General features: G+C 31.6%; 1 protein-coding gene across 1 annotated transcript; it reads left to right on the plus strand.

Annotated features, from left to right (window-relative positions):
* Positions 1 to 10,009: 10,009 nt before the first annotated feature.
* Positions 10,010 to 43,865, plus strand: LOC127731753 (CYFIP-related Rac1 interactor B-like). The gene is made up of 10 exons (XM_052240598.1): positions 10,010 to 10,134; positions 19,416 to 19,516; positions 21,126 to 21,247; positions 25,527 to 25,632; positions 26,815 to 26,951; positions 28,683 to 28,757; positions 30,932 to 31,131; positions 33,473 to 33,599; positions 34,312 to 34,382; positions 37,640 to 43,865. The coding sequence occupies exons 2-10, from the start codon at positions 19,441 to 19,443 to the stop codon at positions 37,707 to 37,709; spliced, it is 984 nt and encodes a 327-aa protein (XP_052096558.1). The 5' UTR covers positions 10,010 to 10,134; positions 19,416 to 19,440; the 3' UTR covers positions 37,710 to 43,865.
* The last annotated feature ends 28,224 nt before the right edge of the window (positions 43,866 to 72,089 follow it).

A 72,089-nucleotide genomic window follows, 5' to 3' on the forward strand; every position in this document is an offset into this window, starting at 1 on the left:
TCATGGACAGAATTTCACCATGAAATAATGTCAGAATAGACAATATTTCACAATGAAATTCTGTCCATGACATTATTTCACTATGAAATACTGTCTATTCTGACATTATTTCATGGTGAAATTCTGTCCATGACAATATTTCACTGTGAAATACTGTCCATGAAAATATTTCTTATTAATCAAATTATTACAAACATTAGAAATAGTACACAAGCATGCAGCATGCACATTTTTAGATTTATAACTGAAATCATTTTGTAAGGTAAGTATTTTATATTTCAAATTAATATCTATTTTAAGATAAGCTAGTTTCAAATTTGCATAGATACTTTATAAATGATTAATCATAGATGAAAGAATTGTCAAATGTATGTTCCATTGTACTACATTACCGGTATACTGTATGAATATAAGTAATGTACTGACAATCACTTATTTATGTTCAAATTGAATGTACTAATAGTATTTGTAAATACAAGATTGACGAATCTTTTTTGCAAAGGCGTTTTGGAGGTACAGCAGTACAATGTAACTGGAATATTAATTTGTGTTTATATGTTATTATCAGTCAAATAAAATATCATTATCCAACATGATATATGTTGATAACCTCCCCTTCATGAGACCAAATTTCATGACAATTTGTCTATGAAATATTGTTTCAATACATACAAAATATAACCTCCCTTTAACAGGACAAAATTTCATAGTATTCATCTGTGAAATATTGTCTATATACAGACAAAATTTCACAATGAAAATTTGTCCTTCTCTGGACATTTTTTCATAGATGAGGACAATATTTCATGATGCATAGTCATGAAATATTGTCTTGGAGGACAATACTTCATAGGACAATATTTTGCTTTACATATCCACCCATTGTAATTCAAAGTAATTTCGTAATTTCTCATAAAATTACTTTATCCTGCAATCAACCTTTCTACTTTACAATATGGGTGTACAGTTAACATGAAGCGATAAATATATATAGAAGACGTTTATAGTCTCCTGGTATCCTGCATCTGTTGTGAGCTAACGGTGATATTAAAAAAAACGTTTCAAATTACTATTTACGTCACAACTCAATTTGAGGTCCTCATTGTGATCCACATTTATTAATTCAGGTTGATTTTATTAAAAAAGGCTCGTCTAGTTCGTAAAGTTGAACTGTTGGGAAATAAATTTTAAAAATTTCATAGCTGACTAAGTGGTATGGGTTTTGCTCATTGTTAAATGCCGTCCATCGTTGTCATCTGTTAAGTTTTACAAAAATCTTCTCCTCTGAAACTACTGGGCCAAATTTAACCAAACTTGGCCACAATCATCATTGAGCTATCTAGTTTAAATTATGTGTCCAATGATCCTGCCCGCCAACCAAGATGGCCGACATGGCTAAAAATTGAATGTATGGTAAAATGCAAGTTTTGTCTATTATTTTGAAAACCGTTATAAATAAAGAAAATCTGACAGAGCAAAAATGTTCAGAATGTTCAGCTTTACCTATTGTTCATTTACGTCAAAACTGTCAGACGATTTCTTAAAGAAGTTATTGCCCTTAAATGACAAATTTTACCATTTTTTTTCATTTTTGTCTTTTATCTTGAAAACTATAATTGATAGAGACAAACTTTGAAATGCAAAAATCATTTAGTCTGTTTAGTTTCTCTCTATCTTCTTTAGTTTTTGCTCAAAACACAAAAGAGGGTAGAAAAAATCTTCATTTAAGGGCAATCACTCCTATAAAGAGTGACAGTCTATTAACTCTATCGGCAAAATTTGACTTGTTAGTAGATCTTGTCTTGCTAATTAATTTTCTTATTTAAGTTTCTATAAATTTATTATAATTTTTACCATATAAAGTACAACACAAAAAAGGGCAATAACTCTAATAAGGAGTCATCAGACGATAACCACCATATTGTATTAATTGTAGATCTTGTCTTGCTGATCATTTTTGCATTTCAAAGTTTGTCTCTATCAATTATAGTTTTCAAGATAAAAGACAAAAATGAAAAAAAATGGTAAAATTTGTCATTTAAGGGCAATAACTTCTTTAAGAAATCGTCTGACAGTTTTGACGTAAATGAACAATAGGTAAAGCTGAACATTCTGAACATTTTTGCTCTGTCAGATTTTCTTTATTTATAACGGTTTTCAAAATAATAGACAAAACTTGCATTTTACCATACATTCAATTTTTAGCCATGTCGGCCATCTTGGTTGGCGGGCAGGATCATTGGACACATAATTTAAACTAGATAGCTCAATGATGATTGTGGCCAAGTTTGGTTAAATTTGGCCCAGTAGTTTCAGAGGAGAAGATTTTTGTAAAACTTAACAGATGACAACGATGGACGGCATTTAACAATGAGCAAAACCCATACCACTTAGTCAGCTATGAAATTTTTAAAATTTATTTCCCAACAGTTCAACTTTACGAACTAGACGAGCCTTTTTTAATAAAATCAACCTGAATTAATAAATGTGGATCACAATGAGGACCTCAAATTGAGTTGTGACGTAAATAGTAATTTGAAACGTTTTTTTTAATATCACCGTTAGCTCACAACAGATGCAGGATACCAGGAGACTATAAACGTCTTCTATATATATTTATCGCTTCATGTTAACTGTACACCCATATTGTAAAGTAGAAAGGTTGATTGCAGGATAAAGTAATTTTATGAGAAATTACGAAATTACTTTGAATTACAATGGGTGGATATGTAAAGCAAAATATTGTCCTATGAAGTATTGTCCTCCAAGACAATATTTCATGACTATGCATCATGAAATATTGTCCTCATCTATGAAAAAATGTCCAGAGAAGGACAAATTTTCATTGTGAAATTTTGTCTGTATATAGACAATATTTCACAGATGAATACTATGAAATTTTGTCCTGTTAAAGGGAGGTTATATTTTGTATGTATTGAAACAATATTTCATAGACAAATTGTCATGAAATTTGGTCTCATGAAGGGGAGGTTATCAACATATATCATGTTGGATAATGATATTTTATTTGACTGATAATAACATATAAACACAAATTAATATTCCAGTTACATTGTACTGCTGTACCTCCAAAACGCCTTTGCAAAAAAGATTCGTCAATCTTGTATTTACAAATACTATTAGTACATTCAATTTGAACATAAATAAGTGATTGTCAGTACATTACTTATATTCATACAGTATACCGGTAATGTAGTACAATGGAACATACATTTGACAATTCTTTCATCTATGATTAATCATTTATAAAGTATCTATGCAAATTTGAAACTAGCTTATCTTAAAATAGATATTAATTTGAAATATAAAATACTTACCTTACAAAATGATTTCAGTTATAAATCTAAAAATGTGCATGCTGCATGCTTGTGTACTATTTCTAATGTTTGTAATAATTTGATTAATAAGAAATATTTTCATGGACAGTATTTCACAGTGAAATATTGTCATGGACAGAATTTCACCATGAAATAATGTCAGAATAGACAGTATTTCATAGTGAAATAATGTCATGGACAGAATTTCATTGTGAAATATTGTCATGGACAGAATTTCATAGTGAAATATTGTCATGGACAGAATTTCATAGTGAAATATTGTCATGGACAGAATTTCATAGTGAAATATTGTCCAGAAGGAGGTGACAAAATTTCATGGACAAGGACACTATTTCATAATGAAATTTTGTCCGATGGACAATATTTCATGGGGGACAATATTTTATGTTACAGATATATACGTATACATCACTTACAATTTTATCACATATAAATATATATTATATAAAACATGTTGGATTATCTCTGGACTAATTTTAATCAATTAAGAAGAAAAATTGTCACAATTGCTTTCAAGCCCTTGTCATTTTCTATTAATATACTTCATGTCAAAATGCCAGATTTTGATTGGTTAATACGAGGGAGACAATTTACTCTATCCCATGGCAAATACTCTATTACCCTTCACGGAGACGCTTGCTCAAGTGTGCGCTTTAATAAATGCGGATGATTGTTGTGCACAAGACGACATAGTTTATTACTTTGAATTTGAAATTTTATAGACAGTAATAATAGAACATTCAGTATAATAAATTAAATAACATATATCTGAGAGGGTGATAGAGCAGATTGTTACCCCTCGAAAAGACATTGTCAACCTTGGCTTCGCCTCAGTTGACAATGTTTTCTCAGGGTAACAATCTGCTCTATCACCCTCTCAGCTATGTGTTATTTATATAATGTTAGATTAAAACACAAGTTTCAATACTTTTACATTGAGATGTTTGCTATAGACCAATTTCAAGTTCTTTTTTACAGTCAGGATTCTACTTCGTCAAATTACAAAATTATCTCCCCATTACGCCACCTAATTTTTACAATTGTAACTAGAGGCTCCAAGGAGCCTGTGTCGCTCTCCTGATATTTTTGTTTACAATTGATGTATGAAACAATGCAACAATAATACTTTTTTTAAAGGAATCTGTGTGGATCAAAATCTAATCTTTCGTTTGATTTTAACTGCTTTCAACCCATTTATCATTTTAAAAAATTGAATTTGTCTATCTAGTTTCAGAGGAGAAGATTTTTGTAAAAGATTACAAAAATTTACGAAAAATTGTTAAAAATTGACTATAAAGGGCAATAACTCCTTAAAGGGTCAATTGACAATGTTGGTCATGTTGACTTATTTGTAGATGTTACTTTGCTGAACATTATTGCTGCTTTCAGTTTATCTCTATCTATAATAATATTCAAGATAATAACCAAAAACTGCAAAATTTCCTTAAAATTACCAATTCAGGGGCAGCAACCCAACTGCGGGTTGTCTGATTTGTCTGAAAATTTCAGGACAGATAGATCTTAACCTGATGAACATTATTTAACACAATCAGGTTTACTCTAAATGCTTTAGTTTCAGAGATATAAGCCAAAATCTGTATTTTACCCCTATGTTCTATTTTTAGCCGTCTCCATGTTGGTTGGTAGGCGGGGTTGTCGGACACATTTTAAAACTAGATACCCTAATGCTGATTGTGGCCAAGTTTGGTTAAATTTGTCTCAGTAGTTTTAGAGGAGAAGATTTTTGTAAAAGATTACAAAAATTTACAAAAAATTGCTAAAAATTGACTATAAAAGGCAATAACTCCTTAAGGGGTCAATTGACCATTTTGGTCTTGTTGACTTATTTGTAGATCTTACTTTGCTGAACATTATTGCTGTTTCCAGTTTATCTCTATCTATAATCATATTCAAGATAATAACCAAAAACTGCAAAATTTCCTTAAAATTACCAATTCAGGGGCAGCAACCCAACAACGAGTATTCTGACTTGTCTGAAAATTATAGGGTAGATAGATCTTGACCTGATGAACAATTTTATCCCTGACAGATTTGCTCTATATGCTGTGGTTTTAGAGATATAAGCCAAAACCTACATTTTACCCCTATGTTCTATTTTTAGCCATGGCGGCCATCTTGGTTGGCAGGCCTGGTCATCGGACACATTTTTTAAACTAGATACCCTAATGATGATTGTGGCCAAGTTTGGTTAAATTTGGCCCAGTAGTTTCAGAGAAGAAGATTTTTGTAAAAGTTAACGGACACCAAGTGATGAGAAAAGCTCACTTGGCCTTTCAGGCCAGGTGAGCTAAAAATGGAAGCCATTGTAGGGATGACACGCTGTCAATTTAGCTCTTGAAAACCGATAAATTCATCAACAAAGCATCATTAAGATCCTTATATACCAGTTGTATTTTAAAAGACAAATGTATCTACCAGCTCTTGTGCATCATTTAATGTACTCTCTGCCTTTACTCAAATAAAATGCTCCGCAGGGCGCAGCTTGATACGACCGCAGAGGTCGAACCCTGAACAGTTGGGGCAAGTATGGACACAACATTCAAGCTTGATACAGCTTTGCATTTGGATTGTTATTAAATATTTGACACAGCATTTATGTGGTCTAAGAACTTAAAAATTTCAAATTGGACATTCACCTATTATGGTCCAATATCCAAAATCTAAATGACCTCAATGTGAACAAAGTTGATAACGGGGCCCAAAAATCAAAAATCTAAATACATGGTTAGCTTCAGCATATCAAAGAACCCCATATATTTAATTTTTGTTGAAATCAAACAAAGTTTAATTTTGGACCCAGATTTGGACCAACTTGAAAACTGGGCCCATAATCAAAAATCTAAATACATGTTTAGATTCAGCATATCAAAGAACCCTAAGAATTCAATTTTTGTTAAAACCAAACTAAGTTTAATTTTGGACCCTTTGGACCTTAATGTAGACCAATTTGAAAACGGAACCAAAAATTAAGAATCTAAATACACGGTTAGATTCGGCATATCAAAGAACCCCAATAATTCAATTTTTGATGAAATCAAACAAAGTTTAATTTTGGACCCTTTGGACCTCAATGTGGACCAATTTAAAAACGGGGCCCAAAATCCAAAAACTAAATATACGGTTAAATTCAGCATATTAAAGAACCCCAAGAATTCAAGAATAAAACCCCATTGAAATTGGTCAAGAAATAAGCAATTTATAGGAAGTATCTTCTTTTGCACAATACTGTGCAATTAAATATTTCTTGCTATTGCGCAATACTGTACAATTGACAATTTCTTGCTATTGCGCAATATTGTGCTATTGGATATTTCTTGCTATTGCACAATACTGTGCAATTGAAGATTTCTTGCTATTGCGCAATACTGTGCAATTGAAGATTTCTTGCTATTGTGCAATACTGTGCAATTGAAAATTTCTTGCTATTGCACAATACTTTTTATATAATAATTAACACATCCTGTTTGGTGTGTATCTCCTACCATATCATTATTATTTGCTTTTAAATATTAATCAGAAATAACCAACTTAAAATGGAAAATTTTAAAAGAAAAAAAAAGGAAAAAAAAAAAAATCCCCCCCCAAATTTTTTGAACCCCCTTATGATTCATCACCCCCAAACTCAATCCCAGCCTTCCCTTTGTGGTATGGTACCTTGCAGTACAATTTCAGAGAGATCCATACACTTGAACACAAGTTATTGTCTGGAAACTAGAAAAATGTGTTTTTTGGCCCCTTTTTGGCCCCAAATTCCTAAAATATTGAGGCAATTACCCCCATCATCAATCCCAGCCTTCCCTTTGTGGTATGGTACCTTGCAGTACAATTTCAGAGCGATCCATACACTTGAACACAAGTTATTGTCTGGAAACTAGAAAAATGTGTTTTTTGGCCCCTTTTTGGCCCCCAATTCCTAAACGTTTCGGCAATTACCCCCAAACTCAATTCCAGCTTTCCCTTTGTGATATGGAACCTTGTAGTACAATTTCAGAAAGATTCATACACTTACACACAAGTTATTGTCATGAAACTAGAAAAATGCTTGTTTTTTGCCCCTTTTTTGGCCCCTAATTCCTAAAATTTTGAGGAAATTACCCCCAAAATCAATCCCAGCATTCCTTTTGTGATATGGAACCTTGTGGTACAATGTCAGAGAGATCCATACACTAACACACAAGTTATGTCTGGAAGTTACAAAAATGCTTATTTTTGGCCCCTTTTTGGCCCCTAATTCCTTTACTGTTGGTACCATAACCCCCAAAATCAATCCCAACCTTCCTTTTGTGGTATTGAACCTTGTGGTAAAATTTCATAGAGATCCGTGCACTTACGGTAAACTAAAGTTAGGGTGCGAAAACCAATGTGTCTTCAGACGACGCCAACGTCATACCAATATACGACCACAAAAATTTTTTTGCGGTCGTATAAAAACTATTATCTGATCGGTTGTCAGGGAGAATTTTCGAAAGTTCAAAAACATTTAAAATCCTTCTAATTGAAAATTCGTGGAAGGGCAAACTAAAAATTTTCAGAGGTTAAAGACTAATAACCCTAGATATCAAACACAGAAAAATGAAGTTTTTTTAAGATGTGCAATTTTAAGATCCACTTGATTAAGTCTGTCTTCAAGCACTTTAAGTCAAATTTTTTTATTCAAACACACCTATTTTATTGTTTTGACTCATTAGAAAGGTATTTCACTGGACCTATATATTTCATTTTTTAGTACTGTAAATTTATAATGTTATTATATCAACCTTAAATATATAGAAATAATATAATCTGAAGCAAGATGATGTATCAAATAATTTTGCTTTATACGTTTTCATGACAAAATATTCAACTCAAGCATGCCTAAACATAAAACGGTGTACTCAACCTTTTCTTTTGCGATGAAACTATTGCCCATTTTGGGGATTTTTTTCCAAAACAACTCTCGCCGAGGGCATAGATGCAAATTAATGCTTTAAAAAGATCAATCAGTTACCTTTCTGTGGAATTTTTTTCAGGCGGAATTTATGCTTATGCACAAAAAAGATACACATGTATTTGAACCTACCACAATTGACTGTTTTGTGAAAATTTTTCTTTAATTAAAGAATTACAAATATTTCGAAACTCCATACTAATATTTAAGTAAAATCAGGTATATAAGATGCATAAAATCATAAATCATGCACCTTCATTAAACTTTTAAAGCCCATAGGAACAGATGTAAACAATTCAAATATACCAACTTGGCCTTTTTTACCTTCTCTAATAGAATGAATAGAGTTCCACTTCTTTTGTTTAAGATCAACTGGGTATCCGCTTGTTTATGAATGATCTAAAACCCTTATATGGGATTCTGAGTTTGAGGGATTTTCTGATTCAGATGCCTAAAAAGGCAGAAGACCTCCAAATTAGAAAATCGATACGGACACAGAACCCTGAAAGGGATTTAAATGAGTTATGATGGTTGACCAGAGGTCAATCAAACTTAATAACGACATTGGGGAATCTACTTTTACTGTAACATAATAACATAAACATTGCAACATTGGAATTCTTACGGGAAAAATTATCGCTTTCAACATCTGGTTGGAAAAATTCCAAACAAAATCGCCTGTATTATTCAGTGGTTGTCGTTTGTTGCTGTGTAACATATTTGTTTTTCGTTCATTATTTTGTACATAAATTAGGCCGTAGTTTTCTCATTTGAATTACATTTGTCATTTTGTCAACGTATATTTGTTCCGCCTAACAGAAGTTCCACTGGAAACTTTGTTATAAACAATGGCATAATATCTGTTCCTGTTGGAACAAATATTCTATACCATTTATTCCGTTGGGAACATTTACTGTAATATTTATTCCAGTGGACAATTTCAGGGCCTTTTATAGCTGACTATGCGGTATGGGCTTTGCTCATTGCTGAAGGCCGTACAGTGACCTATAGTTGTTAATTTCTGTCATTAGGTCTCTTGTGGAGAGTTGTCTCATTCGAGTCATTGGCAATCATACCACATAATGGCACATATCTTCGTATTTTGATATTTGAAATATTTAATTGGGGATTTCATATGAAAGATACAGGAAAAAAGGTATGTGACGAATATTTATTTCAATCAGCTGCATGTTTCGAACGACCTATGCTAACATGGTCCCTGCCTTTCCCAAAATCACTGCAGAGTGACTTCATTCATCCAAAGTCATATATATATATATATATATATATCATGGGGCCTATGTTTTAGACTGTATTTTAAACCAGTGTTGAAAACAGAGGTTTACAGCTTTTGTAACAGTTAAAGGAACATGCAGTTAGCTTTGTATAAAATATTACGCCAATATATAATGTCTGGTAGCGTTTGTAGCGCTGTATACCCAGTTCTTAGGTTTCGTCTGCTAACAATTTCAGCAGACGCACGTGGGAATGTTTACGATATGGATGTCGTAAAAAATGTTTTTTAATTTTTTCTTAATATATTTGATATTTAATCGGAAAGATTTACATGAAATAGTCAGGCAGTCTCGAAACAGACAGATACATGTTAAAATGAAAACAAGACAATTGAAAACTTGAAATAAACAACAAATAAATTTAGTAGTAAAAGGGAAATAACCAACTATTTTAACGCAATGTCCATATTTGGAGCGGCCTTGGCTGACCCGGAAATAAAGCAAAACGCGGAAGAACCAGGAACTGGATACCACAAATTTATTAATGCACATCGATAAACCGTTATTCTCAATATATTAGATGTTACGAAAGGTAAAAGTATATGCTTGCAACAAAAGATTTCACTGACACATTAATTTTATGCTCATTATTTTGTTGGTCGAATTGTCATTTCTCGACTCCAAATCTTAAATTTTTGCTTTCACTTCATAATTCTTCCTTTACGGCTTTAGAAAAACCGAGTCACAAGACACACCAAACAATGCATTAGTAAAAATTCAACTTAAACTGATACAAACTTTGATTTATTACAGGCAAGTCTCTATTGTCGGTATTGACATTTTACATGTTTTCTTTTACTGATTTGTAGCTTTTGTTTTACATGGTTTTACATGATGGAATCTGAAAGCTTGCTAACTGGCTTTTAGCAAGTTGATGTTGCATATTTGTTTTACTTGTCAAGTGCGTACCTTCAGCTTCAATTCAATTAGTATGAGACTAGTGTTACCTATAAAAGAGGACGATATTCAGTAACATTTTCATGGTACATTTTGGTAATCCTATATATACAAGTTTGCGGGCAATCATATGCTTTACAGCATGGAAGCCTCCGTCAACAATGTCAATGAACAAGTACAACTGTTGTACAAAAACTTAACCATTTTGATTCATTAGTATATTGATTTTTATATTGATCTTTCTTTTTATTGATTTTGTTACTATATTATTTTTAAATGACTTTCACATTCTTTCTTTTTTTCCATACATTTACTATGTCACAATGCTTATGTTATTACGTCAAAGAAAGTCTATTGCTATATACTTCACTTACACTGATTTAACTTAGTTCAATCAGTGTATCTAATTCATAAAAAGGAACTTGAAATTGGTCTATACATTAGTTAAAATAGCCGTGCATGAGCAACAGGATGGATGTCACATGTAGAGGAGGCTGCTTTTCCCTTCGGGTGGTGTTTCTGTTGCTCAGTCTTCAGTTTTCTTTGTTGTGCTTTGTGTACTGTTGTTTGTCTTATGGTTGTTTTTTGTTTTTTTCTAAGGTATAGACAAGTTTATCTATAACTAGCAAAGAAAACATGGGCGCATCCATTATTTTAACCTCTCATGTGACCGATCCGCCATTACGCTCGTGAAAAATAACAGACTTGTATAATCAAAACATTATCAATTTTTTGTTTACATTTGCATTTCTTTCATTTTCTGATTTATTTTGTTATGGATAGTGTCAGTAGTTATATAAAAAAGTTGGGGACAATTCTTGTTTAGTTTAATTGTTGTACGAATAATCATAGAAAACTTCAGATGTGAAAAAAATCAATGCATGAATTACATAAAGAGTTCCACATTGACTGTCCTTGTTTGATTCCATATAAGTTTCATTAGGTGCCTTCTGGCAATCCAACAAAACTTGAATGGAACCAAAGCTATAAAAAGAAAAAATTTGCATAAACATGTTTTTGTATGTTCGGAACATTTTTTATGGATGGTGAGTTGACTGCACAAAATCTGTTTTCTAAGTAAAACTTGTTACAGTGATCGGGAAGGACGTGCGCCTTGCACCAATTGCGCTTATCGACCAGAAATGGCGCATAGAGTGACAAATGTAAGCGCCCGCGTGGCGCATGATATTTTTCACTTCGTTTTGAAACGTTGAGATATCGTCAAATGGATTTCCGATCGTATTTCGTGCCGCCATGTGTGAGTACACAGCTGTGTAGCCTCGGATCCTGGCCAACTGCTTGACAGACCTATCGACGAAGTATTAGATTGGGTCAGGATGCCAGGCTAACAGCTGTGAAGTGTTTACCCCAATGAGAGGAGCACCTATATATTTTTGGGACGTCTCAGGTGTTTTCCTATGGTAATAATAGCAAAATGCAGTATGATTGATTACCCAAAAAACGTAATTAACCATCATTCATGATATAATTTTTTATAAACAATTTAAAATTTGTGAAAATTGGCTAGTACAGGCAAGAATTCTTCTCTAATTATAATCTTTAGTAAGCTTGCTATTATTTTGATTGAAAAATCCAAAAACCTTTTTATGAATAGCATAGTATTTGTCTCCATAAAAGGGGCTTAACTGTCCTTGTCAATTTTTTTGGTCTTTGGCTCGTTTTGACATTTTGTAAACATGCCTTCAGCGAATTGTTGTTGTGTCTTATCAATTAACGTTGCTCTCTACTGTTATTCTTGTCATCGTGATGAAGTAATAATAATACAAGTGCAGAGGAAATGCCAGAAACATCCTCTAATTCGGAACGTCTGGAATAAGTATGGTATCGACGAAGACCCAAATTTAATGTAAAAAAAACATGAACATGAACAAGGGAACAGTACCAGTTTTAACATTGTAAATAAAGGTTATCGTAAATATTGCCCGGTTTGGAAGAAGTTATTGTATATTCATTGAAATTGAAATTACAAAATCACAGGAACAATATCCATGATATTAATTAGAATCATACTTGTCAGTACAGTGAAATATACACTTTTTTTTATCGTAAACGAATGGCCCACTCATTTGACAACATGGCCCATTAATTCTAAAAATGGCCCATTGAATTTATTTTTGGGGGGCCCTGGGCCCATAGAGAAAAAATCCTTCCAGATCACTGTTGTTATGAAAGTAAAATTACACCTGGCAGACGAATATTGACACGTCGTGAAAAGACTATGAAAAAACATAAATCTATGTAAATAAATCCGATTACAATATTGTATCTACCTCTTTTTGTCTAGGAGCTGTACACATTTCTTTGGATAATGAAAATTAAACCTATCCCGAAGCTACATGTAGATTTAATGTAGCTTGTCCTGTAATTGTGAGCAAATCAACCCAGTACGAAGAGATGAACTTTTTTATTCATGACAACTAACTTTATGCTGCAAACTCGGACAAACGTCTTGTTACCAGATGAGAAAAGAGTTCAAAATTAATAAAAGGGGGGACAACGTCAGCGGATAAACATATTATAATTGACAGTGAGGCCTTATTGTATACGTATGTACAGGGTCCGACACTTACGGTTGTCCGATTGCCCGGGGCAAGTTAATGCCGTATTCGGGCAAGTAAAAACATCATCTTGCTTGTTTGATCAGGCAAGTGAAAAAAAAAGTGTTATATGATTAAAATTTCACAAAATCAATAGTGTCTGTTGTTTTGTCCATAGATTACTCAGTGATAACACAGCACGTTCGAGTGAAGTGGTCTTAACCCCCCTTCAATGCGTATATTTCGTCATTTGTTCGCACTCATTTCCCAATTTAACCAAGAATAGATCACGTTTAAAAATATTGGCCAATCAGGCGGCCGCAGCATTGTTTCCTCATTATCGTTATCAATCGGGACACCACTCAGGCGTTTCCGACGCACGTGTTATTCCCACCGACCAATGGAAAGCGGAGGTCTATTTTCGTTGTTCTAACTTTAGAATTTGACATCGGATGTGTATTTCCCTAAGATGGAAAAACGTAAAAGCTTGAAAGAGAAAATGAAATTAAACTTTACCAAATTTGTCTGTTGTTGTCAGTTTATCAAGAAGGGTTTTTTGAAATGGCATTTCTTAGATAAGTTATTATGAAATAAGTATCTCTATTTAAATGATCCAATTCCCGTATATTTTTTCGATCTTTTCTCAATTCATTAATATTCATACTTCATAATCAATTTACACCCCATATACATGATAACTATATTTTATCTGCATGTACTATATTACAACCACAAAAATAGCATGTAAAAGTTTGGGCATGTTTATTTCACTTTCGGACAAGTAAAAGTAATAGGGTACTTGCCCAACTGGACAAGTTGGTATAAAAGTTAATGTCGAACCCTGATGTAACTAAGGAAGTTTTCTTTACTTTAAAGGAATTAATACACGAATTTAATATTCAACTCGATATTGCAGATCAGCTATTGCTCGTACTGATGAGGTTAACACTTAGTTTGATATTTGGTTGTTTTGGACGGCTTCATATTTCGATAAGCTTGTAAATTATTTTATTCTTGGATGCCAGTTCTTGCTGAAAACCTTTAAGGTTTTACAAACAGCTGTAGCCATTATTCAAATCCCATCAGACGGTGTTTAAATGCCAATTATTTTTTTTAAAAACGGGTTCAATATGTTAAACTATGCATACTAGTAGTTTTGTGTTTTACAGGGCGTTCGAGCTAGCTTTCTGCAAAAGAAATTGGAGTAAGAATGATTACATGAAAAAGTTCAAAACTTCTTAACTTGAGCCCATTTTAATGTAAGTTAAGTCTTCATATGGCACGATGCATCAATAGCATAGCACAACAAAAATAAGACAGAACAAGTCACTCAATTATGAGCTGTATACGTGCATCGAACTACAAGCTTAAAAATCTCTGTCTCTGTGAAAAAATATATTCAAATGTTACATGTCTACTGGTACAGTATATGTATTTCAGAGACAAGAAACTTTGTGTGGGACGAAACGGGCTGTCAGATTATTGGGAAGTCGGACTTGAGGAATTTCGATTTTTAAGACTGTCTGACTATAGGTCTGACCACAGAAATTGCTATGATTTGATAAAATTGCACCTGGTTCTGATATCACATTAGACCCGACACGACCGTAAATCCTCATCAGGTACCCCAGTCCAATTTTCTTTTATTTACTATATTAATCAATTATGATTACCAAGTAATTGTAATTGATATGTAACCTGGGATTAGTATACTTTAGTCGATAAATTATGTTCCGGGTGTAACGTATCAGTTTCATTTTTAGGGCACGACACCTGGCCTGCAATACACTTGTAATTTTAATGTCCATTCCTTATCTAAATTCTTTATTGTTTAAAGCATTTATAATTTTGCCGAGGTCAAGTAGGCCTTCGCATTCTTGTGTTTACGTTAAGCAATTATAAGTGGTCTAAGAAATAGAAGTGTAGCTTGTTTATAATTTTTTCACGACTGTAATGGTGACCGCTACTACAACGACACCAAGTAGTAGCATCACAAACCAAAGCAGATAATCGGAAAAACCTGTCTATTGTCGGTTTGTTTTTTTACTTTTGAGTTTGAATATCCCTTTGGTATCGTTCACCTCTCTCAGGGCACACACTTCTTTAGTTCCATAGGGAGAAGTTACTTCTCTGTATGAAACTGATTGGGATAAGTTTTGAGACCTAAACGAGAAGTGCTTGTTTGCTCACAGTGCTACAATGTTTTGTTTTTATGCCCCTGCCGTAGCGGAGGGGGCATTAAGTTTTACCCTTGTCTGTCTGTACGTAAATATGTCCGTCCATACGTACGTCCCAAAGTTGGTTTCCGTTCTCTAACTTTTAGTTTGCTTCAGCCAAATGTTATGAAACTTATACAAAATGCTTATTACCACAAAACACAGATCAAGTTTGAATTTTGGTCGCGTCACTTAAATGGTTCTAGAGTTATGCCCCTTTAAAATGGAAAAATTGCTAAATATTTAGTTTCCGTTCTCTAACTTAAGTTTGCCTCAACCAAATGTTATGAAACTTAAACACAATGCTTATAACCACAAAACACAGATCAAGTTTGAATTTTGGTGGCGTCACTTTAACCATTCTAGTGTTATGCCCCTTTATAAATGAAAAAATTGCAAAATTTTTAGTTTCCGTTCTCTAACTTAAGTTTGCCTCAATCAAATGTTATGAAACTTATACACAATGCTTATTACCACTAAATACAGATCAGGTTTGAATTTTGGTCGCGTCACTTAAATGGTTCTAGAGTTATGTGGGGCTGTTGAAGTCAAAAGGTCAGGTCAAAAAGATCCCCCACCGTAGTGATGGGGGCATTAAGTTTTACCCTTGTCCGTCTGTATGTACGTACCTACGTCCCAAAGTTGGTTTCCGTTCTCTAACTTTAGTTTGCTTCAACCAAATGTTATGAAACTTACATGCTTATACACAATGCTTATTACCACAAAACACAGATCAAGTTTGAATTTTGGTGGCGTCACTGAAACGGTTATAGAGTTATGCCCTTTTATAATGGAAAAATTGCTGAATTTTTAGTGTCCGTTCTCTAACTTAAGTTTGCCTCAACCAAATGTTATGAAACTTAAACACAATGCTTATAACCACAAAACACAGATCAAGTTTGAATATTGGTCATGTCACTTAAATGGTTCTAGAGTTATGTGGGGCTGTTGAAATCAAAAGGTCAGGTCAAAAAGATCCCCCGCCGTAGTGATGGGGGCATTAAGTTTTACCCTTGTCAGTCTGTACGTACGTACCTACGTCCCAAAATCAGTTTCCGTTCTCTAACTTGAGTTTGCTCCAACCAAATGTTATGAAACTTATACACAATGCTTATTACCACAAAACACAGATCAAGTTTGAATTTTGGTGGCGTCACTCAAACCGTTTAGAGTAATGCCCCTTTAAAAATGGAAAAATTGCAAAATTTTTAGTTTCTGTTCTCTAACTTAAGTTTGCCTCAACCAAATGTTATGAGACTTACATACAATGCTTATTACCACAAAACTCAGATCAAGTTCAAATTTGGGTAGCGTCACTTTTACCGTTCTTCAGTTATGTCCCTTTATATATATATGATATGCAACCGGGGGCATCATCTGTGTCCACATGTGGACACAATCCACATTTATTACAATAATATAAAGGGCCATATCCTATTTTTTAATTCTGATTTATGTTATTCAAATCATACCTGAGAATACAATTCAAGTAACGGTTGTTTCAGTTTATGTCTTAAATTATCATTTATAGTTACACAGTTTTATTTTTTTCCTCTTGTCAGAAACTACCAACTAAATATCTAGCACTAAAAAGAACTTCTTTTTATATCGAAAAAGTAAAGAAAGTATCATATATTAATTGAAATTCAATCAAAAACCTATTCTATTTATCATGTTAATGAAATTCATACTTTTTTCATCAAAAAGATATAAAAATTTAACAAATTTAAGCATCTTGAATCAATAGATGAAACAATGCATTTACATGGAAATAAATACATTTAGCTGGAAATATATACATTTAGCCAGGAGATCTAACCAAAAGTCAGTTAATCTGTGTGGAATGCATAATTTTCATTATTGGGATCATTATTCTTCTGCCATTCGTGTGTCTGTAGTTATTATCCTGAGAATACGGGTTTAGGTCATAGTTAGTTCGCATCTGATCCATGGTTGATATAAATATTTCAATGGCAGACGAAAAAAAAAATTACAAAAATTAACCATGTTTGACAAGCGATTTGGAAAAGAATATGACGTTTTTAATGCAATAAATGAATGAAACAATTTTCATCACATTCTTATAAAGTCACAAACTTATTTTGCCGAAAAACAGAACGTTTTGATGTTCGCTCTCGAGAAACAAGTACTGAAGTGAAAGAAAATACTTTATAAACATGATAAAAAGTTGTTTCTTTAAAGTTAATGTTTTCACCTCTTTTCTAAAGAAATAAATCATTTATATATTTGTGTGTTTCCTGTTGCATTACCCTAAAAAATTAAGTCGGTAGGTGGGGATTTAAAAAAATATATTTTTATTTTATTAATCTCATCATCATGATCATGAAGTTCTTTGAACTGTTTTTAATTTTGAAACTTGCATGAATATTTGTGTATCAGGATTATGGTTGCATTTCAGCACCATAACTGCAAGTACATCAGTTATAGCAGACTATTTTTTTATTATCATTTACAGTCGCAAAAAGTGCTGATTAGTCCCAGATGATTTTGGGATACGCTAAAGGAACACCTTTTTTTTTCTGCCACATGGAATAATTACAGATTTTTATAAATTTATTTTTTTTTGAAATATTTTTAGGGTAGGAGCCTATAAATTAGGGTCGGTTGGGCAACTGGTGACACAATTATTTTTTTTGTGTGGCCTAATGATCAATATATTGCTTGTTTGATAATTACACTATTAAGAGCCCTAAGTCTATTTTAATCTAAAATCTAAATGTCTGGTGTATGCAGCAGGAAGACTTGACCAGGATCCCAGGTTAATGATCTATAGTTGCCACTTATCACATAACATTAAACAATAAAGACATACACGTTTTGATGGTCCACATATCCCCAAAACATTAAAAACCTTAAGAGTTATTTCCTGAGCTAGTGCATTTGGGTTTGATATTAACACAGCAGAAACTCTATCGCTTTGTAGTATGCAAAATTTGTTATTTTGTCTGCTACCTTAAGAACTTATCCCAAATCTTAATCAGAGACACTTATGTATAAGATACAGCTATGGGGATCAAATTTACAGATCTGATTCAGAAATTCAATTTATTTTTATCTATCTAATTTACATTGAGCAATCTCTGCATAATCAGACATTATACCTGGACCTAAAAAATATACTTCTTAATAAGTTTCACAATTTCTTCATAAATTTTTGGAACCTGGACATGCATTAACCCCTTCACCCCAAATGCCGCCTGTAGTCGTTATGACGACCACCATTTTTTGATGGCCCGTATGACCCTCCATACATTTTTAGAACTGCCCCAGCTGAACTGTATTGACAGCAGGGACTTCAACCATGCAATTCATGGTCCATAAACTCTTCTCAGATGTGTGATTATGAAAATATGGCAATTTAATGGCCTTTTTAGAGTTCAAAATCGGAAAAGCATGAAAAGTAGCCAAAATCAGGTAGGGGTGGGAGTCTTTTGATGACCACTACGTTATTGGTATGGGCTGTAGGTATTAACTATTATCATAAATACATGCATATGTGGTACAGGAACACAAGGAGGTATACTATGGCCAAAAGAAATCAGGTCTGTAAAATCTAGGTCACTGTTTTGTCAGAAATCTGTAAAAACAGACATTTAGGCAGACCTGGCTTGCCAATAATAATTCCCCAGCAAGACACTCAAGTCACATTTACTTCCAGTCAATATGGATGGACTGCTGTAACTATCAGGTAATACTTGAATGACTAAGAAACACAGTTTGGTCAGTGTTCACCTCTCAAGGTTGTATATTCATGATATTAAAATCGAAAAATAGACTGAAAATGACAATTTTTCAGTAGGGGTGGGTTCAAACCCACCAGAAAGTATACCACCTCCCAACCCATCCCCCACCCATGCCATCTGCCCCCAAATCTCAATACATAGTTTAATAGATCAGCATCAGCTACAGCATCAAGAGTCTACTAATTTGCATTATCATCGACCCCAAGAGATTTCTTGAAAATCAGACATTTTCGGAAATTTGCAATCATATGCAAATTATATGCAAGTTAGTAGACAGACATATCTCTGTGTGAACAGTTTATTGAATATGTGACAATATTTTGTCATGTGACTAAAAAATAAATTTGTAAAAACAGATTTTTATTGCATATTTTTTAGATTTGAGGACCAGATATTTTTTGGAATGGGGAATCTCCTGAAGATTCTTATGAAAGATGAAACCTCAAAAGACAGTCGTGATGTATTTGTTGATTTTGAAAGTAAGTATTGGCTTTAATATATATATAACAGGGGCTAAATAACATTAAACAAATATAGGTGACTATGTTGAATGCAAGCTTGAATTGCATGAACCAAAAATTCGTAAGGGTTCCGCGGAACCCAGTGTCTCGCCTACTTTTGCTGCTAGTCACAGGCTCAACAAAAATGGGGAAAAAATTATTAAAAATTTTCTTATAGATACTATCATTTGATTGTAAGAAGCTTCTGTCCAAGTTTGGTAAAAATCCAGAATGGTTTATGAATCTAATAAATGTTTTAAAAACTTTAACTACAGACTGTATGTAATGTTAACAGGAAGAAAAACTAAGTCCATTTATAAGTAATATACGGGAAAACAGGAAATATATTTTTTTCAAAATTTACTTCTAGATACTAGCTTTTGATCATAAACAAGCTACTGTCCAAGTTTGGTAGAAATCCAGGATAGTTTAAGAAAGTTATTAAAATTTTATAAACTTTAACCACAGAGTGAATGTAATGTTAACTGGCAGAAAAACTAAGTCCATTTATAAGTAAAAAACAGAAAAACAGGATTATTTTTTTTACAAAATTTACTTCTGGATACTATCTTATGATCATAAACAAGCTTCTTTCCAAGTTTGGTAGAAATCCAGGATAGTTTAAGATAGTTATTAAAATTTCAAAAGCTTTAATCACAGAGTGAATATTTGTGGACGCTGCCTACGACGGAATGTAGTATCGCTATGTCTGGCTTTTGCGACAAAAGTCAAAGGCTCGACAAAAATGATATAAATACCAATAGTTTTTTTGCATGATATCTCAAATTTCTGTGACAATTCTCTCAATACATACAATAATAAGGGGAACATTTTCATGTGTATTGCATATATACTAAACAATGACTACTACTGGCTGTCAGGTTGACATTAGAGGTCTTTATACTTATGTGGGTAAAGTATTAAGTCTCTTGATTTGAAAGTGAACAGATACATGTAAACTTACTTTAAGATTGATTTTTCTAGCAAGCAACACCAACAGAAATGTCCATATTGATCTCTGGCATTGTTCAAAATACAACTGACATTGCAATTTTAATTGTGACATAAAGCACGTGCAGCCCATGTACTACTGAAATTAGAACATTGCTTTGTTTACAAAGTGAAATAAGAGTGTCATGTATTTTTATATACAGTTTGATGGGTTTTAAAGAATTTATGATGTGTAAACAAGTCTCTCTCGGGCACTTCTGCTTCCCCCACCGATAAAAACTGACCACCACGATATAGTGCCAATAGTGCTGAAAGTGACGGAAACACCAACAATCAATCAATCAATCAATCAATCAATTCGTCAATGACCTGTTTCACTAATTAAAGCAAATTTGATTAAGGTCAGGAATCTGAGCAGTTTTATCATCCGGTTATTTTTCATTAGTGGCTGATGACATCTCTACATTTATACATCCTACATAGTCAAAACTATGCCTTAGACAGTCTCTAACCCAGTGTCTTACTTGAGAAAATAATGAATCAAGATAGCCATATTTTGATTTGACTGCTACCAAGAAAGTTTCATCTTTATGACTAACAGGTTTAATGAAGTGGTTTTCCTTAATCTTATTTTCAGATGCACAACCCACAGAGGCTGAACGAACAGTTTATGATAAAGTAAAAATTGTTCTTGAAAAAAGTCAGACTATTCTTAAAGATATACAACAATACACAGGAGCAACAGAAGCAATAAGACAGGTTAGAATTACACTTTATGTTGACAGATATAACAAGACAAGTTTTACCCAAATGAAATGTGTTGAAAATAGATGTATCATATTCTTTTGGTTAATTCTGGTTGGCTCGGATGTATCTTGGTAGGGTAACACATCTTGATGTGGACTGTTACCTTGTGAAGTAGCACCCCCACTTTGTATTGTCTAGGTTGTTTCTTCAAAAGAAATACCTATCATTCTGAATGGAAATAACTCCATACAGGTATATAATGTGATATAAATTTAATCATGAGCAACATAATGTGATTCTTTGATGTCAATAAAATGGTTTGTTAATAAGGGCTATAAATCATGACAATAAAACTTTTGTAACAGATTTTACCACTATATCCAATGGAAGTGGTCATTTAGACTACCAATGCATATGACAAAATACATCTTAATACCACTATCTGCCATGGTAACATATTCTTAACAAGAAACTGCCACCACAAAATCATCATAGCTTGCCAACATGACAAGTAGAAGTTGCTATAATGTGGAAGGCAAAGTTAAGAATACTTAGTTTGGCAATATTTCAGTTTTTATGAAATTTTGTATGTATTTAGAACTCCTTGAGCTTATCCCACATTTATACTTCAAGAGGTACAATTAATTAAAAAAATTTGAAACATATCTATGAATGTATTGAATGTATGTAAAAAAACAGCAAAAATGCATATGTTTATTCCATCAGAGTTGATAATAATGTAAAGTACTTTGAGAATGTGAACGATATAGTACAAAATATTTTTCCCCCTGTTTATAGTACTTCTTTTTAGCTCACCTGGCCCAAAGGGCCAAGTGAGCTTTTCTCATCACTTGGCGTCCTTCGTCTGTCGTCGTCCGTCGTCCGTTAACTTTTACAAAATTCTTCTCCTCTGAAACTACTGGGCCAAACTTAACCAAACTTTGCCACAATCATCATTGGGGTATCTAGTTTAAAAAATGTGTCCGACGACCCGGCCTGCCAACCAAGATGGCCGCCATGGCTAAAAATAGAAAATAGGGGTAAAATGTAGATTTTGGCTTATATCTCTGAAACTAAAGCATTTAGAGCAAATCTGACATGGGTAAAATTGTTCATCAGGTCAAGATCTATCTGCCCTGAAATTTGCAGACAAATCAGACCACCCATTGTAAGGTTGCTGCCCCTGAGTTGGTAATTTTAAGAAAATTCTGCAGTTTTTGGTGATTATCTTCAATATTATTATAGGTATAGATAAACTGTAAACAGCAATATTGTACAGCAAAGTAAGATCTACAAATAAGTCAACATAACCAAAATGGTCAATTTACCCCTTAAGGAGTTTTTGCCCTTATAGTCAATTTTTAACAATTTTTCATAATTTTTGTAATTTTTTACAAAAATCTTCTCTGAAACTACTGGGCCCAATAGAATCAAACGTGGCCACAATCATCATTAGGGTATTTAGTTTTAAAAATGTGTCTGATGACCCTGCCCGCCGACCAAAATGGCTGACATGGCTAAAAATAGAACATAGGGGTAAAATGCAGTTTATGGCTTATATCTATGAAACTAAAGCATTTAGAGCAAATCTGACAACTGGCAAAAATGTTCATCAAGTGAAGTTCTATCTGTTCTGATATTTTCAGACGAATCAGACAACCCATTGTTGGGTTGCAGCCCCTGAATTAGTTATTTTATAGGAAATTTTGCAGTTTTTATACGGCCGCAAAAAAAAATTTTGTGGTCGTATATTGGTATGACGTTTGCGTCATCGTCGTTGTTGTCGTCATGTGTCGTCGTCCTCGTCGTCGTCTGAAGACACATTGGTTTTCACACTTTTACTTTAGTTTAAGTGAATGGATCTCTATGAAATTTTACCACAAGGTTCAATACCACAAAAGGAAGGTTGGGATTGATTTTGGGGGTTATGGTACCAACAGTTAAGGAATTAGAGGCCAAAAAGGGGCCAAAAAATAAGCATTTTTGTAACTTCCAGACATAATTTGTGTGTTAGTGTATGGATCTCTCTGACATTGTACCACAAGGTTCCATATCACAAAAGGAAAGCTTGGATTGATTTTGAGGGTAATTGCCTCAAAATTTTAGGAATTAGGGTCCAAAAAAGGGGCAAAAAACAAGCACTTTTCTAGTTTCATGACAATAACTTGTGTGTAAGTGCATGGATCTTTCTGAAATTGTTCTACAAGGTTCCATATCACAAAGGGAAAGCTGGAATTGAGTTTGGGGAAAATTGCCCAAAATGTTTGGGAATAAGGGGCCAAAAGGGGGCCAAAAATAAGAATTTTTCTAGTTTCCAGACAATAACTTGTGTTCAAGTGTATGGATCTCTCTGAAATTGTACTGCAAGGTACCATACCACTAAAGGAAAGGCTAGGATTGATTTTGGTGGTAATTGCCTCAAAATTTTAGGAATTAGGGGCCAAAAAGGGGCAAAAAAACAAGCATTTTTCTAGTTTCAGGACAATAACTTGTGTGTTGGTGTATGGATCTTTCTGAAATTGTACTACAAGGTTCAATATCACAAAGGGAAAGCTGGAATTGAGTTTGGGGGTAATTGCCCAAAACTTTTAGGAATAAGGGGCCAAAAGGGGGCCAAAAATAAGCATTTTTCCAGTTTCCAGACAATAACTTGTGTTCAAGTGTATGGATCTCTCTGAAATTGTACTGCAAGGTTCCATACCACAAAGGGAATGCTGGGATTGATTTTTGGGGTAATTGCCTCAAAATTTTAGGAATTAGGGGCAAAAAAGGGGCAAAAAAACAAGCATTTTTCTTGTTTCAGGACAATAACTTGTGTGTAAGTGTATGGATCTTTATGAAATTATACAACAAGGTTCCATATCACAAAGAGAAAGCTGGGTTTGAGTTTGGGGGTAATTGCCCTAAATGTTTAGGAATTCGTATCAAGCTGCGCCCAGCGGAGCATTTTATTGGAAATTATCTTGAATATTATTATAGATAGAGATAAACTGTAAACAGCAATAATGTACAGCAAAGTAAGATCTACAAATAAGTTAACATGACCAAAATTGTCAATTGACCCCTTAAGTAGTTATTGCCCTTTATAGTCAATTTTTTACAATTTTTCGTAAATTTTTGTAATCTTTTACAAAAATCTTCTCCTCTGAAACTACTAGGCCAAATAGAATCAAACTTAGCCACAATCATCATTAGGGTATTCAGTTTAAAAAATGTGTCTGATGACCCTGCCTGCTAACAAAGATGGCTGACATGGCAAAAAATAGAACATATGGGGTAAAATGCAAGTTTGTCTATTATTCTGATAACCGTTATAAAAAGAGGAAATCTGAAAAGTGTAAAATTGTTCATAATGTTAAGCTCTACCAATTATCCATATACGTCAAAACTGTAAGACAATTTCCTATAGGAGTTATTGCCCTTAAATGACAAATTTTACCATTTTTTTTTTTCGATTTTTGCCTTTATCATATCTTGAAAACTATAAAAGATAGAGAGAAACTTTAAATAGCAAAAATGATCAGAAGGACAAGTTGTACAAATAAGTCTTATGGTTGAAATCATCAGTTGACTCCTTATTAGAGTTATTTCACTTTGATGCCGATTTGTACATTTTTTTTTGCGTTTTTGTCTTATATCTTAAAACTTATAATAGATAGAAAGAAACTTAAATATACAAAAATGATCAGCAAGACAAGATCTACAATTTAGACAAATGGCAGAAATTGTCCAACGACTCCTTATTGGAGTTATTGCCCTTGAATTATGATTTTTACCCTTTTTTTGCGTTTTTCCTTGTATGATATTAATTATAATAGATATATAGAAACTTAAATAATCAAAAATGATAAGCAAGACGAGATCTACTAACAAGTCAAATTTTGCTGATATAATAAGTAGACTGTTACTCTCTATAGGAGTTTTTTTACCCTCTTTTGTGTTTAGAGCAAAAGCTAAATAAGATCATGAAGATAGAGAGAAACTAAACAGACTTCAATGATCAGCAATATAAGATACAAAAAAAAACAACAGAGTTTTTTGTCATTAATTCTATTCTCGTCTACAATGTTGGAGAGTGTCCCCCTGTTGAATATGCATATAGACCAAGGTGAGCGACACAGGCTCTTGAGAGCCTCTAGTTTATTTATAAATTTCCTTTTCTACTACTGAAGGAATATGTTAGTGGTTTATACCTTCATTTATTGTGATACATTTAGATTGCATACATGATTTAACCCATATATTCATTTATTCAAATTTTCTACAATACTGAGAATTTATTTACTTGTAGGCTATATCTAATCCAAAATCAGATGAATTACAAGACAAGGCTTGGCAAGCAGTATGTCCACTTGTTGGAAAATTGAAAAATTATTATGAATTTTCCAATGAAGTAGGTTAGTAGTTTGTATTTGTATGTCTAACATGTCCAATGGTTGGAAAACTAGAAAATTGTGGTATGATTAATGAAAGGCCTATTTATATCAAAGTTCTGTGAAATTCCTTGGTTTTAAATGTATTGAAATTCCATTTTTATATTGTTTGCAACCAAGGTTGCAAAGCAAGACAAACTTCTTGTCTTAATTTCAGTTTTCAGGTGGATTGTAGTTGTTTTCAGTTTACATGTATTTATAACAGACCTTGATATTTGATATAAATTAACATACCAATCCATACATCTTAGCTGTATGTAAATAAAACAAGGCTAAAGAGAAAAAAATGTATATTTTGTCATTTGCATAGGCCATCATGCTTTTTATGCATTCATGGTAAATGAAAAGAGTGTATATTGGGTCAATTGTACAGGGAAATGTCCAACTATCATAAAAAGTATGTCAAGAAACATATCATTAAATCTTTTTCATCGAAAAAGAAATTTTGTACCGAGAATTATGATTTAACAACTATAATTTTAAAGTGGAAAAAGGAGGTATTTGAGTACCTAAGTGCCTATACTTCATGGTCATTATTTCATGTTGGATATGTATATAAAAATTGTCTTTTTGAAACATTATGTTGCCATTGACAGGCCTATTAACTGTATTATTATTGTAATTTGATATATGCGAAACTTATTATGAAAAATGATTTGATTACAGGTATATCAAATCTATGAAAACATTACAGGAATATTACACACTGAATGGCTATAAACAGGAAGTAATACCAGGAAAGATTTTTTGTGAACTGGAAATACATTTTAATTGAATATGAAATACAATTAAATTGACACTGTATTTATTTAATTGTACAGGGAAATGTCCAACTACCATACAACTTAATGTTACTTAATGTTTTTATGATTTTCAAACATACAGTAAAGGGGAGAGGGTATCAAGGGGTAACCTAAAATCATAAGTTGACTAAAAAGACAAACACAATAACCGGAAATAAACAAACCAACAATAGTCCACGAAAATTATACAAAAAACAGTACGATTGAACAAATATGAGTTCAACCAAAAACCAAGAGTAAACTCAGGTTGTCAGAATGAGTCATCAGTTTCTTTTCGTTTTGTATTAACATTGTGAGAATAAGAGGAAACGAAAGAAGATATTAATGGTGAATTTCATTTCAGATGGAATTGTACAAGAATTACTTCAAGTGTTGTGTTCCAATGATTTATCCCCTAGAGAACATTTAGAGCAGCAGCAAGCTTTGTTTAGACAGTTTGCAGACATATTAGATTTTGTACTCCGTTTTGATGATCTGAAGGTAAACTACACACAGTATCAACAGATGATGAAATCCCTATTGTTACTTTAAAGGAATTTTGGGGATATATGAATAAAAGGGGATGTTAAGTATTAGTGAATGGGACATCAACCCAACAGCAAAACATAACCAGAAAAGACTATGTAAAAGTCTCCAACACTAAACAGGTGACAATACCATATGTCAAACTCAAAAATGTAGACAAAGTGTGAATAAATTTAATTAATTTGCCATCAATTCCCATTTATTTAAGTTAAAGTTGGGTGATATTTTGGATTGAATTAGAATTTTGAATAAAAATGATATGTTATTGCTGTAAACATTTTTGCTTAAATGATACCACAAGATGAGGGAGTCAACAGGTTATTTTTTCAATAGAATGAATAAGTCTCAATATGTAGCATGAAAAAGACTTTTAAAAAAACGACAAAATGATACTTTTTCATGTTTTTTTCATTATCACTCACACTCAATACATAATATAGACAGCAAAAACGAATCTGGTGACCTCCACAAAATGTTAAAAAGGAAAGGTTTACAGCAATAAAATATCTGTTTCATACATCACTCATACCTTGATGATTTAAACAGCAAAATTGTTTTGTTCCCCTCATATTTTCATATCATTAAAAAGAAATGTTTACAGCAATAAAATATCTTTACTGTTTTAAACTATGTGTCTTTCAGTACGTCTGATTCATGAAATTTCCGTTGCATTTTTCTTAGAAACAACAAATCAAGGCTTTCTGATATCTGGTATCAACCCTGGTTTACCATGTGATGGGTTTTTGCATTCATTGCTCATCAAATTCTTAATAGCCAAAATACTTGCATGCATATATTCTTACATGCAATGGCCACGAATGAAATTATGGTCACTATTTTCTCAGGAACTACAAATCAGAGCTTCGTTAAATTTTGTTGTGTTTCATGTGAGCATGATATACTGTGTTCACATCCACCTTTCATCAAATTCCTGTTTATTGAATACTTAAAGCTTAGGTATTATTAGTGACCAATAGCTTGCAGCCTCACAGTAAATCTTGTTTTTTTACAAAGAGATGAGAATCAATAGACCAATTCCAAGATTCATAAAATTTTGCAGAAAAGTATGACAAATAGTGTAAAGGCTGTGTCATAACTAAGCAAAAGAAGCATCTTGCCCATTAATTTTGCATTCAAAATTTTATTTTATTTTTTATTAAATTAATTTGCTCAGAGTTCATTCTCCTCATCTCCATCAATAAAGCTTTTCCTTGGGGTAATTCTTTCACAGGTCATTCCCTTTTTTGATGAAAAGTTATTGGCAGCGCTGCAAATATCATGTGTATTTCATTTAGTTCTGAACATTCTTTTCAAAAGCTGTAATGATAATTTAGGGATTCATATGTGTAAAATTTTGTCATGTAAAAATGGAGTACAGATTTCATTTTTGCTCTTTTAATAATTAATATGACTTTTTCATATGAAAAAACATTTTTCTAGGTTTGTTTTCAGTAATATACTTGATTTCAAAGGAAACTAATATATTTATGTAATGAAAATGCACAACTGAATTTCCAAATATTATATAACATGCTAATATCAAAACTTGCTGTAACTAATGTATATGAGTCTTTTTGTTTTTGAAGTCAAATGTTTGAGGCAAAATTTGGTTAATTTCGAACTATATATATGTAGTCAGACATTTAAATATATACGTTGAAAGTACATGAAGTTTACCTATTTCAGATGACCAACCCCTCCATACAGAATGATTTTAGTTATTACAGAAGGACTTTAAGTAGAATGAAATTGGCAAATGAGGTATGTATACATTTTCATAATAAGATCTCAAATGCTTTTAACCTGATAAAAATTATTTCAGAAAACACATGTGGTGTGCCCTGAAATTAGAACGCTACATTTATAAAGTATTGGTAACCAGTTTGTGATGGTTTCCACAGAGCATTCCTTTTTGAAAATTCATTATACCATCTGTTGGTGTGTATAAAACGCACACATGCATAGTAGGCACCCCCCTTTTTCGACCTTATAACTTGAGAAAAAAAGTTTCTATGTTTAACACCCAGGGACTTTCTGGGAAAATCCCAACTTGAAACTCGGTAAAATGCTTCCATTGAAAAGTGAATTCTTTTTCGGAGACAAATTGAACTCCAGTCCTAGTTGATTACAGGATAATGAAAATATTGTTGCAGAATAAATAATTTAGCAAACGATGCTTGATTCTTTTTTGTTTCCGCAGATGTGTTTGAGAACAACAGGAAGTGTTAATCTGTATCTGTATCTGTATTTTCTGTCTTCTGCCAATCTGGCAACTATCCACCAGTATATTAAAACGGTCCTATACAGTAACTATTTACAGTTCTATCACCAATCCTTCACCAATAAGACAAATTGTCAAGGTTTATTTACACGAAGATGTTTTTATCTGCTATAAAATCTAAATGTCTACTAAGCAGAATGTCTATTATCTACTTTAAAAACTCAGAATCGCAGAGATTTTGAAATAGTTAAGATAATTTATATACTTTTTAAAAATAATTTATTTATAAGTATAAACTAAGGGAAACTAGACAGTACCAAGATGCGATCAGTCCATATAAAGGAATGTTATTTAACAGTTCTAGGCTTCTTTGTGATGTCTAGTAGTTGGTATCTTCTCGCATGTAGCTTATAGCACAAGCTTCTACATAATGGTTCTAACTTAGTATCAATGTCTGATATGAGAGCTTCGGACTTCAGTTGTGTGCAGTAAAAATTTGGGTTGACTATAATTGTTGCAATATCATATGTGGTGTCTAATTTATGTCCTGCACACAGCATAATACAAATGCTTATTATTTCTAACATTAGTGGTTTTCATATGCATATCAACAGGAAGTGATTCATAGTTTCTTCATTCTTTTTGCACATCAAGCAGGTACCATCTGGGAAGTTGTTTAAATACAAATCGCAGTTGGTGAATTTTGTACAGAATACGGAATCATTACAAATATTCTTAATTACACAATAAAAAGATAAATTGTAATATTTATGTTGATAAATTAGTGCTGAAATAAATATTAATCTGCTAATTTTATTTATTGTTTGTTGGTACTCATTGAATCGTTTAATCCGGATTATCACACTCTTATTGAATATCAATTAGGAAGTCTTATCGTTGTCAAAACAAATCAATTGACAGATTAATTTTGTTCCATAATCAAATTCGTACAGTTTACAAGATGGTTTTGACATGTCTGCAATTATGATTTGTATGAAGGTTTTTAAAAAAATGTTACAAAGTAAAAACGTGTTTAAAATCATCACTTTATTCACCTTTACAACCATTAAAAGTCACATGACATGTGATCACATTATACTACGAAAAGTAAAATAAAACACTGGCGGTCGCTAATTGTTTACTTTTTACACATTGTGACTTGGTTGGATAGTTGTCTCATTGGCACTCATACCACATCTTCTTATTTATATGTAATTCATAACAACAATCACTTTTATGCTACGAAAATATTTTCCTCTAGACCACCTGGTTTCTTGGTCGGAATTTGGCCCGAAAAAAAGTGTAAAGGACAGTGTAACCATACATAATATGCACCCTCCGTTTCAGATTCATTCCCAGAGTAAAAACCTGTGTACTATACACACCTAAAGACGGTAATCAACTCTTGTTTTGGAATTTCATATTACAGCTTTTTATCAGTAAGATGAAGAAGAAGAAACCAAAATAAGTAAAGACAACAAAAAGACTTGCTTTGTAGAATTTACATAAAATACAATATTTAATAAATTTACTGAATGAATAATGATTTTTTAGATAAATAAGATACTGTGCATGTATCCTAGTTTAATGAATGTAATGGGGAACATCAATGAGACAATTCAAAATCACTAGGCAATGAACAATTAACATGCATGATTATTAAAAGTATTTGTCAAAGTTTTTGTATATTAGAGCTGTATTTTATGTCTTTCAGGAGCACATAGTTGAAAATATAGTGTCAAACGAAATGGCAAATAGAATAGCTTTGTTTTATGCTAATTCTACACCTATGTTGAAAGTTCTAAGTGAAGCTACAACAAAATTTGTATCAACACATAAAGACTTACCAGTAGAAAATACAACAGATTGTTTGAGTACAATGGCAGATATATGTAAAGTCATGATCGAATCTCCGTAAGTACAATGGCAGATATATGTAAAGTTATGATCGAATCTCCGTAAGTACAATGGCAGATATATGTAAACTTATGATCGAATCTCCGTAAGTACAGTGGCAGATATATGTAAAGTAATGATTGAATCTCTGTAAGTACAATGGCAGATATATGTAAAGTCATGATAAAATCTCCCTAAGTACAATGGCAGATATATGTAAAGTCATGATAGACTCTCCGTAAGTACAATGGCAGATATATGTAAAGTCATGATAAAATCTCCCTAAGTACAATGGCAGATATATGTAAAGTCATTATTGAATCTCCCTAAGTACAACGGCAGATATATGTAAAGTTATGATTGAATCTCCCTAAGTGCAATTGCAGATATATGTAAAGTCATGATTGAATCTCCCTAAGTACAATGGCAGATATATGTAAAGTTATGATAAAATCTCCCTAAGTACAATGGCAGATATATGTAAAGTTATGATAGAATCTCCCTAAGTACAATGGCAGATATATGTAAAGTTATGATCAAATCTCCGTAAATACAATGGCAGATATATGTAAAGTAATGATCCAATCTCCGTAAGTACAATGGCAGATATATGTAAAGTTATGATTGAATCTCCGTAAGTACAATGGCAGATATATGTAAAGTTATGATTGATTCTCCGTTAGTACAATGGCAGATATATGTAAAGTCATGATCGAATCTCCCTAAGTGCAATTGCAGAATTTCCCAAAGTACAATGGCAGAATCTCCCGAAGTACAATGGCAGATATATGTAAAGTCATGATAAAATCTCCCTAAGTACAATGGCAGATATATGTAAAGTTATGATTGAATCTCCCAAAGTACAATGGCAGATATATGTAAAGTTATGATTGAATCTCCCAAAGTACAATAGCAGATATATGTAAAGTTATGATTGAATCTCCGTAAGTACAATGGCAGTTATATGTAAAGTTATGATTCAATCTCAGTAAGTACAATGGCAGATATATGTAAAGTTATGATTCAATCTCAGTATGTACAATGGCAAATATATGTAAAATTATGATTGAATCTCAGTAAGTACAATGGCAGATATATGTAAAGTTATGATTCAATCTCCCAAAGTACAAAGGCAGATGTATGTAAAGTTATGAATGAATCTCAGTAAGTACAATGGCAGATATATGTAAAGTTATGAATGAATCTCCCAAAGTACAAAGGCAAATGTATGTAAAGTTATGAATGAATCTTCCAAAGTACAAAAGCAGATGTATGTAACATCATAATTGAATCTCAGTAATTACAAAGGCAGATATATGTCATATCATGATTGAATCTCCGTAAATGCAAAGGCAGATATATGTAACATTATGATCGAATCTCCGTAAAAGGCAGATATATGTCAAGCCATAATTGAATCTCTGTATTAAAGTACAAAGGCATATATATATAAAGTCATGATTGAACTTTCGTAAGTACCAAAGCAGATATTTGTCATATAAGGAGAAGTGGTATGATCTCCAATGAGACCAAAGGATGTGTATGCAAGCAACTTTAGGTAACCATACACCCTTCAATAATGATCAAAAACATACTGTAAAGTAAGCTTTAAAAGGCCTGGCATGACAAAATGTGAAACAATTCAAACAATAAAAACAATGGCATTATCTATGCTAAAACAATAAACAAAAAACAAAAATGGCAGAAAGCAACCAATTAAAACCACTGAATTCCAGGCTCCAAACTTTGGACAGCCTCATTAAGAATATGTTTTATGAGTGCTCAACCCTCTCCTAACCTGGGAAAGTGGTGTAACAGCCCAACATAAGAACATACTTTAAAAATCAGTTGAAAAGGGCTTAACTCATCAAATTGGCACAAAGCACAAAAAAATAACAAAAGGGCAAAAGACATAAAATATGGACCCAAGAGAACTCACAATAACTTAAAGCTAGTTCAAAGCAAATTAAATCAAATAAATTAATAGTGTTTTCTGAGATTGAAATTTCAATCAGTATTATTCCAACATAGTTAGTGAAAAGATGTAATAAACAGTCAAAGAAAATCATGACCTTGTGCAATGCCAAAGTATAAGTATTGACAGGATATGGGACCATAAGTGTTCACAACTGTATGATAATACATATTTAGTTATGTTTAATTTGATTCAATATTTAGTTCTTGGTTTATTGAAATCATTGAAAACCAAGAAAGTTAGAATTCTAAGATTAATAAAAATGCATATTTGACATACAGTCATGTTAAATTGGCTTTATAATTTAATATAGTATTTATGTCATTTTTAAAAACTTATTTGTCCAAATTATACTAAAGAATAATAACTTCTGCTTTTTTATAGGGAATTTACATCACGCTTCCAAAGTGTAGAGACCAAATTGTTCTGTTTACGTGTAATGGTTGGAGTTATCATTCTTTATGACTATGTCCATCCTGTTGGTGCTTTTGCTAAAGGTTCAATGATAGATGTAAGTCAAATCTACTAATCAGTAAAAGCATCAAATAAAAGGATATGTTTATTTAAGTTAGTAGACAGCAACTATCAACACAACATATTCTAAATTACTATTTTGTTACTTTGATGCAATAGAACAATAGAAACATAGAGTGGAATACCTCATGTCGACTGTATACTTTTCTAGACTCGCGGTGATTTAGAGCTTGACATATTGTGTAGAAATTTTTCTATTATTTGGTTTTTTATGTTGTTGGGTTGATGTCTCATTGACCTCACTAAAAATGTTATTCATAAAGTTTATTTACAATTTTACACATATAAAAGACACAACTAAAAACCTAGTATTTTGCTAAATAGAATAAAATTGAAAATGGAAACGGGGAATGCGTCAAAGAGACAACAACCCTACCAAAGAGCAGAAAACAGCCCTAGGCCACCAATGGGTCTTCAACAGAGCGAGAAATCCCGCACCCGGAGGCAGGCTTCAGCTGGCCCCTAAGCAATAACGTATACTAGTTCACTAAACTCTGAAACATATAAATGAACCAAAATTAAAAAAACATACAAGACTAACAAAGGCCAGACTTGCCTGACTTGGGAAAAATTGATAAGATTTGTTGATGTAGAAGAACAAAATATTTTGATGGTATTCAGTAACCTGTGAGCAATGATCAGATATGGTTTATTTTTTTAAAATAATTATGACTTGTGTTTTTTAATAGATAAAAGGTTCCATAAAAGTTCTTAAGGACCAAGAACAGAGACGAGTGGAAGGATTATTAAATGCTTTAAGGTATGGATCATTTATTTAACCAACAATATGTAAAGTATATATCGAAAACACAATCTGGTATAAGTAACATAATAAAACAAGATATAATGTGTTGCATTTCCATTGCAGATAAAAAATATCAGATATTTTAGTTTCTCCGATATATGAAAATTAATTTGAATTTAAACCAGATATCTTAATTGTTTGCTTTCAATGTTTGCCTATAATTCTAGAAAAGTTGTTTTGTTTAAAATATTCTTTCAATGGTAGGAGAAAAATTTATATATGAACAACAAATGAATACTTATTTCAAGTAAATATTTTTGTGGTACTTGCATGCACTCAACATTTCCCAATAACAAATATGTAGGAAAAGATGCAAATTTTGAAGAAGAAAAAAAGGAACTAAGCTATCTTTAGACTATAAAATCTCTGTAAATATTAATGTTATTTCAAAAATATAATATGTTAAACTTTGCTCATAATGATTATTTTTAGTTTTTGTAATACTTTATTTTTATAGGCCGAAAAGGGCCCTTATCGCATCTTTTTTTATTGTTACATATTACACACACTTGTTTAATCCTGATCAGTGCTGAAAGGTGGTCACAGGTATATTTCCATTATTGGCGATATGCAAAAATTGGGCCAGAATCCTAGGCTATGTAAGCCTTCACGTCAAAGCTTCCAAAAAATATTTGAGCCAGCTGGACATTTTTTGTCTTATCCCGATTTAAATCCCTTAAGACTTGGTATCAAAAGGCAATCATGGTAATCAGTTGGGCATCAAATAAACAGTGATTGACATAAAAACAATATTAAACTCGAAAAAAAAAGCTCATTTTCCTAATAGAGATGTTGACTTGAATGGTAAAACACGAACCAGAGACGGATACATAAAATCTGTGTACGTTTACAAAGCAGGATTAAGTTTAAGTAGCTCTTTCCATGTTATTTCTTCAAGAAAATACTCGGGAATAAACATTAGATAAAGGTATCTTTAATTATTTTTGTATTTTTGAAGAATTGGGATGCATAGTTTAATATCACACCTGCGCACACGTGTACTAGTTCAAACAACGTGGTTCTGACGATTTTTTGCTAAAAACCTTTATTACTACCTTTTTAAATTTTTCATTAAATCATATTGATATACATAGTTCTGATAATCTTAATCTTTTTGAGTAAATTAATTAGATGCACACCGCTGAAATTTGAGAAAATAACTTTAGATAGACCAATCAATGTCCAGTACAAAATAGTTTATCTGTCGCCTGAAGAGGTAAATTTTAGCTCTCAGAAAACTAATTATCTTGATTGTAATTAAAGGGTATTTAAGTAGGGTTTGTTTTGATAGTATTTATTCATCATGTCACTTTTATGACCGGAAATGTGGGGCTGTTGAAGTCAAAAGGTCAGGTCAAAAAGATCGCATAAAAATCAATTTTTTCTGAATTATGTTAAAATGGCAAACCTAGGTTATATGTCAGTTTCAGGCTTGGCACTACAAGTCAAACATATAATTTATCGGTCAAGTCCAGACAATACAACGTTTTGGAAGCCCTGCTTCACATTAAGAAGATTTTCATTATTTTCACAATTCCACATATACTTGATTTTCTGTCAATTCTTATAAGAAATGTCAAACAATATGAATGCTCAATTTCAAAATTTAGAACTTTTCACCAAATTTTTCTATTAAAACACTTGGATTTGGAAAAATACCTTTTTACAAAGTAAAAGAATATTCATTTATATCCAAAGGAAAAAGCTATTTTATGACTAGTCAGTACATAAGATACAAGAAGAGGGCAGCCATTGTTTATCTAAAGCAAAAAACTGCTCTAACTACATCATGGTTGAAGAAATGCTCACAAATTTTTGATTGCTCATATATGTTGGGTGTAATACCACCAAATCATAGAACATCACATCTGGTTTCATACTAAAAAGGGTAGAACAAATTTTCCTTTGAATTTGACAGTTGTATGAAATTAATCATACATTTCATTGCAGTAAAATATTTCTGAGTCATAAACATATATCTTGGGTGTTTCAAAGCACCATTTTTTTGTTTATTTGGTGTTTTTATAAAATACTTTGGAAACTTGAGGTTAAATGGTTACTAAAGCTCGTAAACAGGAAAAAAAGGGGTGAAATTTGATTGGTTAACTTCCAGTGATGGTTATTATCTTATAAGCAATGAAATGTTATGTGAAATTTTGTCTGTTGTACTGGACAGGATAAAACCTTACTCATGCCAAGAATTTCTTTATTTGAAACAAAGATAAATTCTGCACAATTTTTTGAAAAGTGCCAATTTAACAAAGACTAATAGGGGAAAACAATGGTGGTATTACTCCTGTTATTTTATCTTCCTCAATATATTTATATTCATATTTTTTGTTTATATAAGCAGTTAATTCATTCTTGTCCAACACTGTGAGTGAAAAAAACTTAAAATTTGAAGAACTTTTATGACTTATTAGTCCCCTACCGACGAAGTCGAAGGGGACTTTAGGTTTGCACTCCGTCTGTCTGTCTGTCTGTCCGGCAAATCAGTTTTCCAGACTTTTTTTCTTCATGCTTGAAGGTATTGATTTGATATTTGGTTTATTGATTAATCATGACAAGTTACAGGTTAAGTTCAATTTTCACGATTTTAGCTTTTCTCTTTGTTCAGTTAAAGCCCTTTCCCTAGAATTAAATTTTTGATGAAATACTTATTAATTAGTAGATTTCTGTTCAAAGGGAAATAACTCATTTTTTAAAAGACTTTTAGAAGACAAAATGACATTTTGGATTTTTTTCCTTTTCTTTGGTAAATTGTTTGAAGAATTTAGTGGTAGGTTTGTTTGTCATTCTTGAAGATATTGATTTGATAATTAGTATATAGTTTTATCATGACAAGTTACAGATCAAGTTGGAATTTTGTTCCAGTCTGATAATTTTGTGCAGAGTTATGGTCATTGGACATAGAAAATTCACTTAAATAATCAGTTTTCAACAGTTTTTTTGTCATGCTTGAAGATTTTGACTTGATATTTTTATGTAGTTTACACCATGGCAAGTTATAGATCAAGTTAGAATTTCCTTCCATTACAATGAATTCTTAACCGGTAGGGGACTATGTATTGCCATGCAATACCCACAGAATGCTTGTTTCAAATGTAATCTTGCAAAAGAAAAAAATCATATTCTGAGTATGTATGAAAAATTTGATAACTCTGGCAATGGAAGAGATTTACTTTTGAATTAATTTTATTTGTTTCTTTCAGGTATACAACTTTACATTTAAATGATGAATCTACACCAAAAACAATCAAGTCCATGTTAGCCACCAATTAATTTTATAGTGCTATATGTCATCATGTGATTGTCATGTGATTTACAACGATAGAAAAATAATGTGATGTGATGTAATGTTTTGTTGTTTGTTATACTTTTTTATAGAAATTATATGCATATTTGTTAAGATTTTCATATTTTGTATGAGCTATTTTGTAAACTTTTTTTCAAATGCTTTATCTTTTTCTGTACAATTTCAGAGTAGTAATTTTTATTATTATGAATTGTTTATGTTTAAAGCTGTTTTGCTCATTGGAGATGAAAAAAATAACTGTTAATAGCAGTATGTTAAGTTTGTTCTTGTAACTGTAAAAACCGGTGTTACTTAAAGAATTTATTACACTGATTTGAGAGTTATCATACTCGTAGGACATTGTTTTTCTTTTCTTCAATTTCTATGACTTAAAGTTTTAAGAAAAAAGTTGCATATCAATGGTTGATTAAATTATGAAAACCTGTTTGGTGTATATGCCATTACTTTATCCAAGGATTTGTTTGTATTTCAAGTATTAAAATTTTTGGCAATAAGTTTATCCAATTGTGTTAAAGTGATAAGTAAACAGTTTATTCTCTAAAAACCAATAAAACAAAAGTACAAAGAAACATACAATACATATTTAAACATGCAATAGTACGACAAATGTTGTGGTTTTATTTTAAAGCCAGTATTGCATAGCCCTTGTTGATGATCTCTGTCTACACTGTTATAATTTCTTTCTATATATAATTAATTAAAATCAAAATATTTGCAGAAGATTTCCTGGAAAAAAAAACATTCTGATATGTTTTTCACACAGATTATAATTATCATGATGGAAATGTACAGTTTATCGAAAATAACATAATTTAGTGATTTATCTTAAGTTCTTTTACCAGAGATAGTTTCAGTGTGTGTTGTCCTACATGACAGGAATTGGTGTATTGTATGATTTATAGGACAGTCACTGATGAAATGAGAAATGTAATAAAATGGCTAGATGACTTTTTTGTGTGCTGTCTCTTTGACATATACCTAGATCTCATTTGATTAATTTCAAAATTCACTGACTAATTTGCATTTATAGAAATCATTGGTACTTGACATATGAATTTTAGTATTTATTCACTCTCAAAACATTCTGAGAAAAAAAGATGATTGATATTGCTTGGAAAAATCTGGACAGAGCAGACAGCTTTTAACAATCACTGGCATATATGTTGTGGATTATGTTTTGCTCAAGGACCACTTATTTCTTAACAAACCAGATAACCGCAATTATTTGTGCCATAGCTATTGTAAACTCATCTGTTTTTGTGTCTAGAGGTATTATATGGAAACATTTAATTATAGACTGGAATATTTTAGATAGTTAGATAGTCTAACAACACATCAATACACAGTCAACCAATGGCAAAAGAAAAGAGCAAAAAAAATTATCAGCTTATTTAAAGAGATTGGCATAAAACAAAAAAAAATCACTTTTATCATACTGAAAAACAATTTTTAGGTCAACTTTAATGCACTTGTGAATATAACCTATTTGGTTTTCCAGATAACATATTTGCGTTATTTATCAGGGTTTAACTAGTAGTTGCTCATGCTATGAGAGATCTGTTTGACTTCCGTGTGTGAATCTGCTGCTTCATAATATTTGTTGTTATTGCGCTGAAAATTCATTGTTTGAATGTGTGGAATTGTACTTTGTTTTGCTTTGTTTACATTTTTGTATACTTGAAATGAATTTTGAAACACTTGACTTTTGTAGAAATTTTTTATTAACCTTTAGGAATGACTGGTAAAGACCAAATTTAATATTATCTGTTGGACCAATTTAATGTTTATAAAAGCGATACAGTATAATAAAATTATAATTATTATGATTTCTTCACCCTCTTTAAACCGACTAAGTTGAAGGATTTTTGAGCATTTTTTTACATGAAACAAAATTTGAAGGTGATTGTTGGGATGAAATCTAATTTCATATGTATTAGACATATGAAGAATTTATCTTATTTCTATTTGTAGACTGAGATACCTTTCTTGTAGGTTAGATGCATGAACAAATTTTGAAATTTTTAGGTTACATAAATAAATGCAGATTTTTTTATGTAATCAGATCAATCAGAAGAGATTTGAAAATTATCTATTTTATGTGTTGTCCAGAAACCTTTTAAGCCTGTTGGTATCACAGGGATAAGTTGTTCACTGAATTGCTTTATTTTCCAAAATTTCAGCAACCAATTTAGATTATCTTAGGGTTTAGTATGTGCTTTGTTAGCAACTTTCATACTAACAGAGAAAAGATGATGAAGTGTCATGTAAAATGATTTTTTTGACGAAAGATGCATTTATAATCTGTAAGTTAAATTTTTTAGAAAAGATTTAAAGTAATTATTGGCAATTTAGGTTAAGGTACTACTTGATCATAGTGCTATCATGAATATCTTGGTAGAACACTGAAATTTACTTCAAGCATATATTTCCAAAAAAGAAAATGAAATATATATATATATATATGATAGTATATCAAAATAGTGGTTCTTCTATCTGGAATTCGAGAAGATTATGACAAAAAGAGGCACATCATAACAGAATTTAGCATGTGATGGTGTATGCCCAAACCTTTGTTAACATTTGGCACTCTATGTTCTAAAATCAAACATTTGAAACACTTATGTTCTGAAATCAATATTCATTTAGTTATGTTTTCAGTGGTAGAACATATTCTTTTGACATACAGAATTGTGTATAAAGAAGCAGGTTTATGCCATTATGCACTGCCAAATGTATAATTTTGGATATCAATTTGTTATTTTACTATAAATACCATTGAAAGGAAAATGTATGTTTGTGTTCATATTACTGAGGGATAAAAATCAGAAAAATTCTTTATCAGAGTAACATTATACATGTAATATTATAGGGTAGGGACGTAAGTGCCACACAAATTTTTTTTCATTGCTTTCTGTGTAATCTTATTTTAATCTTTTAGATGTCAACATTTTATATTTTATACATGGAACAATAAACTTAACATACACACAGTCACATCATATTGAAGTGTATTGTGATTATATTGAATAAATTAATTCAGTAAAAAAAATTCTTAATATTAGTATGTAATTACAAGGGTTTCCAAATTGGTCATATTATAGACTTGTCTTATATTTCTTTTGAATGTCTTTTATAGAATTTTGCTCCGTGAATTTTACCACTTTTTATATGATAATGCCCTTAATAAATTTATATTCCCATACAAGTTGTAAGAGGTATTTTGTAATGTTCTTTTTCATTCTGTAAGGGTGTAAGAATGTCAATAACGTTTTTTGTATGCTTTTTCAAATAACTGTTTTTTGTCAATCAAACCTGTACTATGAAATATCAATTACTTTTGTATTCATCGATGAATGAAAAACATTTATATTATGTGTCTTAGCTCTTCTTTTTTTTCCTAAGAATTACAATTCACTATGAAGAAACATTTTGGTGGTCAACTGAACCTTCACAATGAATTAAATTGATTTTATTAATTGTATACCTTTTGATAAGATACATAAAAAATCTGTTATAAAATTTAATCATAACATATTAAAGACAAAAGAACAGGTACATCCAGCAGCACCTCCAATGAATGCCAGTTTCCTGTAATTAATTTAAAAATATGTTATTTTGAATGCCAGACATTGTTTTAACCAGAGCTCATAGATGTTTTCTAAGAATGTAAGAAATGATAACATAATTTTATAAATCAGTGTAACTTATAACCAGTATAACCATATGTGTACATAAATTATTGACATTCCAATATCCAAAAACATATTTAAACCATTCCAATCAAATTTAATATATTTTGTAATAAAAATCCATTTGTAACATTACCTTTTTATTTATTACTCTATGTAAGTACAAACTTGTATCATATTCCTACTTTGAAATTTCTTTAAAAACATTTTAAACCTCAGGAAATAGTTCTATTGCTTTTCATAGAGTTGACAACTTATAAGGAAGTTTTGTTGTTGGAAAGGAGTATTAACTTGGAATAAAGGAAACTATTTTTTGCAACTGTCATATCTTTGCTTTTTGTTGGCAGTCTTCTAGTACGCTTTAAAATATATCAAGAGAAGTGAGCTTTGTACACATCAGCATATAAAGACGTGGAGTGATTCCTTTTTTTACAATCTGATGCCCAGTCAGTTTTTTCTATAGAAGGAAAGATTTCACATTACCAAACCAAGCCATCAGTCATAGTAGAATATGACATTATAACGTGTCAAATTTTACTTACCAGATATTGACAAGGGTTTCTGTTGTAAATTCTTAAGTGTAGCAGAAACATGATCACAATGATTTGTAATGTGGATAAATGTCAGAAATATTTATTTGGATTTTAATTGTTTTCTTGTAAAGTGAAACTTAATACAGTTATGGATGTCCATATTTCCATTATTCGAATATCCCAAAAATCCAACAGTTGACTTTTTTGTTTTGCCCTTATATATTTAGTTGATTTTCGGTTTATGAATGCATAATAGTTTTGGATTTTGGATGACCTACTTTTAATGGGATTATGATCATGTAGATATTGTGCTAAAGATAGTGTTGAGTTATAGATCAAGCATGTGTTCTCTTTACAAAATTTCAGAGCCCTGTCATTTTGCAGGCAGGGGCATTTGTATCTGCCAGACACTACTTGTTTTTTTTTTATTTCATTTATAGGACAAAGTTGCAAGAGAGAAACTTTTACATTTGCAGTTGTTTAATTAAGTATTTATTTGATGCTAGGTGTAGATCCTATGTGTACTAATATTTCAAAAGTTATATTAAAAATGTAAAAACAGATTTTTAAATACAGATACAGTGTCTGAATGGTATATAGTTAGAAAAATAATTTTAACATAGTAAATAATTATATCATTAATATATCAATAATAAGTGTCTTGTGTTACTGTTATGAAAAAATATGTCAGTATTGCAAACTTTAGTAAATCAATTCTCGTCTTTATTATGCTTCAAGTTTATATCAAATTTAAAAATTCTCATTATGAATCTCTTGATTAAATCATTACATAATTATTACCATGTAAAAACTTGTTATGTCCCTTTGAACCTCTAACTGCAGCTTAGTTTGATCAATGGTGATTAAAACTTCAATTTCATTTTTTAAGTGCATTAGAACTCGTTCAAGTTGTGCAGGTTTATAAAATAATACAAATCCATTTTGCTATGTTCATTTTATGGTTTAAAATGCTTCAGCATAGCAGAAAGGAGAGATTTACCAAGTAATTTATTTGTATGACTGATAAAGCTTTACATCCACTCCATCCTCAATTAATGTTTAAAATTTTAATTTTTCAGTGTTCTCCTTTTTGGGTAAGGTTCTGCAAAAAATGCAGCTTTGGCAACTAGAATTATTCATTTGAATTACACTTTCCCTACATGTATATATCTTTCTAGATTAAGAAGTTCCGAGTAAAGACCAGTCATAAGAAACTTACAATAGTTGAATTGATTTACAAAATTATTATACAAGTATTAGAGTTTATTGCAACTAATTTATATCAAATGGATGTTTCCCTTAATTCTTTTATTCAGTATAAAATAATCCTATCTTGATTCTCTAATTTTTTGGAATATTTGGTATTTGAATATATATTTTTTTTTTAAATTGTTGAAATTGTAAGTCTCAATTATAGATTAAGCAACAGATGGGGCCAAACATAATTTACAAAAATAATTCATATTAACATTATTAGTAATAGACTATATATCAGATGGGACCACAACAGAAATTACAAAAAAAAAAAAATTATTATAATATAAGTACTTAATAAGAGACCTCACAACAGATGTTTGGGACCACAAAGAAATTACAAAAAAATATTTATCAAGTTCAAAATAATTTTGAAATAATACTACAAATTGTATCTCCCCTCTAATGGAATTACAATGATTTCAACTGAGAATGAAAACATTATCTCTCCTGGACTTTTGAATGAACAGATTATTACTTTGTTTGCCTATATTTTTACCAATTTTTTGACGAAAGTTGGATGCAAAAACAAGAATTGATTTACTGTTGGATCTACATCTGATAAATTTTTGTTGTGTTAAAAAATATAATGTGTAGTTGGCTTTTCATCTACTGTAAATTATGTCATTAAAGCCATTGGACTGTATCTAAAGTGTTCTATTTTTATTTTAATCTTTTAGCATAGGGTATGGTTCTGGACTGATTCAATTCATATTTAAAATCACTGCATATTGTCACATCACAGATAACTCAAAGTCTATGGTAGAGTTTCAATTTACATTTTGATCATTTTATTAGGTTGTAAAAAATATTATAGATCGTCTTCAGTGTTGATCTTAATGGAAAGTGGCGATATATAGTGAGTCTATTCATGTGTCTGTGTCTGTATTTTTAACACCATCAATTTTCTATGAAATTTCCATAATATTTTCAGTACCAGAATGGCATTATTCACCTCTAATTATGTCTTAGTGTTTCTTATAGCAAATTATGGACTGTAACATTTTTATATCAAATGAGGAGGAGATTGCAATTTCAATGAAATTTTGATAAACAATTTATCACCTCCTACATCAATTTCAATCTGAATGATTTAGGGCTTTCCAAATAGAAGAACATGAACATCTATGTATGGGGGTTTGGCAACATCACTTACCCTTAAAGTGGATTTCATTGAATCTTACACATAACTTTAACAACTTGTCATTTCATTTTCTTAATATGTGATTTCCTCTGCAAAATATGTATTTTCAGACTTAAGTGAACCAAAAGAAAGTTAACTTTTTATACATGTGTTGAAGACATGTATTGTGGTAAACTATCTGTCCATCCAACAGTCCATCCTTACATCCAAGCAAATCTGGCAATTTCTCAAGTATGCTTTAATGTATCTTTATCAAATTTAACACCATTTCATGTTCCATGAAGACTAGCAACCTTTCAATTTGATTATTTTTAGATAAGTAATTCCAGAGTTATGGGTAACTTAAAAAAAAAACATTTTTTATGCCCCCGCCGTAGTGGTAGGGGCATTAAATTTTACTCTTGTCTGTACGTATGTCCGTCCGTACGTACGTCCCGAAATTGATTTCCGTTCTCTAACTTTAGTTTGCCTCAACGAAATGTTATGAAACTTATACACAATGCTTATTACCACAAAATACAGATCAAGTTTGAATTTTGGTGACATCAATTATACTGTTTTAGAGTTATGTCCCTTTACAAATGGAAAAATTGCTGAATTTTTCGTTTCTGTTCTCTAGCTTAAGTTTGTCTCAACCAAATGTTATGAAACATATACACAATGCTAATTACCACAAAACACAGATCAAGTTTGAATTTTTGAATGTTTAATTAATCAAGTTTGATTTTATTGAATCAAATGAAACCTTTTGACAATGTCACATATTACTAAAAGTTAGCTCCCTTTTGATGTTGATAATACTCAGAATAGTCATGCCAGAGTAATGGGACTTTAATCATCAAAAACTAGCAAATTTTTCATATGCTTCATGATTACAATGTATTTCAAATAGAATTTCATGAATCCTATGAAATTTGTACACACTGTTTTTTTCATTCATTAACATGTATTGTTTATACATACAATGTCCATCCCCACTGATTTATGAAAAGACCTATCATGATCTCCTAGCCTTGCTGTTTATTAATGTTGTTTCTTAACTTGTTTATATAGTCCATCTGTTGCCTTTCGTGCAGAATCCTGGATTTTTAACCTTTCTTTTCAAATAAGCAGTAGTTGCCATCATATATTTCTAGTTGTTATTCACAGAATTTTACATCTTGTATGGAATCACTATCATACATTTTGCTCCCATGGGGCCTCTGCTGATGGTGGTGGCGGACTGACTGTCTTTTCCAGAGGGTACCATCTGCTCATTAGCCAGTGCTTCCCTACTGACATAATTTAAATGATATGTTTTCATAATAAAATGATCATTTCATAAAATATTGACCATAGTTGTACTATAACCAAGAACTAAATTGACCTCGGACGATTTTGAATATTTTGTTGAGGCCTGTTTGGTTTAGACGCTCTTCAATGTTTTATGTAACTTCCCTAACTTAAGATCTCTAGTTTACCTGATGAAGGTTTTTCAAGAAACATGTTGTGTGCTCAAAAGGAATCCTGTGTTTATTTTTTGCTCAAATTTACACAAATATTACAGTAAGAAGATGTTGTATGATTGCCAATGAGACAATGGAGACCATCATACAACAGGTTATTTTGTATTGTCTTAAATATAAACAAATCCCAGTGCCTATTTCATATGCTTACATTATTGGGCTATACTGAAGTAAGGCTTTGGGGAAATAGATTGTCAATAGAATGTTGACAACAAATTACAGAAAATGGGTCATCAGAGAAATAAAAAGGATAAAGATTTGCTACAGAGACAAAGGAAACAGATATTTATAAAAGGTTGGTATTGTAACATTAAAATCACAATATAAGGCTGCAGTTTTCTTTATTTATTGCTTCAGTGATGGGAACATTTAAAGCAATGATATAATTTTTAGGATGCCAGACATAAATGCCTGTTTTGTAGGTGACAATAGTAGCATTTCCTGAAATACAAAATACAATGTAAGTTTACATGGATTTTTTTTTATTGATACTGTGTTAAAATAAAAACAAATTTTATTAACATATTTCAGTTACATTAAAGGAACCTATTGCTTTCCTTTGCCAAATATTTAGTTATTTCCCTTTCAATTTTGCATGTATGGAAATATGGTCGCCTGGACTTCTCTAGTCCAGTAATGAAACATATGCTAAGAAGGTCATCATTTTGGTTGTACAGGATGTATAAATGCAAAAACAATACCGATCATAATGAGGATGTAAAATCCTATACCTCTTTTTGGGACTAAACTTGTGCAGGGAGAAAAGTTAAAATTTTTTTTATGAAACTGATAATATTTCTTTAATTTTCATGCTATTTTCACATTTCTCTATAGGTGTTACAAAAATATTTCTCATCTCTAAAGAAGTCATTGTACTTGGCAAATGATTGGTTGAATTCAATTATGACATCAAAATTTTATACGACTGCTAAAAAATTTTGTGGTTGTATATTGGTATCATGTTGTCGTCGTCGTCTTCCGAAGACAGTTGGTTTCCGGACAATAACTTTAGTATAAGTAAATAGATATCTATGAAATTTAAACACAAGTTTTATAACCACAAAAGGAAGATCGGGATTGATTTTGGGGATTATGGTCCCAACAGTTTAGGAATTAGGGGCAAAAAAAGGGGCTCAAATAAGCATTTTTGTAGTTTCTAGACAATAACTTGTGTTTAAGTGTATGAATCTCTCTGAAATTATACCACAAGTTTCCATACCACAAAGGGATGGTTCAGATTGACTTTGGGGGGTTATGGCTCAAACCATTTAGGAATTAGGGGCAAAAAAAGGGAAAAAACAAGGGTTTCCTGGTTAATGGACAATTTGAAAGGGAGGTAATCCAATCACATTTAATATACAATGTTGTGTATGTTTTGGATGACCTCCCTTACACTTGTAAATTATGTATAAGAAATGCTGTATTGTCTTGAGGTGATTAGCTGTCAATTTATTTTTAAATGTTACAGTAATTAATATTAATTTTAGCCTTGAATATGTATGTCATTTTCTATTTTAAGACTTTTATGATGCATTTTAATGGGTAATTATGGTTGCAAACTCCATTAGAAATTTGAATTGAGATTATGATCTTATCTTGAGGGAAAGAATTTTTTTTGGAAAAAGGGAAAGGGGGGAATTGAAAAACAAAATGGATTTCTGAAATTAAAAACAAAATTTCTTCAAATATTATTGATACGCAACAGCATAGTGTATTGCACAAAAGCATAAATTGAATATAAATTCAAATCACATTACCAATTCTAAGTTCTTTGACTACAGTTATTCTGTGTCAGAAACCTATTTTGTGTCAGATATTTAATTACAATCCAAATTCAGACTTGTATTAAGCGTGAATATTGTGTCCATTTTTGCCCCAACTGTTCAGGGTTGGACCTCTGCGGTCGTATCCAGCTGCGCTCAGCGAAGCAATTTATTTTATTTCTTCTGAATTTCCTATTGTGACCTCATGAAAAAAGGCGACCATGCCTGATAACATCACATATAAAAAACACAACTTTCTGAAAATCTTTGAAAGGAAGGATAAACTTTGTTTAAATATTGTCTAAAAAATCATTAGAGAAACAGATTCCACCACTATATCTCGTGTATTACGATATTTCTCCACTCTCAACAGTTTTAGATTTTAAATGTTTAAAAAGCTCAGCAAGCCTGGCGTTTCAAATTTTAAAATTTAAAAAGGAGTGGGAGCTATATCTCATTCACCATGTCAATCCGTCTTTTCATCCGACAAACATTTCTGTCTTTAGCTTGACCATTATGAGTTGTAACATGTGAGCCCTTTTTGGGATCTGTGAGACAACTTCTTCCTGTTTGCAGATACTTTGAATTTTTCAGTACTTGTTAAATGAACTTTTATCAGCTACTAATGAACAGAATGACTTAATACTTAGTCAGGAGCTTAGACAGTGATGAGTTGAAACCTGTGATCATCTTTTAGATCTGTTAGACTACCTATTACCTGTTTGACGATACTTTAAATTTTTTTATATGTTGAATGCAAAACATAACATTTAACAAAGGTCATCATTTAGGAAAAAATAAATCAGTTTAACCCACTCTTCGTGCTATAATCTTTCTGATTATTGTACATAGATCATTGTGACATACTTTTTGGTTCACTAAAATATGTTATGGTCAGTATTGAAGAAAAGTTTTATATTTCTGTAACTTTTTGTTTAAAACCGTATGTTGCTATCATTGACCATATTTGTATTACTCTTTGGGTATAGTTTGAAGTTTGAATTGATTCATTACCTTTTTTTCTTTATCTATTTTTTAAAAGCCCTATTCCCCCACCACCACCACCAAATACATTCCTTCGTTTACTGTATGACCTGTATAAGTTTCTTTAAATTAAAATAAATAATAATTTCTTCTTTTTGATTACAAATAGAACCAAATTCATTTAAAATAATAATAATAAAACCAGATTTTTTTTGTTTGGTCACAAATAAATTCAACAGAATAAATGATTCGTATTTTATAGATATTTATTTTTTCAACTCTTGGACCTTTTTACAAAGAACCAATATGCCTAATGGAAATGCCAAATAACACGCTTCCTCTACGTTAAGTGTTCTAATGTTATTGACTCCTATCATGAAAATATTTGTTCAACAGGTTCGTCACCCTTTTCAAATATTTTTAAAATTATATAAAAAATGAAAATGATTGTCATCCAATACAATTATCCATTGTTGATAATTATGTTTATTCGATATGTTTATATTTATTGGTGTATAAAATAATTAGTTTTATTATTGTTTGAGGTCATGGTTATTGTACTTGAACTTTTAAACCAAGAATTCTTTAGTAAATAGATTGTAATCACACATTAGAGTATCCTTTCAACAATGGCTTTATTGGATTACATAGACCATTAATAATCATTAGTGAGGATTCTCATGGAACAAAACATAATAACTATTGTTTTTATTTTTTTAACTGAATATTTTATTAATTTAATTGTCTTACAGTAAATGCATGTTTAAGTAAATGTAAATTGGTGAACTCATTTCACTTTTGCTTATTTTTAAGCTTTTGGATATACATGTCTAAAAAGGAGTTTCTCGCTGCATTGAAGACCCATTGGTGGCCTTCCGCTGTTGTCTGCTCTATGGTCGGGTTGTTGTCTCTTTGACACGTTCCCCATTTTGATTCTCAATTTTACATAAACTGTTGAAGGGAAATTGCTAAGCAAGCAGAGGGGCTTATAAATCTATCTACAGAATATGTATATCTGTATATTGGTATTAAAATCTGACATTTCAATGCAGTTGATTGAAAAACTTCCAAATTAATTGAGTTTTGATGTACAATTTTTTTCAATTTGGATAGCAGCATTGTATCAAATGAATTTTAATGCCTGATGTTAAGAAAGGGAGAAGGATGCCACACATCCCAAATAAACTTATAATTTTCTGCTGGCTCTGTTAGTAAGATTGCAATATTTGATTGAAAAATAAAAATAAATATATAAACCAAATATATTCTTTGAAACTCAGTGAATGGACCAACAAACAAATAATAGACTTGCTACAAAATCCTTCCTATTTTTAGTTGAATTTTACAGCCACTTGATAAATGGTGTTATGAGAGGCAAAGCTAGTTCAGTGAACTGTAGGACTTCACAATAGAAGGCAATCAACAATCTAGGGCCACTGAACTTTATATCTATAACCACTTGAAGTATGTTAAGTTAAGTTCATTTAAAAATTAATTTCATTATCAATGTTATTGTTTTCTCAGAAATATTGTGATGTTTTAGTCCTTTAATATCCAGTGCTTTAGATATATCCATATTTAGACATTGCTCTATTGGTTGGCATTTAGTATTATATTAGTAAATTATAGTGATGAAATTCATTAAATTTTTGTTCCTGTTCAACAATATCTGCTCTATTTCCATTTAACCAACCAAAAGGGTGACTGGGTTATAAAAATATGGTCTTCTTTTGGCTGGCAGTAAACCTTTGCAAAAGTGGGGAGTCTATTTGACTGTGCTGGATATATAAATTCTCTGCCATGTCTGGTCAGAAGACCAACATATATAGGTCCTATGCCTCATGAAGAGAAAAAATGCACATTAAGAACAATTGCAACAACTCTTTGAGGGGTCCATAGGCGGCTTGTTTCAAGACTTAACGTCTGTTTCTATCAAATATATACCACTGGACATAAAGCAAACACCAATCAATCACTTAACAGTCTCTGTGGTCTTGTGTTAGCTTGTTTGCCATTAATGTGAGAGGTCAGGTCATTAGTTTGATCCCTGGCTTGATTGATTCAAAGTCTTGAAAATTGGTTTTTGCTGCTTCTTAGCAGAGCACTGTCATTAAGGAGTAAGAGCAAAGACTAGTTGACTCAAAGTCTAAATGGTGTGAACGATTACAGTGACATGTCTTCCTGCAGACTGTTACCTTGTAAAATAGCATATTCATATCACATTAACATGTTCTTGTTCTGATATGCATGAAATATTTGCCACTGGATGTTGAGCACAAATCCATCATTATCATCATCCCCATCTGTTTCCATGTAATGGGATGTTGGGATTTTATGTGATATACTTCTCAGCATCTATGCATCACATTGATGTGAAATTTTGTTATTATATGAATTTTCAAGAATGCATATTTAATGTTTAATAAGATGAAACGTCAGGGACTCAGATCTTTTATAGACTTTAAGACATGTTTAGCTATATAGGGCAATTTGAAAAATATATAATAAATAAAAAGAATAACAGTTATTACGAAAACCATTAGACAGTAGAACAGAGCACACTTACCACCAATGCCAGTGACTCCATCTGAAAGAATAGATGTAAAAAGAAAAGAACAACAAAATCAAAACATGGTTCATAAAACATTGACTATTGGTATTAGTTTTATATCATTTGTTAATCTAACAAAACTTCTTGCATCCTTTTATTATGTACAAAAGTGGCCAAATACAATTTATATCTTGTATATAGAGAGAGACTTTTAACAAATGTAAAAAAGGTTGTTAAAAGGATCTTATACAGTTATACTTGTGTGATGGTCATATTATTTATTTGTTACAGTATGTACATGATTTATATTTAGCTTTACAGAGTTAATTGCCCTTTATATTTTATGAGGTAATTTACCACCATATCCTTTGACTTTCTATTTCCCTACAAACTGTTTTTGTTTATAACTGACAGACACACAGAGAAGGCATTGAAGAATGTAAACATCAGATGTCAAGGTAAGATCTTCAGAACATTGTCCTTTCTTGGCCTCGACAGAGGGGTGATCTCTGATTGGGTTATTAACCTGTCCTGGTTTGGTTATTTGAGATTCTTTATCTGAAAATATCAGTTATTTATCTATTTTTTTTTTTCAAATTGTCAGACCAATTTTATTGAACTTAAAAATAAAATAATGCCACAACTGCAACGAATGTTCCAAAAGTATGACATATTGATCCTGAATTCCGTTGTGAACAGTTTTTAATATGAATGTTTTTTAGTTTTTTTTTACGACATGAATTAAGTCTTTTAGCATGTTTGGAATGTCATGAGCATCTTTATAAGGCCCCCCAAAAATATATGCTTGTTTCCTTCCTCCTTGAAGACAAATTTGGGAGGTAGGTATAGGTGACATGATTTTATTATGCCAACCTACGATAGTAGTAGGGGCATTATGTTTTCTGGTCTGTGCGTCCTTTCGTTCGTATGTCCGTCTGTCCTGCTTTATGTTAAAGTTTTTGGTCAAGGTAGTTTTTGATGAAGTTGAAGTCCAATCAACTTGAAACTTAGTACATGTGTTCCCTATGATATGATCTTTCTAATTTTAATGCCAAATTAGAGTTTTGACCCCAATTTCACGGTCAACTCAACATAGAAAATGATAGTGCAAGTGGGGCATCCTTGTACTGTGGACACATTCTTGTTTTTAAAAATATTTTATATAGGCTATATAGGGAAATGTCCTGAATTTTAAACAGAGCTTAACCAAGACTGGTCATAAAATGTATTAGGGTAGACAAGAAAGGTAAAGGTAGGTTTGGGAGGGGGGTCAGGAAATAGAACTATATATGTTTAACCTAATCTAAATATATGTGAATAAAAAGCAATGGGAAGTACATCAATTTGTCAATAAGACAGCAATCAAACCACATAGATGAGGTATATTTTATTATTTCCTCAACAGATTTCATTTTAGAAGCTTGAATTTTTCGAATTATTGAGAGATTTTGATCACCAAGATGTCTTTAAATGAACTTGGATACCCTGCATTTATCATGATTTTCAATAACATATGGTCAAATCGCTGAAAGACCCCCTTCTTAATTATGGAAAACTATCATTCTTCATTGACAATGATATCTTGGTGTAAATTAGATACACCCATTCAGGCTATTAATGCCCTCAAGATGTATCTGATACATAAAAGGTTGCATTTTTTTCTTGTAATGGAATTCTGATGAAACATATATAAAATTCTTAATTACTGACATTAGCAAGATAAGTCAGACAAACTGAGTTCCACAAAATGCCTCATGGAATTTGTAAGAGTTTATATGCATATTCTTACAAGATATTTACGTTTTAATATAGACCAAATGAAGAAGTTAATATGTAAAGTTCGATTACTGTTTTGATTTTTTTTTATTGACATTATATAAACGTAGCAAAATATCTCCAGACCATGACCTCCATGCCACTGTTTGCTCAAGACTGTTTTATTTAAAGTATTTTGGAATAAAGATGTATAAACTGAAAAAACACTTTGATTTGAACATTTGAACCAGGACATGTACTTAAAACATGGTACATTGTAGGAGAATGACCTCTTATCCCAGATCTGATTCCAGGACACAGATCAATAAAACCTCTGCAGTGTATTATGCTACTATTGATTTCCTGATGCAGATTGTCAAGTTGCCATGATGTTTCAGCATTCCAATATTTAAAGCAGTATCCAATACCGAAAGCAGCATCCAACATTTTATTCTATAACAATTTATCAATAAATGATTATTTTCTCTAGGTTGCCTCCCTTTGTCCATTAAAAAGAACATTTAATTGTCTGTACCATGCCTTGGTCTGTCACCATTTTGGCATAAAAAATTTAGACTTTCTATGTTTGATGTTAAGATATATAAAGATGTACATGTATATTAAATATTTTGGGTTTTGAAAAAAAGGATTAAGGACGATTCATTTTTAGCTCAAACATTTTGTAACAAAGGAAATCAATAAGTCTAAATTTTTTCACAATATATAAACATTTTTAAAACATTTTAAATTGAAACTCTCTGCTTTATATCATAATGAGACCATAGTTTGAACTAAATTTGCTTAATAGCAGAAAATGCTGTACGAAAGTCGCAGTTTGCAATCAATAGGTATTATTATCTGGTGGCAGCAGCAGCGTAAACTATTTGTATAAAACTTTATATTTCAGAAGGTAGAAGACCTGAATGCTTCATACCTTTTATGCAGATGACTTATGTTCCGAAGTTTCCGTCTTTCATATGTCTATTGTCCTTGACCTCATTTTCATGGTTCAGCGACTGCTTGAAAAAAAATTATAGTTTTTTTGTCATGTGAATTTCTCTCTTATTATGAGTAATAGGATAACTATATTTGGTATATGGGTTCCTTGTAATGTCTACATGTTTGTCAGACAGGGTTCACCTGACCTTGACCTCATTTTATGGATCAGTGAGCAAGGTTAAAGTTACATGATAGATCCGTTTCTCAGATATTATAACTAGAAGGTCAACTATATGTGGTTTATGGAATGATTGTAAGGGGTACATGTCAGTCTGGCTGCTCTGGCAGCTTTCATCTGCCCCTGACCTCATTTTCATGGTTCATTGGTTAATGTTAAGTTTTTGTGTTTTGGTCTGTTTTTCAATTACTTTAAGCAGTAGGTCAACTATATTTGGTGTATGGAATGATTGTAAGGTGTATATGTCTGTCTGGCAGGTTTGTCTGACCTTGACCTCATTTTCATGGTTCATTGATCAATATTAAGTTTTTGTGTTTTGGTTTGTTTTTCAAATATTTTAAGCAATAGGTCAACTATATTTGGTGTATGGAATAATTGTAAGGTTTACATATCTGTCTGACAGGATTTATCTGACCTTGACCTCATTGTCATGGATCTTAACAAATGCAAAGTTTATGTGATGCTTGTTAGAAAACCTTTATCTTCAAGACTTTCAACATAAAATCAATGGTCAGTAAAGAGGCAAGACATTTCAGCGTGTGCACTCTTGTTTGGTCTCTTGTGGAGGGTTGTTCCGTTATGCAAAGGATTAATTTAACAACTGTCCCTAGCTTAAGCAGTCTAACTTAGCCAGCCTCCTCTCTTTTCACATTTAGTATGGTACATTGAGGACTTTTAGTAATCCAAGCTGATATACATTTTGTTTTATATTTGTGGGATGCTTTTGTTTACCTTCTTAGAGTCCACTAGCTGGCATAGTGTATTGCCCTGTTAATGATGGTTGATAAACAGATGTTTGATAAACAGATTGACAGAACTTTAATTATCCTTTATCAAGATTAGACTTACAAGTGTGTCACTTTTCTACTATCTTCACAGTGTGGTATTATAACTTTCACTTAAGATAAACCCAATTAGCTTAATTTCTACCACTTAAAAATTTGACCTATGGTCATCACACAATTATTGTTTGGTTGAGGTATAGTGTTTTCCTTTTCTTGTCTTATTTGTGCTATAAAACAAAATTAAAAAATCAGAAATGTTTTAAAAATAATGAAAATTAAAATATTTCATTAATTGCTAAGGAGATGACTGCTTTATCTATGAAAAACTTGTAACTAAGGATATAGTTTGGGTAAAATTGAAAAGTTTGGGAATGATGTGCATGATACAGTAGCCCAAATATTAAAAATAATAGTACGAAAAATGGCACTTGCTGTAACACTGAGTTTATATGTCATAGCAAGGTTTCAAACGACCCATTTCAACTCTTTCCAAGATGAAAATTACTACAGGACATATTTGGTAGAGTGAAACTAGCTTGTGAGAGCCCAACCCCCTTAAGGATGTATTCTTCTGATGTTTCAGTCTCATTGAAATCTAGTTCAGGCATTATTTCCAAAACATGTGATACAAGTTGAATATATCAATGATTTTAAAAATGTTATAATCAAACTAAACTCTGTGAAAAAATTGTGTACTTACGATAAGTAGTTTTTGAGTAATAAAATTTTCAAATTTTATAACCAATCCAATCAGTTTCAACAGCCAAAATGTTGAGAAAATGGGTGAGGGTACAGAGAAATGATTTTACCAAAAATATGTACATCTCATATCAATTTTTTATTTTCCAAATTCTTAGATATGTTTTTTTTCAATCATTTATAACAAAGAAGTTGAAATAATATGCTTTTTGTTCTAAAAAATGAGAAAAATCCCAAATTTACAAAATTGACAGCATGGTCAATTTGACACGAAAAAGCAACAAAATTTTATAAAACTTTCTAATATTAACACCAACCTATAGTTTTTTTTAAGTTAAATTTATTCAGATTGGTCCACTTCATCTTTAGTGAAAGTATAAAAAAAAGTTTAATTGTGAAACTGTGATATTTTCATGATAATAGCCCAAAAATGGGTAAAAATTGTTGAAAAATGGGAAAATCATGAAAATGGGGTACTTTCAAATGGCCGTAGCAAAAAAAGAAGTGCACCACCATATGATTTTTTCTACATCAATTACTTTCTTACAGTCATATAAACCCAAAAATCAGGTTAAGAAAAGAAGTTTAATTCTAGAAATGTTTGGCTCCTCATATAATATCTAAAAAGGAAAAAACTCTTTATCATAACATGCAAATCTTGATTTTCCAATTTCCAAAGAAAAACAAAGAGATGACTACTGGGGGTTCATTTATTTTTGTGGGTATCAATTTTTGTGGATGGAGGTACAATTTTATTTGTGGATATTTGATTTATTTGATTTGTCAAACTCTACAGAAAAGCCTATAGTAAATTTATACATCATTACATTTAAAGGAGTAAGGGCATTAAGCCCCGGTTTTAGCCCAAGAGAATAAAGTGTTTGAGAACTATTCCGAATTTTCACATAATGTTTGGAAATGCATAAAATAAAGAAATATAAATGCATGACATCATAATTTTGAAATCAGAGTTTATGCAGTTTTCAATCATTATTTCCTTTGCGGAAACATCATGCGCAGGCAAGAACAACAAAATAATTTTAGAGAAGCTTTATTATAACTATTGACATATTCTAGCAAAATGTAAAGTTGTTTCTTGCATGAGCACATACTATTCCAATCTTATGTTTACTTAAAATTTGACGTAAAACAAGGGAAATCAAGAAATTAAAAAAAATACTCAAATGTTTTCATGGTTTGTTGCCATGGTAACTCCTTAAATGTGAAATTTGTTTTTATTTTCTGAACACCTTGTATTTTAGTGTAGTTTGAACAAATTTAAGAATATGTATGGTGACTTTTCAATTTGCACTTATATTTGGTCAAATGAAGGGCCTTATTGCCTCTACTCCTTTATGGCTTACTTTTACCCAAGAATTCCATAAAAATTGGTACCTTACAAATAATGATTAATCCACAGTATTTAAAACAATATTACCACTAAGTAGATATAAGAAGATGTGGTATGAGTGCCAATGAGACAACTCTCCATCCAAGTCAAAATTTATAAAAGTAAACCATTATAGGTCAAAGTACGGTCTTCAACACGTAGCCTTGGCTCACACCGAACAGTAAGCTATAAAGGGCCCCAAAAATTTCTAGTGTAAAACCATTCAAACGGGAAAACCAACAGTCTAATCTATATAAAAAACGAGAAAAGAGAAACACTTATGAACCACATCAACAAACGACAACTACTGAACATCAGATTCCTCACTTAGGACAGGCAGGTTAAACAGTATTAGCAGATAATAAAGATTCATATTTTCCCTCAAATTTTCATGAGGCTTATACAGACTATGCTTTATGTAGGCTCTAGCAGTTGATAAAAATGTACTCGAAAAACTTTCTCAAAATTTTGTTTTTCTTGAAATTCCTCTTGGTATGAGATCTTCCCTTAAGGTAGAATAAGATAGTACATGGCAGTAGTTTGAGGTAACATTCCATGTGACGATAAACCATAGTTACCTGGAAGGCATCACTACGCAATACCAAACCTCAGACATGAACCACAAAAATCTGATTATGCTAATGATTATGCGGATGTTTGTCACTTTGATGCATATAATATTATTAATGAAGATAATATGTCTTGTCTTGACAGAATGATTTATATACTTCATGGAAAGATTTAAAGGTTACATTTCTTGAAATATGTACGAAAACTTATCATTCATTTTGAAAAATATAATACTCTATACAATTTTAGATATCGTAAGAATTAGACTAGAAGCTTGGAACATGCCTCTCTTTTTAGTTTATTATACTTCATGTTGAAATGACAGATTTGTCTCATCTGGACAAAGTTGTGGAGGCGAGACCTAGCTGTTTGCGACAGCAGAGGTAGCAGCGTCAACAGTTAGTTAAAGTTTGTGATTACCGGTAGTCAGTTTAAGGGCAACCGCGAAAGGTCAGTCAACAATATTTGGTATACAGTTGATGTAGGATAGGCAAATCTCATTTCGATGGAGATCATTAGGTCCACCCCGTTATGTTTGTCCCTTTGATGCATATAGTCTTGTCTTGACCAAAGGATTTATATACTTCATGGAAGGATTTAAAGGTTTCATTTCTTGAAATATGTACAACTGAGTTTTACTGTGCATTTTGCTGTGTGTTTGTTTATTCCGAATTGGCTAGAGGTATAGGGGGAGGGTTGAGATCTCACAAAACCTGTTTAACCCTGCCACAATTTTGTGCCTGTCCCAAGTCAGGAACCTCTAGCCTTTGTTTGTCTTGCATGTTTTTATAATTTTGGTTCATTTGTATGTTTCAGAGTTAAGAGTACCGTCCATTTCGATGAACTATTGTTGTTTAAGGGCCAGCTAAAGCCCACCTTAGGGTGCAGGATTTTCCGGCTGTGTAAATCCATTGGTGGCCTTTTCTGCTCTTTGGTTGGGTTTTTGTCTCTTTGACACATTTCCCGTTTCCATTCTCCATTCTATTGACTTTGAAACTTTTGTTAAGTTTAAATGTTAAACTTTGCGACTATGGTCAGTTTTAGTGGAATTTACTTATCACATTATTTTCTCAATTATTAGAGTTATGGTATAATTATGAAAATATTTGGTATATATAATAATTGTAACTTCGGTAAACAGGTCTTTTTGACACGGTCCCCCTGACCCTGACCTCATTTTATGGTTCATTGATCAAAAGTTAAGATTTCATAATTAGGTCAACATTCGGTCAACTATATTTGGGGTATATAGAACGATTGTAAGGTGAACATGTCTGTTTTGGCAAGGTTCATCTGACCATGACCTCATTTTCATGGAGCATTGAAAATGTTCAGATATGTGATACCTGAAGTGAGACCTTGATATTTCAACACAAAATTTAAACATGATCCATAAATCAGGGGAGACATTTCAAGGTGTGGACTCTTGTTGATTAATAGGAGGGTAACATTTGAATCTAGTACATGGCTCAACTTGTAACAATTTTTTTTAAGTGTTACCCTCTTGCATTAACAAATAAAAACTGGCAAAACAAAAATAAATGATTTAAGTGCCAATCTGCCTAAGAATCAGGCAGTGGTGAAAACATGACAAACAAAAACCCACGCAGCTTTACATTAATTTTAAGTTCAGAATGTGTAATGGTGCATGAATATAACATTCTTTTCCTTTCCCTGTTCTTGTAATTCAAGATATAATTTGGTTGAAATGCACTAGAAATTAACAATTAAGGGGAGATAACTCCGTAATTTGCTATCATTCTTACCAAAATTTATTTAGATATTTCTCGAATTACCAGACACCCAGCTACAAAATACCTACCATTTCTAACTCAGGATGAGAGTACCTCAAAATATGGTGGTTAGTTCAATGGGTTTTTTCCGGCCATGTTTTGAAATTTTTCTAAATTGCCTAATTCTTACAAAGACTTGCATTTAATGGACAATGATAAAAGAACATTCAATGCAAGAATTAAATAACAAAATGGGTGAAAGTGCAGATTAATTGGTACCCTCTCGTATCTTGATTATCTCAATTATATATTGATTTTTGTATGTGTGTGTGTTGCTATATTACTGAAATGAATAAGAAACCCAAATAAATTTCAACATATGGTCATGCTTTCCAATAGGAACATTGTATATTTTCATGAATTGTATCAATCTAAAATCTGTATTAGATATAGATATTAACATGCATAATGCAATGTTGTGCTTTCTCCATTTTCTATGGAACTACTAAAAATAGCACTGTCATTATAGTTCATTGGCCTTATATAACTAAGTGCAACATGTTCAGTGTCTTTGATCTACAAAAGGTACTTGATTAAAACATTAGTTCTTGGGGTCACAAGAAAGACGAACTTGTCAACATAAATTTATCTCATTTTACTGCTATTGTCTTAAAAAGTAGTTATATATTATTTAAGTAAAAATTTGACAGACGACCAAAGGGAAAAAAAATGTATTAAGACGTGTATATATTTTATGATGTATATTAAATGCAAATGTATACACTTTTTTTGTAAAAACTTTTCCCACATTCTCAGAGTTGTTATCACCAATTTTGATATTGGTGTATAAGAAAAATGTACAGAATTGTAAGATTTATAAAGTTTCACTTTATTTCTCTGATACTCAAAAGGATTCTGATGCAAAAGTTACAAAGGTGTTTAAAAGTTCATAAAAGTTTAAATTCTATACTGATCTAGGATCTATGGTTCAACTTGTAATAGAACTAATCTGTTGATAAGCTCCAATATTTCAGGAACATATAAAGATACCTAAAAACTCTTGTGAACATTGATTTTATTTTTTTATTGTTTAATATATAGCTGAACATATAAAGTTATTGACACTTATGGTCCTGCATCCTGTTGTGGGGGACATAGTAATACCGGACGTCTGTCTATCTGTCCGTCCATCTGTCTGTCCCGTCTTGTTAGCACTCTCACCTGTACAAATCTTACCAGATTTTTATAAAACTTATATCATAGGTTTATATCAGCAATGTCTCAGACATGTTCAAAGATCAGTGTCCATCATCTATTGTTAAAAGAGTTATGCCTCTTGGAAATATTAATCATATTGGAAAATTGCATTGCATTTGCTCTCAAGCCATCATTTCTCTAAGATATTCAAAAAAAGTTTTAGAGAGGAAAAAAAGGTTTTTTTTTAGTTATTTTCCTTGGACAGATAAAAAATGTGCAACATTGGGTACATTGGAACTCTGTTCTTTTATTACAGTTTGTTCTTGCATTGTGTTGTTTAATACACCTATATCCTAGGTTTGGGGTGTGTTGAGCTCTAACAAATATATTTAACGCTGCCTCATTCTTAATGTACCTGTCCCAAGCCAGGAGCCTGTAATTTAGTGGTTGTCATGATTGCTGTCCAACATAGTAACATAGTTGTTTTTTGTTGATATAGTATGGGTCTTGCACATGTTGAAGGCTCTACAGTGATCTGTAATTTTTCACATCTTTTCACATCTTTGGCATTTGGTCTTTAATGAACTTTTGTCTGACTATAAGTCAAACTATAAAGATCACCTCTATTCAGAGAAAAATAGTATTGGTAAGTCTCCCTCTTCTTGTGTGGCTGTAGTAACACCTATTCATTTTTAATCACATACCAAAGGTTACCTCTCTTATATGGTCAGTTTTCTCTCATCTTGAAGGTGACCTTTATTTATAGGTTTGACTTATATTTAAAAGTTCTATACTTTTTATAAGAAACTTCACATTAATTTATTAAGTGTTTTCTTTTAGTAGATTGCTGCTGGTTGACAAGAAATGAAGAACTGGGGCACAAAATTAGGAAGAAAAAAAAACAACATTCAAATTCAATGGCACAGAGAAGTATCAGGATTACAGTTCAAATTTAGAAGCTCATTCAGGTACAATTGTCTGAACAAATGTTTGAATCTCTTAGCATTCACATTATAAGTAGTAGTTCCTTTTTTAATGAACTTTAGCCCAGTTCAGTGATATCTCTTCATACAGATTATGAATTTGTCATCTGTTGTTTCACATCTTCAGCTATAAGTGTCTAGAGAGTCTTTGTTCCTGATAATTAGCCAGTACAAAGATTGCTGATCAGATTAGAGATGTCTGCTTTACCTGTTGAAACAAAGACAGAAATATTTGTGTAGATACATTTTACTGGTGTTAAGTATATTGATAACCCATGTCCTTCAGATTCACAGGTGATACAATATGGCAAAGTATTATAAGGCCTGCGGATATATTTGAAGGTATTTGACAATAAAAGTTCAAAAGAAATATAAAGGATTGGTCTTGTTAGCATGCAAGATAGTATGGAACATACTAGTTCTGTTAAATAATATATAGATGCATCACACTTACTATTTATGTGACCTACTAAGTAACCTAGACTTGCATAATTAAACAATTTAATGTTCTAAAAGTCTAACATTGTAAGTCAAGTCAATGTACTAAATGGCTTGCATAATTAGACAATTTAATGTACCTAAAAAAAGACTATGAACTTATACATACATGTCTCAACCCTCTGTGCCCAAAGTTTTTTAAACAGTTTATTTGCACAGCAATAAAGATGTAAGTTTGAACATGTTGTTTATGATGTATCATGTGAATAATTAGAAATTCTATAAAGGATTGCAGCTTTTTATGCATGTAAGTAAATCATAGGTACTCCCATAGTGTTGATCTTAAAAATATTATTTTTCTGTCTTCTGAATTACCACTTCATTCCCACATCCTCTTTTATTACTAACAAATGTTGTCAATGAGTAATATCAACTTTAATATTTAAAATCACCAGAATCATTTAGTTAAAACAATGTCACCTACATTGTATTTAGAAAATTTTGAAAATATATTTGTGTTGAAGTCAGTTTCGGCTGACAAGGTTTTGTATTGTTTACTTAATGTGAAATGTCATACAGTAAAGAAAGCAGCAACGCTACATAAAGAAGACATGTAAAATGGGCATGTCAAGGCATTTAAACTGCAGATTTTCTCATCAAGATGTTTCATTCTTATTGTTTGTTTATCTGTAAGGACATGACAAGAGTTTATAAATAGGCATGTATAGTAATGATAATTGGTCTGTTTGTATTCAGTGTCACTGTCTTCCAATCTTTGCTGATTAAACAAACTTTTCACTGTACCAAATAGTTTTACTCTATAGAAAATGTCAACTGGTAAACATTTGAAAAAAAGTATTTTCATCATTATCACTGATCATAATGGTAATGCATATTTTGCATTTTGATTTTTGAATAAACCATTTAACCCTTTTAGTAAAAGGAGGTAGACTGTTTTAGTCTAAGGTATTATTTTAAATGTTCATACTTTCATTTTGGACTTATAACTAAATTTAAAAATATAAGCAGGCAAAGCTTACGATTTTAAAGTCTTTTCCAATGTTCATAGATCTTTTCCATTTTTTTCACTAGCACTGCCATATAAGTTATTGCCCTTTTTCTCATTAGCACTCCCATAAATCTTTTCCATTTTTCTCATGAGTCTTTTCCATTATTCTCATGAATACTGCCATATAAGTCTTTTCCATTGTTCTTGAGCACTAAGATGCTTGACAATATTTTATGTTATTGGTGTTCATAAAAGCTGATGTGGGTTTGATTTCTTGACTCAGTAAGCCATTTTGTTTTGGAAATGAGAACAATTGCTAGGTATGCTTTGCCTAGTTGATATTAGCATGTACATATTAGAAATCTTTGATTAATGAATAAATCTTAACCTCAACTAAATAGGATACTTCTATGAAATTACCATATACGGTTACTCAATAATTAACTGTAAATTCTTGGTTATTAGGTTAAAATATAGTATAATGGTGTCAAGTATTAAGCATGTTCACAGGTATCTACCAGTTTAAAGCTGTTATTACAGAATGGTGTCAAAATCTTTATCAAGTACCCCATAGAGTAATACATTAACAATGTTGAAATTTAATCCTTTCAATTTTCTTGCTACCATTTAGATTTAAAACATTAAAACGCATTTGTTTGTCATCAAAGCATCACCTTTTCATTAAGAATTCAATAATGGAATTTCAAATAAAGATGACCATTTAATATGGAGATATAATTCATTTACGGTTTAATCTGAGAATGTGTTTGTAATGAAACTCTGAACACCGTGAAATGATCATGAAATTGATAGGTGTGTTAGCTGAGAGGGTATTTCCTCAATAGAAATCATACCATTTGGTTATAATGAATTGGACAGTTTGACATAGACTGACTAGTCCCAATTGAGGCCTTCTACTATTTCATGGTATTTTGATTTAGAAAATAAATATTATGTTATAGTAGGAATGCAAATCAGTAAAAAAAATGTGAGGTCTTTTGCTCTCAAAATCTTTTCACATATAATCTTACAACTGAACTTGAACTTATAAGTTATAATTATTGACTTATGAGTAATTTAATGTAAGATTTTTCCTGAAAATGGTTAGTGCTGTTATATGAATGATCATTAATGGATTTCTGTGTGATTAGAATGAAGAGCACTGCAGTTGGACTTGTTGTAATAGGAAGAACATCAATAAAGCATTTCTCCTGTGATTTCTTTTTTTCTTTAAATATTTTTTGTTTTACTTAAACCTCATTTGAATTTATTTTTATTTGCCTTTACTATACATATAAAAAGATCTTTTACCACTAACAGTTGCAATATTTAACTTATTGTAGCGTCTGTAGGTAAAAGATCTTTTACCACTAACAGTTGCAATATTTAACTTATTGTAGCGTCTGTAGGTAAAAGATCTTTTACCACTAACAGTTGCAATATTTAACTTATTGTAGCGTCTGTAGGTAAAAGATCTTTTACCACTAACAGTTGCAATATTTAACTTATTGTAGCGTCTGTAGGTAAAAGATCTTTTACCACTAACAGTTGAAATATTTAACTTATTGTAGCGTCTGTAGGTAAAAGATCTTTTACCACTAACAGTTGCAATATTTAACTTATTGTAGCGTCTGTAGGTAAAAGATCTTTTACCACTAACAGTTGCAATAATTAACTTATTGTAGCGTCTGTAGGTAAAAGGGTATTGGAAATGATAGCCAAAAAATATTTTGAACACAGATTTTTTTTCTTTTTTTATGTTTATATGTTTGAATAAAAGACATTTAGAAAAGAAATTCTTCTTTGTTTTGCTGATCCATGGTTCGTCCTACATTATTTTGTAACAAATATTGGATATAGTTATGATGAAAATGCCATCTATGAATAGTTATATTAGCTGTTAATGTCTTGGTCACTGTTTGGTTGACCTAACCTACTATAAAAATGTCATATATAGTATTATTTTAGTATATAGGCTATCATTCATTGAATATGTCTTATGCATTCATCTTCAAAATTATGTTGGTCAGTTTTGTAGGTCATATTTGTTTGTATAATATAATAATATTAAGGCTTTAAAACTCTTTATACAAGCAAAAGAAATCTCACGAAATACAATAAATTAGGGACTGTTTGGACATTTGGACAATGATATTTTTTTTAAAGATTAAATCTTATTTTCTGAAATTCTAATGTGTAAAACATTTTCCTTATAAATGACAGAAATTTTCATATATAACCTTGGTTCTGGAGATAAGTTTTGATCTTTGTTTGCTTCAGCTCATAACAAAACTGAATAATTTATACAGGTATAAAGCTTGTGAATTATGAAACTTGTAAATAATTAAAATAAGTCTATAAGTAAAGCTTTTGTATAAAATACCAAGAGTATGGTGAGAACGCTTTTTCCTTTTTAAATATTAAAATTAATGTTTTAAAAACTTTCTTTGTTTTCTAGTAAATGTTTCACCAATGGAAATTCCAGATACAAAATAATAATTATGTTGAAAAAGATAGAAAATGGATTCATTGATGTCTTCACAAAGTACTATCATATACTTAAAGGTGGACATACTGAAAGTGTTTAGAAGGTAATGTTTTTGTGGTCAGACTTCCAGTCACAACAATATTAATAATTTAATTCAATGAAGTTATTCATGTTACAACAGTTTGTGACGTAATGTAATACACTATTAGAAAAAAATGAATAAAAGGTTTTATTTACAATATACAAACTCCTGCTTAAAATGACAAGACACTTTATATATGTAATGTGTTTTGACAAAGATTAACATGTCTATTTAGAACTTGATTTGTTTGTCCATTTGTAACTACAGAATGTTCCATAAAATTACAGTTATATCAAGAATCTGCTTGAAACAACAGGACTTGCATTACTTTAATTTCTTTTTGTTATTTAAAGCAATACTAAGCTTCCCTTGTAACATGAACATGCAAAATGATATGTAAAAATATGCAAATATGTGGATAAAGATAACATTTTGAAAAGATGAATATCAGCATATATGCTTTTGTTAAAACATGTATAAGTTCAAGTTTGATCAACTGAAATAACTGTATGAATTCAAAAAAAGAATCTAAAAATTCTCACACTGTGGTCGAACCACTATCAATGGAACTCTGCTATTAAGGTCTAGACCACGGTGATAATGTATGGATGGACAAAAATCATATAATTTAGTTCACAGCTGTAATTTTCATTTTTGAAAATAATTTGCATAAACTGTTATTGGATCTTTGTGACAATCATTGGTCATTTCTTTGGAATTGTCACGTAAATATTTATACACAAAGAGCAGTGTTCATCCAGTTGATCCTACCCTCTGGGCCACTGGAAACAATCGTCCAGCAGTTAAAAGAAGGAAATACTTAAGACTTATTTGACAATGACTACACTTGACTGATGTTTTGAGTGGGAATACAACACCCTTTACAAATTTGGCTATTGAGAAAGTTTGAATTAAAATTAATTTAACTACTCAATGGGATGGTCTATAGGACAAAATCAGCGTTGCCCTAATAGATTCTTAGTAAATCTGAGTGTCATTCCAAAATAATAACCCTAGTTATGAACGGACAGAAACATATCCAGCCAATTTTAATGGCCAACATCACTATACTTTTTATATTTACCCACATACTTGAATTTGAATCTGTCAAATGTTTTAATTGTTGTTTCCAAATTCATTTGTTACTTAATTTGGTTATAGTGGATTTGAAAAGTGGCTTACTTGAAGCCCATTTTGAATAAATTGGATATACATAATGACTCTGACAACTGATGCAAAATTGAAAATTTTCCCTTTTTAAATTTTTTTCACAAGAATAAAACAAATATATTTTTAGCTTTACAATGTTGTTGAATTATAAAACTGCTGAATTGTCAAGTCTTTAAGGAAACCATGCAAGTAAGTGTTTGATCAATTTATTGTTGACAGAGATTTATAAAACACTTTGGTTGATTTTATAAGATTCATGTGAACTGTGATGATATAGATTTTAGAAACACTAGTGATTTGAGATTACTTTACTATTACATTGACTATGAACAGTTCCTGCATCTAACATTCTGTAACATTCAGTAAATCCTCAGAATGAGAAATTCTTACTGATTTTACCACATTCTGGAGTTTCGGTGCCTGAGTAGTGAAAGACTTTTATAATTTAGAAAATGCCATAGTGTACACAACAATTGACCTGCATATGATTGTTATAATCTCATACGGTTTACACCAATGCCAAGGTCAGTGGTTCTCTCTAGGTACTCTGGCTTCCTCCACCAATCAGAACTGGCTGCAATGATATAGCCAAGAGTGTTGAAAGTGGTGCTAAACACCGGTGGTTCTTTCTGGGTACTCTGGCTTCCTCCACCAATCAGAACTGGCTGCCATGATATAGCCAAGAGTGTTGAAAGTGATGCTAAACACCGGTGGTTCTCTCTGGGTACTCTGGCTTCCTCCACCAATCAGAACTGGCTGCCATGATATAGCCAAGAGTGTTGAAAGTGATGCTTAACACCGGTGTTCTCTCTGGGTACTCTGGCTTCCTCCACCAATCAGAACTGGCTGCCATGATATAGCCAAGGGTGTTGAAAGTGATGCTAAACACCGGTGGTTCTCTCTGGGTACTCTGGCTTCCTCCACCAATCAGAACTGGCTGCCATGATATAGCCAAGAGTGTTGAAAGTGATGCTAAACACCGGTGTTCTCTCTGGGTACTCTGGCTTCCTCCACCAATCAGAACTGGCTGCCATGATATAGCCAAGGGTGTTGAAAGTGATGCTAAACACCGGTGGTTCTCTCTGGGTACTCTGGCTTCCTCCACCAATCAGAACTGGCTGCCATGATATAGCCAAGAGTGTTGAAAGTGATGCTAAACACCGGTGTTCTCTCTGGGTACTCTGGCTTCCTCCACCAATCAGAACTGGCTGCCATGATATAGCCAAGGGTGTTGAAAGTGATGCTAAACACCGGTGGTTCTCTCTGGGTACTCTGGCTTCCTCCACCAATCAGAACTGGCTGCCATGATATAGCCAAGAGTGTTGAAAGTGATGTTAAAAACCAGTGGTTCTCTCTGGGTACTCTGGCTTCCTCCACCAATCAGAACTGGCTGCCATGATATAGCCAAGAGTGTTGAAAGTGGTGCTAAACACCGGTGGTTCTCTCTGGGTACTCTGGCTTCCTTCACCAATCAGAACTGGCTGCTGTGATGTAGCCAAGAGTGTTGAAAGTGATGTTAAATACCGGTGGTTCACTCTGGGTACTCTGGCTTCCTCCACCAATCAGAACTGGCTGCCATGATATAGCCAAGAGTGTTGAAAGTGGTGCTAAACACCGGTGGTTCTCTCTGGGTACTCTGGCTTCCTTCACCAATCAGAACTGGCTGCCATGATATAGCCAAAAGTGTTGGAAGTGGTGTTAAATACTAACAATCAATCAATTGATTTAGTCCGCACAAGTTCTCTTCACCTACTTCGCTGCTTGTCCTTGCATAGAAAGAGATTGTAAACCTCATCAAACAAACAAATTGGCAATTACGGTAATCAGAGGACTTGAGACACTTTAATGTTAAACACTTGTAGTAAGTGACCAATAGCATACGATTGACCACTTGTGATTTGTTGCATAATTTATATATAGGGCTCCTTTAAGGAACAATTTCATAATTTTCCTTTATATAGTAAAATGTAACAATGTTTTTAATATGGCATTGTATGATTCGATTACAATATCCTTGTATTACTTCTTTTAAATCTGATAAAGACTATGGTGTTGATGTTCATTAAAGTTAAATGCAGGACTATACAAGTCTAGTTAGTCTTTTCTAGAGGTGTTTTTGTTGAATTCTTTAAAATAGCTGAAAAAAAAATCAGATTTACTATTTTACACAGTAAAGAGTTTATGATACAAGTAAGACACCAAATTCACTCATAATTAGTGAAGAAGGCTATGGTCTACTGTCATACTCTTTTTTCACTAAGAATATAAAAAAAAATAGATCTAATATGAATAAATGGAGATATTGATTAAAGGTCATTTAGATAGCAATCCAACAAAAAAGTTTAAACTAATTCTTTTTCAATATGACCTTGATTTTAGTACTTTTTAATTGTATGAAGGAGGTGGTCCAGGGTTGATAAATTATACTTTTTATAACAGTATTACAACAACAAAAATTCATTGCTTGTTTAATTAGTGCACATTTTTAAGACACAATGTAAGAAGTTAGATTAGTCACAATCATAGACGGAAAAGACTTAATTATATGTCTTTTGGTTATCTGTGCCGTTGGGTTGCTATACAATCCTATAACCCCTGTCTTCTTCTATTAATATTAATTATGTTGTATAAATTATATTGTTAAGGCAAGTTCACAATTTATCCTTGATTACAAGGAAATTAGCAATTGAGTTGCTTAACCATATATTATGTTCTTCCGATTTTTACTTGCTTTTACGTCACAAATCTTGACATCGTAACAGATAAACCACTTATAGCTGACCACTGATGTTTCCTGTAAGTATGTTATTGACAATATTGTTTATTTAATTGTCTTTTTTTTATTTTAACCACTATATAGGTACATATGTTATCAATAAATAATTGAAATACACATTGTAAAATAGTTTAACAATAAAGAAACAACACCAAATGGCATCATAATGCATATGCTTGAATAGGTGTCTCATTGGCAATCATACCACTTCCTAAATTCATATCATAGCTACTGCCTTCACCTTATGGGAAGCCATTGGACAGCCACAAATAATGATGATTTGGGATCTTACTACTCAATGGAAGGACTGTGCTGTAGTACACATCTCTTCATCCATCTCAAAACCCTTTTTTATAACCCTAGATCTACCTTGCCATATAATAGTCCTGTAATGATTTGACAGAATACTTTACATTAGAGGTGAAAAACCTTAATATACTGCCTGTAAGGTCATTGGCCTTGTCATTCAATGCAATAAATTGGAAACATAATATCCTTATAGCTTATTTTAATTCACTGAATACCATATTGAGAGCATAAAATTTGTTCCTTACTTAAAATGTTCTTAAATATGCTTTTAATATTTATTTATAAATCTTAAATGGTATATGACATCTGTCTTTATAACACTTACCTATAATAAAATTAATGTTTATGTTTTTAAAAATCTCTTATGATGTTTTCTCAAAATTTTGTTTGATGTTAAATTATTTTATAATTATAGATGTCAGGAAGCCAATGGTGTGGTTTACTTTCCAATGAACAAGTGACATATAACAGAGATTTGGCGGTTATTGACAAATATGAACATATAAATGAATGTTTTATAGACTTAACAAATTGAGTAAGTTTTATATTATAATGTTTTTATTACTTTATGCTCAACTTGGCAGAAACTTGAAGTAGGAATCATTTAAGAAGATCATTAAAGATAGTCAAAGAATTTTTGTTAAACATTTTGATAATTACAAATTGGTATGAACCATTTTTCCACTACACATGACATCATTTGTAATCACAAAGACGGTGAAACCTATCTGAAATTAACCCATTTTTGGACTAAGTACTTTTCTTGAATACAACAGGTATGAATAGAAGGAGACAGGTGCTTTGTTTGAAAAGATTAAATTATATTTCTTGTATGTCCTATTACAAGAGTTTAGTTAAGACAGATTTTTGGTATATGCATGTTCAGTCTAGATATGTTTCGCTGTATTTGATGTCATTTGCAAAAATCTTTTCACATATTAATTTTTTTCAACAACGAGAAAAACTTGTACTGTTAAGGTTCCACTTAAGTCAAAATATAGGACACTTCATAAACATCTAAACTTTGCCTGTATTTTCCAACCTATAATGAATAAAGTCTTACACTTTGAGAACATATGTTCATTTAAACATCCTTAACATATACACACTGTGTAAATTGTAAATAAACTTGAAATTGTTATGTTGTGGTCAAACCGGTTCTTGGGGTGAACACTAAATTTTCCAAAAAATCTTGAGGCCTGCAAGACGACTTAATTTGCTTAAAATTGGTATGGATGAATACTGTTACATTTAATGCAGGGCAAGCTCATGTTGATTTGTCACATACATATGTTTTAATGGCATATTTGGCCAATTTCTGTATTGTACCATCGATATTCGTTCACCTAAATACATAAAATTATTTGAAACTCGAAAATCATTACATTTTCTGAAAAATCAACATGAGCTTGCCCTGCATTACATATAACAGTATTCGTCCATACCAATTTTAAACAAATTAAGTCGTGTCGCAGGCCTCCATACTTTTTGGAAAAGTTAGTGTTCACCACAAGAACCGGTTTGGCCACAACATAACAATTTCAAGTTTATTTACAATTTACACAGTGTGTATATGTTAAGTATGTTTAAATGAACATATGTTCCCATAGTTTAGGATTTATTCTTTATAGGTTGAAAAATACAGGCAAAGTTTAGATGTTTACGAAGTGTCCTATATTTTGACTTTAGTGGAACCTTAAAGTTATCTATAAAAGACCCTAGGATTACAAAATATGATACAATTCAAAAGAGAAGATCCGTTTCCTTATTTAAGCTAATAACATTAGACAAAAAAACAATTACTGCAGACAGCAAATGACAATGACTGGACGACAGGCCCCTGACTTGGACTGGCATTTTGAAATGAGGCTTGTATAAACTTCTTTGAGAGTGCTTTACCATCACCCAACCTGGGAAAGTAACAGTAAAAACACTGAAAAAATACCAGGATGAAATAATAAAAACATTTTTTTTTAAATTCCTGATTTCTTTGATAAACTTTGGAAGATGGTGATTATTAGTAATATTGTGGCAAACTGTGTACATACACATAAGTCATGTCATAGTGAAGTTCAACATTTTAGATAGTCTCTGTTATTGCCATAATTTTCAATAAGGCAGAGCTAGTCCTATACATGCTATTATTTGAATTTGTTATAATGAATGAAAGAGTTTAGTCTTAATTTTTTAGTTTACATTGATTTTTTTTATCAATAAATGGAAACATTTAAGGATGTTCGATACTCTTGTTTCTGACTTTTTGTCAGATATTCGGAATCTTCTTGTTTTATCCATGTAGTTCCAATAAAAATTTATACAGCTAACCCGTACTTTTCTTTTCATAATTTTATAACATATAGTT

This window comes from Mytilus californianus, unplaced genomic scaffold, assembly GCF_021869535.1.
Source record: "Mytilus californianus isolate M0D057914Y unplaced genomic scaffold, xbMytCali1.0.p SCAF_1, whole genome shotgun sequence".
Lineage (NCBI taxonomy): Eukaryota > Metazoa > Mollusca > Bivalvia > Mytilida > Mytilidae > Mytilus > Mytilus californianus.

Excerpts from the sequence above, each read along its gene's own strand:
- LOC127731753 (XM_052240598.1), top strand. The coding sequence starts at position 19,441 with ATGGGGAATCTCCTGAAGATTCTTATGAAAGATGAAACCTCAAAAGAC. Across the intron at positions 21,248-25,526 it reads CAACAGAAGCAATAAGACAG|GCTATATCTAATCCAAAATC; the intron begins GTTAGAATTACA and ends ATTTACTTGTAG. Across the intron at positions 34,383-37,639 it reads GGATTATTAAATGCTTTAAG|GTATACAACTTTACATTTAA; the intron begins GTATGGATCATT and ends TGTTTCTTTCAG.